Raw genomic sequence first — 72,089 nt, 5'->3', positions numbered from 1 at the left:
CGGCCATTTGGAATTCGAGTGGCGTGTACGGTGTGCTCGGAGCGTTAACGAGTTCGATCGTCATCGTAAATAAGCAACCAGCGGTCCGAAAAATCTCGCCACGGTCAAGAAGACTTAAGAAGCCGTTCGCGGAAGATGGACGGCGCCACCCGCTACTTCTCGGCCGGAAATTACAGGTGACTTAGCGCGGTCTCTCTGCCCTCGCTTCTCTCGACAGACAGAGAGAAGAGGGCGCGGGCGCATCGTAAAATCCAAGCGAAGAGAAAGAAAGAGAGAGAGAGAGAGGCGTCGCTCGTCGAAAAACTCAGATGCGATCTTTCGCGAGTTCGTCGACAGTTTCTGCCTCGCTGTTACGTTTCTACCGCCCCCGCTGTATTTCGAAACGGAAGGGGGGCGCGATTCCGTCTGTCGGCTCTCTTCCTGCACGCTTCGTTGTGCACCGTCGCGCGTATCTAGACGCTGGAAACGAGAATTATGAAAATTTCGTGGAGCAGTTGCGCCAACTCTTCTCGTTTCTCGCCATTGAAATCGCAGGTGTCAGGTCGCGCGATCGATACAACCCCCGTTAAAGGATCGAAACGATGTTCGTTTGCGATTCTAGGCAAAATCGTTTCCTATTTAGCGTGAAAGTTCCAATTGTTTCTCTCGTCTAGTTAGCGCGCAAGCTTCTTCTCCTTTCCTTTCACTCGTTAGAAGCGAAATAGTTCAGAGATCCTCGCAGCGTTTCAAACATCCCGATGACTCTCTTCGTTCCATTGTCTTCGTCCAGTTGTCTTCGAAACGTTAATTTATTCGTTCGTTCTCCTCGTTGGCGTAAGCGCAAACGCGCTCGATCGGTTACCTCTATTTTCGTTCTTTTCTCTGGGTAGCGCGTCGAGCGAAAAGCGGGTGTGAGTGGCTTGACGGCTCGAGAGAGTGCGATCGAGGATTCCCGATGTTCTTCTCTGACGGATCGTCGATATACGTAGAACGCGACGAGGTCCAACTCGATTTCGCGTCGCGCGTTTCAGAGGATATCAGCCCTTTTCTCTCGCGATCCAGCAAGAAACGACGAGCCGAGCGAAGGAGGAGGAGTCAACCTCGACTGCGGTATCTGCGCCGACGACGCGATCCGAACGTAGCCATTGGAAGGTCGCTTTAAGCGTTAATTTGGCGATCTCGCGATCGATCGAGATCGGTGTCGGGATCGGCGTAATACGCGCGTACGATCCCATATTACGAGCGAAAGACGATTAAAAGACTTCGCGCTCGTAACCGTAACACTGTCCGGGCATGGTTGTCCTTGGGTTTACGACGCCTGTCGCTCGAGATCCCATTGTCTCGAATCGATTATCCAACACTTTGCACCTGCTCCGATTAGTGCAACGTCGAGGAACAAAACAATGCAAGAACGATGAAACATAGGATATACATTAAATGATAAGGGATCGGGGCTTTGGCGCTACTTTGGCGGGGCTACTTTGGCGGCTTAAAAGAGACGAATACGTGGAATACGTCGATCGATCTCTCGTATCGAGGATACGGACTGGCGAACGTAAGACGGATCAAGTTTCGAGCAACGTTTCGAAAGGGCGAATAAATTGGAATTAACGCGGCTCGCTATAGGGCGAGTATACGGAAACCACGGGCTGCGATAATGTAACCCGCGGGATAAAGGCTTCCGCGTACGACTCGACGTACAATTGCCCTTTACAGTGTTCGCAGTGGAAAACGATCTGCGCACAGATCGGGGTGCGGCTTAATGCCAATTCACGGACAAAGGGTGACCGCGGACGAAAAAGAGAGCCACGGGATTCTTGGAGCGAGCGAGTAAAGTGAGAACGGCCGGCTGCGCCGTTTCTTTCGACGTTGCTCTCTCGATTCGGAGATAACAGCGCTGTGTGCCGCCGGACGATTAATAACCGACTCGAGATCTAGATACGAATAAGTATAAAAAGGTTGGATCTTGGTTTCGTCGTTCTTACGACCATATAACGCTTCGTAGGACGTGACGATGTGAAACGAAGAATCCCTTCAGAATGGAAAATGCCGCGACACGGACCGACGCGAAGGCCGACTTTGATACAAAGCCGAAGGTACTTGACTCCAACGACGTCGAGTATCGCTCAAGGGAGATCGGTCATGAAGTAAGGGAAAGAGGAGCACTCGTACGATCCTCGTCCCCCGTGCGATTAAATATCGCAGGGGTGCGGTCGATGGAGATCGTAAGAAGATTCGCGATAAAGCGATCGAAGCAGGCTTACGCCTGTAATCTTTGGAGGTACGTTAATATCGCGACTAAACGTCGTAACCTACGAAATCCGGAGAAGAGGGTCGCAGTTATTAATCGGGCAGCGATAATCGCCGGCTCCACGATATCCAACGAATTCATCCGCCTCCTCGTCCGTCGATACTCCGTCGTTCTTCGATCGTCGTTCTTAATTGCGCGTCTCAGGGGGACGAGAGCAACGCGTATCGCCACCACGCGTCGATCGACGAGGTATCGATTCGCTTCCGCGACCAGCGTCAAAGGCCGGGCCGACGAAACAACGTTATGCCACGCGTCGAGATTCGCGTTGCTCGGCGTCTTTCTCCGTGGGTCACGAAGCCAAAAGGGAGGAAAAACACGAGGGATCCGTTAAAAGGCGTCGTTGTTCGATCAGCGTGTGTCCAACGATAAGCGAAGCGACGAGGACGCGACCTAACACCAACACGGGCAATTCCTTTTCCTCGGGTTTCTCGTTTTCTGGATGGACGATCCGGTCCGTAGTTTTTGATTCTCTACAGAGGAGTATACAAGTACTTGATTTGCAAAATGATTAGTTTAAAAGATATCTTAAATTTAACTTTTTTTTATTTTATTTTATTTTATTTCTTTTATTCCTTTTTTTATTTTATTTTACTTTTTATTCTATTTTTTTTATTATGTACCTTGCAATTCGTACAGCTGAACATTAAATTTAGTATTGTAGGACTTGTGTGAATGAGGAGGAAGGATAAGAGAGAGTTAACAAGTTTTTAAGCTTTCATTAGTTTTTATTCACCTACAGTCTTGACTAAGAATATACAATTCAGTACTAATATATATAGAAAAATACAAATATCCACATAAAACTGTACATACAATCATACATACGAAACCATACATACAAAACCAGACATACAAAACCAAACTTGACTAAGAATATACAATTCAGTAGTAATATATATAAAAAAAATACAAATATCCACATAAAACTGTACATACAACCATACATACAAAACCATACATACAAGAATTATTATACTTAGAAAAAAAGTGTCTGGCAATAGTAGCGATTATTCGGGATCGAGGTATCCCAACTCCAGCCAGTATGCTGCCATATCTCTTGCGGATTCTCCCGGCTCTCGGTCCAGCAGCAACCTTGCAGTTATTGCTTCTCCTGGAGAAGGATCGATGTTGACTAGGCTCCCTGTCCGTCTCAACATGGTGAATTGGGCCACTCGATGTCTCTTCCCTTGGATCGGTTGTTCTCGTACACCTGGCAGAACGATTTTTCTAGCCCACGGTGCCATTTTTGCCAAATTACGGGGCAGCAGCCGTATTGAATCGAGACATTGCTCGCTCTCTAACCCCCAATCGATTAGAAAGACGATGTAGCCAGTCATGGTCCTTTGTAAAAGGATGGCTCTTTCCCAAGCGCTAGATTCCTTAAAATCTACTAGCACGGCGACTAGCATGCCTGTTCTTAAACTTTTCGCCTTCGGCAAGTACTCCACGGGATGTTCCATCATCTTCAAATTGAGTGTTTGGGTTATCTTCGGCCATCCAGCCAAACGAACCCACATGGTGGTAAGTGACTCGACTCGAACCACCCGGACGGGAACTCCTTCTCGGAACCGATCGTTTGTCTTTTGTAAAATCTCCATGGTATACTAGATTTAGAAAAAATTTCGAATGTTAATGTTCGACTATACTGATCTGCCTAGTTTACGTGTCTAGGTCGGATGGTGCTGGCTCCGCCGGGAATCGGACCCCCCTTTATGTACCAGCAGCACCGACCTTGGAGAGGACCCCCTTTATATATCAGCTGCACCGACCTTAGAGAGGACCCCTTTAAATATCAGCAGCACCGACCTTGGAGAGAACCCCCTTTAAATATCAGCAGCACCGACCTTGGAGAGAACCCCCTTTATATATCAGCTGCACCGACCTTAGAGAGGACCCCTTTAAATATCAGCAGCACCGACCTTGGAGAGGTACTCGGTCACCGTTTAAGCTAAACGCACGTTTTCGTTTGTCTTGTTTCACACTTTTCTTGTCCTCGCAATATTTTATAACAGTGTTATCAATATATACAGGCAAAATATATAGTCTATTTTTGATACACAAGTGTCAGATATCAATTATTGCTTTCCGTTAAAATAAATATATCATTATTAGATGCTCTTTTTAATATTCCGATCCGCATCCTTACAATATTTTACAATTTTTAACCTAAAAATGTCGCTAGAAAATAGAAAACGAAAAACAATTTGAAAAGCACTAGCTCGCTTGAATGTGAAAATTGTGACGTGGGTGTATGTGCTTTGCCCTGCTTTAAAATATATCACACTCAATTGTATTATTAATAATTAAAGTAAATTATTAAAGTTCACGTATATGTATCGTACCTTTAAGAAAAATTAACATTTAATTATCCAATGTGCTTGCGTAGAGAACAGCATTATCCGCCACATATTGCGGTGCAGTATCGTTTACGCGTAGTTCGCGTCAAACCCTGCCCTACGAAGGAACGTCCCCGCACAAAATTCAATCGTACCTAAGACGTTAAACCGATCCTTTGCAAGTTTTCTTCAAAGAGATACGCTATACGAGTTGTTTGATTGATATCCGAAAAGTTTCTTTCTGTTTATGAGGAAATAATAGACGCACAATGTTATTTGCTTTATATCGTTTTGTCGCATTACGTACGATCCATTTTGTTCTATTGAGATAAACACCGAGACATTTCACAGACTTGGTTTCACGTTTGTACGGAGGTGCTTTATTGTAAAAACGACGTTTGCGAAAAAAGACATTTTTCGGACAACCTAATATATTTCATACGATGCTGTTGCCAAGAAATATTTATTAACGAAATGCTAAAAACTGTTATTTGCAAACAAATACTAGGGGAAATTGTTTTATCCGCTTTTACGCGCAGAAGAATTTTACTGCTCAATAATATTGCGATTGGAACGAACGAGCCGTTTCGCTAACATCGGAACAAAGTAGAAACGAATCGGTACTTATCAAGGAGAAAACCTTGTCCAGCGTGGGGAAAAGTTTAAGGACCGATGTCCCTCGATCCACGCTGGAGACGGCCGATGAAACAAGGCGAATTAGCGGGAGATCGGGAGCAGAAGGCAGAACGGGCGGAATAGAAAAGGAATGGATACGGCAAGCTTCGGCCGTGCGATTTCGTATCACGTAGCGTTATCCCCTCGTAAAGTTGGCCACTCGTGCCACTAGCAGAAACTGTATGGCGGGCTCCGAGAGGATTTTAATCGCGCGACGGTCGAACGTATCGGTGAAATTACTGGAGAGCCCCGTCGACGTGCCTTTCGTTCCTGTCTGCCCCACGGCTCGGCTGCCACGGATCTAACAGATTGACCGGATCCAACGTGCCGGGTTACGAAACTTCGAAACTGGCTAGAATCGACTGCTAAGTTAATTGCCGGTCGCTCCCTCGCACCTACTCGTCTATCAGGCGACTCCAACTAGTAACCAACGAGGAAACCGCTGATGTCAGGCGTAAATTCAGCTGAAAATCCGTAGCGTGGAACGATGAAAGAGGCCGCACGGAAGAAAATAGCCTGGCGATCAAAAGGCTGGAACGTGCTTTCAGACCCGAACGCTTAGCTGCGCCGCCCCGCACCGAGATCCACTTTGACTTTCGCCCTTTGTTGCGAATATGACAGCCCGTTCGCGCTTTACCCTCGACGATCGACGCCGACCACGCTTCTGCCGCCTGTTATTTCCCAACCGTCCACCGTTTTGCTCCCCTTCTTTTTCATTTTCTTCTTTCCGCTCTTCTCCTTTTATCCTCTTTTCCCTTCTTCTCTCGCCGAAGCGCCGCGTTTGCTGTCGAGTTCGGCTACGATTGGCAAACACAAATCTTACGTGGACGCGCGATACGCGCGTTCCACGCATTTCAAATTTCACGACGTAACGTACTCGACGACTCAACGTAACGTGGAAAACGCGACAAGATGTTCGAATTTGGAATTATGCGAGCGCGCTGGGTCGATCGGCATGCCATCCGCCAAACGCGCGGCAAATAAATCTGTCGGTGTAATTTTAACGAGCCTCGATACCGCTCGAGGATTATACGGGTAATTTAAATTCCGCTCGCTCGATCGACGCGACTGATGGAACGACGATGAGCCGGCTGAGCCGAGATGAAATGATAAATTAGCGAATGAAACAGCCAAGTATAATGGAATGCCCGGTTAAATATAGAGCGTTTTAAACCGATTAACAGATAACTGCAAATTAGATCGTCCATTAACGCGGTTCGTCCACGTTCGAGCGGCATCGTTCGAGAATCAGTCGGAGAATTAGTCCGAGAATTAGTCAGAATACCCTCCGATCGATCGTTTTCCCCCCCGAAATCTGGCATTCAATCTGTTTCGATTCGCCATTCGCGCGATCCGAATTTAAGTTTCACGAATGTGAATACGAACGAGCCGTGCGTACCACTGACTATCGCACGATCGCTGTGGCAAAACGCTGGCGTACAATTAGCGCTATTTGCCGTTACGTGAAATATATTGTAAACGTTATTGCTCGCGCGTGGAAACTCGCTACTTCGCGCAGCCAGTCGAACTGTTCGATATTTATAGTTAGTCGACAAATACCGCGTACCTATCGTCGAGATTCTACGCAAGCATTGCGCGCGATAGAAACCCCTTCTATATCGTGCAATTGTCGTATCGAATAGCCGCTGCTCGAATTTCGCGCTGCGAATCGCATTCAAAAAATTTTATTTTTCTGGAAATCGAACGTGCAGATTTTTTTTTTAATTCAAACGACCTAACCCGAGCAGTTAGATTGGCCGAATTTCGTTCTCTTTGGAAACTTTGAGACCTCCGAACAACCCGTCTCTAGATGTCTACGATAACTTTGAAATTCCTAAATTCCAATTAATAAGTAAAAACCGGAACGACCAAAATTCCCTGGACCGCGTAATCCGCATGAAAATACAAATTCAGCGTCGAATTCGAAGAGATAGATGAAAGAGGGATTCGATGGTAGAGCAAATCGGACGAACGGTTTGTAACACGAGACATTAATAAAGTTGGTGGAGCCGCGGAAAGCGGATGGAAATGGAAATTTTCCGATTTTAATATCGGCGAATGCATCGGGACGCGAGAAGAAAGATCAAAAGGTTGACTGTTGATTAATTTGAGCGGCACGCGAGCCACGAGCCCCGAGCCCCGAGCGTCGCGATGCTCGCGTGCGCCGAAGCTACTGCGATCGAGCGAGCGTCGTAACCTCGGTAAATAACCCGTCGTATAATATTACGTACACTGATCAACGATTCGGAAAGGGAGTTTCGCTAACCGGGGCATCGCCCCGCCGTCGTGCGAAAATAAACTAATTAGCCTTTGGGGACGTCGAGGCATGCCCCTCGACGCCCCAGCGGATTTCAAGTCGTCGATTTTACAGCTAGCTGCTGTTACGTTCGAACCGTTTGTAAACCAGTGACGCGCAATTTGGGATAGCGATTGCGATCGAAATCCGACCCCTCTCGAGAATCCTACGGAAAGAGAATTTCTTTCGCAGTGGTTGGTCTGGCCGATCCAAGTTTCGGCGCGCGTTGTCGCGATGCCTAATCGCTGCGTTGCCGATCGTCGTTGCCATTGGAACGCGCGGCGACCGAACAGCCGTGAGTTTGCTCTGTACACTCGAGGCCTGAACTTAAAGGCTTAACGACCTGTTTGCCGTTGCAGCTCGGCAGAAACGAATCTTCGGCGTTCGCCCGAGCTAAACCAGCGAATATTCGAGCGGCCTGCCTCGGAACGGTCGCTGAATTTCTGCTGAAAAATTAATCAACGCGGAACGTAGATCGCCAGTGATAAACACGTGAAAAACCATGCGCTGATGATGGGGGGGGGGGGGGGAGAACGGCAACGGCAACGTTGTTGCCAAACGAATGTAATGAACGGGCAAATACGCGTTTGTTTGCAAGTACCCTACGGCGAGCAAATAACGTTACGCGAAACACGCGGCCCGGTTTCATCCTGTGTCGTCCTTTTATACACACGCGTGAAAAATTTCGCGGAAATTCGCACTGGCGACGCAGAATCGGTGCGCGGAAGAAATCTGGCCGACTCCTGTTAATAAATTTATTTCTTACAAAATTTACCCGTGGACCGCGCTATCCTGCCGCCCGTGTTTCCATCTCTTCGCCAGGAATTTGGCAACAGAGTTTGCGAAAAGTTACGGGCGCCGACTGGAGAGAACGGCGAGACCGGTTTTTCTAAAATAAAACGATCCTGCGAAATAGACGCGACGAGTGCCACGGTCAGTCTTGGAAACTCGAGTCTCCGCGAAATCTCCTTCCGCTTCTGGCTATACGTACAAGTATATCAACGCGCGCCTTGCAACGCGTCTCGTGCCGTTTTTCTCCTATTCTGCTTGCACGTTTCTCAAAGAGAATACCTAATACCAAGGTGGCCTTCGCTTTACGCGTCTGTGCGATTCCAGCGATGGAAAAAACGTCACGCTGTTCAGCAAACCAGCGTGCAAGCAACGACAATACGTATACGACGTTGCATAAATCAACGAATGTTCGCGTATAGAAACTTGTAAAAAAAATCCACTGTCGAAAAATAGAAAAATTCGTACTCGTGCAAAGATCAGCGGGAAACGAAACGATTTTCGACTCGTAACCAAGCGTTATAGTCATAGGAATGTAACGAAACGGCGCGCAAACAACCGACGCGAAACCATCGTGACGCAAAAGCATTTCGCGACAGGGAGCGCGGGTCCGACCGTAGCGAAAAACCAGCAGCCAGCCCGCTGTCGTTTCACCCAATGGGGGTGTTGTATCGATATGTCGAGGCAGCGTCGCTGAAACCTGCTGATGGCAGAGAGCCAACGATAAGGGCCGCCATCTATCGACCGTAAGAGCCTCCTTTTGTATTAACGACGCTGTTCCGACTGTAATTGAGAGCCTCTGTACTCCGGCCCAATGTCGCCAGGTTATTAAATCCCGGGATATAAATTAGTTAATATTATCCACGCGCCGCTAGCTCGCACTCTTTTCTTCGCCAGAGAAATGGATTTTCCGTTAAACTTAAATTGCTTAGCGATCGCCGGATGTGAAAGTTTTATCGAGTTCGTCGATAAAGAGCTTTCGCGTACAACCGACCCGATCAACGTACCATCGACACGCGACAACTGCCAACGATTTACGACGGTTACGATGGTATTACCTTTTCTTCACGATACTTTTCTTTTTCTTTCTCTTCTTCCGCCGTATTTGAGTTGATCACTATGGTTGGTCGCTTTACGTCATCGTGTACGAGGGACACGCCGAATAAAGTTTGTGGAAAATCATTACTCCACGGATCCTTTTCATCGAGTGTTCCAAGATAGCCGTTAGTGGAATTTTCGACCTCGTTTAAGACCCATCAACGAGCTGAAATCTGCTCGCCAACTTTACTCGGAATTCAATGCTTTTCAATTACAAAGATTTTCCGGTTAACCGTTCCTTAATTAAACATGTAACTATACCGAAACGTTTAAATTACTTTTTGGACCTGGTATACAGGTCAAAGCTACTCCAGTTTACTCTGCTTTTTTCAGATCGTCCCTTTCAATTTCGCTGCGCGGAACGTCGGGAAAGGAACTCGAATACGAACGACACGAATAATTTGATAGAAAATCATCGTCGAAGCGAATTCGAAGCAAATTCGAAGCAAATTCGAAGCAAATTCGGGCCGAACGAATTCTCGCCTCGATTCGAAGCCAATATGCTTGTCCTTAAATTGGCTGTCCTCCTCGGCAGGATACCTACGAAATCGCAAATACGAGACCGACGATTCGTAGGAAAATCTGTGTGACCGCCGATAATAAAATCTCCTATAATCGACGTTGGCCTGCTTACGTCAATCTGCTCGTGGCAGGTGTCCGACGATACAGGCTCAACGCGACATCAACCTCTTCGTTATAATCCGTACAAGCTTGGTCTCGTGTAACGGTAACGTTAGTCGTGTAATAGATACTTTCGATGTCGGCGTCGAAATCATTTCCCAATATATTTCCTGCGAAATTGCTTCGTAATTTCGTAGTAACACACCGACTGGCTATGTGCCACGTCACCGACTCGCCTACACCTTGCTATCTCTCCCTTAACGACAATTTTATTGAACCGAGCGATCGACCCAGCTCGCCCGGTAAATACCTTCGCTCCTCTGGACACACCGACGATAATTGACCCAGTTCGATATCTTTGTAAACCGACGCCAGGCGTTTCTTGCCTCGTAAAGACGAATCTTTCGAACGGTGTCATTCGCGTTCAATTCGTTTTTCTAGCGAGGGGTCTCGAATCTTTAAACGACGAGAAACCTAATCACTTTCAGACAACTTTCGTTTAAAGACGAAAGAACGTAAAGAACTGGGTTCGGCCTTCTCCCATCTGCGTATCTTTCGGGGAGTCGATTGCGATGGTCATCTCCTTTGTCGGATACGATTCGAATTGGTCGAATAAGCTGGCAAGTGCTAGATCCGTCTCATCTCCTTCTTCCGTCGAATATTAGCGCCACTACGAACGCATAAGCCGAAAAATCTTGCCACCGTATTACGCCGAAATATTAGACGATGTTCATTCGCAAGCGATAAAGCTTCGCTACTGTTCGCGATCGGCGCTGCTCTACTACGAAATATCAAATTTATCGCGTAGCCGCGTACACGGGAGAAGGAAAGAGATCGCAAGGGCGGTATTTACCCAATGCGAGAGACAGGCTACGAAAGACGAGCACGAGCGACTACAAAGTTCAATCGGGCTCGATGAAGCTTAACTTGCTCCGCGGAGAGCGGCCACTTGGAATTCGAGTGGCGTGTACGGTGTGCTCGGAGCGTTAACGAGTTCGATCGTCATCGTAAATAAGCAACCAGCGGTCCGAAAAATCTCGCCACGGTCAAGAAGGCTTAAGAAGCCGTTCGCGGAAGATGGACGGCGCCACCCGCTACTTCTCGGCCGGAAATTACAGGTGACTTAGCGCGGTCTCTCTGCCCTCGCTTCTCTCGACAGACAGAGAGAAGAGGGCGCGGGCGCATCGTAAAATCCAAGCGAAGAGAAAGAAAGAGAGAGAGAGAGGCGTCGCTCGTCGAAAAACTCAGATGCGATCTTTCGCGAGTTCGTCGACAGTTTCTGCCTCGCTGTTACGTTTCTACCGCCCCCGCTGTATTTCGAAACGGAAGGGGGGCGCGATTCCGTCTGTCGGCTCTCTTCCTGCACGCTTCGTTGTGCACCGTCGCGCGTATCTAGACGCTGGAAACGAGAATTATGAAAATTTCGTGGAGCAGTTGCGCCAACTCTTCTCGTTTCTCGCCATTGAAATCGCAGGTGTCAGGTCGCGCGATCGATACAACCCCCGTTAAAGGATCGAAACGATGTTCGTTTGCGATTCTAGGCAAAATCGTTTCCTATTTAGCGTGAAAGTTCCAATTGTTTCTCTCGTCTAGTTAGCGCGCAAGCTTCTTCTCCTTTCCTTTCACTCGTTAGAAGCGAAATAGTTCAGAGATCCTCGCAGCGTTTCAAACATCCCGATGACTCTCTTCGTTCCATTGTCTTCGTCCAGTTGTCTTCGAAACGTTAATTTATTCGTTCGTTCTCCTCGTTGGCGTAAGCGCAAACGCGCTCGATCGGTTACCTCTATTTTCGTTCTTTTCTCTGGGTAGCGCGTCGAGCGAAAAGCGGGTGTGAGTGGCTTGACGGCTCGAGAGAGTGCGATCGAGGATTCCCGATGTTCTTCTCTGACGGATCGTCGATATACGTAGAACGCGACGAGGTCCAACTCGATTTCGCGTCGCGCGTTTCAGAGGATATCAGCCCTTTTCTCTCGCGATCCAGCAAGAAACGACGAGCCGAGCGAAGGAGGAGGAGTCAACCTCGACTGCGGTATCTGCGCCGACGACGCGATCCGAACGTAGCCATTGGAAGGTCGCTTTAAGCGTTAATTTGGCGATCTCGCGATCGATCGAGATCGGTGTCGGGATCGGCGTAATACGCGCGTACGATCCCATATTACGAGCGAAAGACGATTAAAAGACTTCGCGCTCGTAACCGTAACACTGTCCGGGCATGGTTGTCCTTGGGTTTACGACGCCTGTCGCTCGAGATCCCATTGTCTCGAATCGATTATCCAACACTTTGCACCTGCTCCGATTAGTGCAACGTCGAGGAACAAAACAATGCAAGAACGATAAAACATAGGATATACATTAAATGATAAGGGATCGGGGCTTTGGCGCTACTTTGGCGGGGCTACTTTGGCGGCTTAAAAGAGACGAATACGTGGAATACGTCGATCGATCTCTCGTATCGAGGATACGGACTGGCGAACGTAAGACGGATCAAGTTTCGAGCAACGTTTCGAAAGGGCGAATAAATTGGAATTAACGCGGCTCGCTATAGGGCGAGTATACGGAAACCACGGGCTGCGATAATGTAACCCGCGGGATAAAGGCTTCCGCGTACGACTCGACGTACAATTGCCCTTTACAGTGTTCGCAGTGGAAAACGATCTGCGCACAGATCGGGGTGCGGCTTAATGCCAATTCACGGACAAAGGGTGACCGCGGACGAAAAAGAGAGCCACGGGATTCTTGGAGCGAGCGAGTAAAGTGAGAACGGCCGGCTGCGCCGTTTCTTTCGACGTTGCTCTCTCGATTCGGAGATAACAGCGCTGAGTGCCGCCGGACGATTAATAACCGACTCGAGATCTAGATACGAATAAGTATAAAAAGGTTGGATCTTGGTTTCGTCGTTCTTACGACCATATAACGCTTCGTAGGACGTGACGATGTGAAACGAAGAATCCCTTCAGAGTGGAAAATGCCGCGACACGGACCGACGCGAAGGCCGACTTTGATACAAAGCCGAAGGTACTTGACTCCAACGACGTCGAGTATCGCTCAAGGGAGATCGGTCATGAAGTAAGGGAAAGAGGAGCACTCGTACGATCCTCGTCCCCCGTGCGATTAAATATCGCAGGGGTGCGGTCGATGGAGATCGTAAGAAGATTCGCGATAAAGCGATCGAAGCAGGCTTACGCCTGTAATCTTTGGAGGTACGTTAATATCGCGACTAAACGTCGTAACCTACGAAATCCGGAGAAGAGGGTCGCAGTTATTAATCGGGCAGCGATAATCGCCGGCTCCACGATATCCAACGAATTCATCCGCCCCCTCGTCCGTCGATACTCCGTCGTTCTTCGATCGTCGTTCTTAATTGCGCGTCTCAGGGGGACGAGAGCAACGCGTATCGCCACCACGCGTCGATCGACGAGGTATCGATTCGCTTCCGCGACCAGCGTCAAAGGCCGGGCCGACGAAACAACGTTATGCCACGCGTCGAGATTCGCGTTGCTCGGCGTCTTTCTCCGTGGGTCACGAAACCAAAAGGGAGGAAAAACACGAGGGATCCGTGAAAAGGCGTCGTTGTTCGATCAGCGTGTGTCCAACGATAAGCGAAGCGACGAGGACGCGACCTAACACCAACACGGGCAATTCCTTTTCCTCGGGTTTCTCGTTTTCTGGATGGACGATCCGGTCCGTAGTTTTTGATTCTCTACAGAGGAGTATACAAGTACTTGATTTGCAAAATGATTAGTTTAAAAGATATCTTAAATTTAACTTTTTTTTATTTTATTTTATTTTATTTCTTTTATTCCTTTTTTTATTTTATTTTACTTTTTATTCTATTTTTTTTATTATGTACCTTGCAATTCGTACAGCTGAACATTAAATTTAGTATTGTAGGACTTGTGTGAATGAGGAGGAAGGATAAGAGAGAGTTAACAAGTTTTTAAGCTTTCATTAGTTTTTATTCACCTACAGTCTTGACTAAGAATATACAATTCAGTACTAATATATATAGAAAAATACAAATATCCACATAAAACTGTACATACAATCATACATACGAAACCATACATACAAAACCAGACATACAAAACCAAACTTGACTAAGAATATACAATTCAGTAGTAATATATATAAAAAAAATACAAATATCCACATAAAACTGTACATACAACCATACATACAAAACCATACATACAAGAATTATTATACTTAGAAAAAAAGTGTCTGGCAATAGTAGCGATTATTCGGGATCGAGGTATCCCAACTCCAGCCAGTATGCTGCCATATCTCTTGCGGATTCTCCCGGCTCTCGGTCCAGCAGCAACCTTGCAGTTATTGCTTCTCCTGGAGAAGGATCGATGTTGACTAGGCTCCCTGTCCGTCTCAACATGGTGAATTGGGCCACTCGATGTCTCTTCCCTTGGATCGGTTGTTCTCGTACACCTGGCAGAACGATTTTTCTAGCCCACGGTGCCATTTTTGCCAAATTACGGGGCAGCAGCCGTATTGAATCGAGACATTGCTCGCTCTCTAACCCCCAATCGATTAGAAAGACGATGTAGCCAGTCATGGTCCTTTGTAAAAGGATGGCTCTTTCCCAAGCGCTAGATTCCTTAAAATCTACTAGCACGGCGACTAGCATGCCTGTTCTTAAACTTTTCGCCTTCGGCAAGTACTCCACGGGATGTTCCATCATCTTCAAATTGAGTGTTTGGGTTATCTTCGGCCATCCAGCCAAACGAACCCACATGGTGGTAAGTGACTCGACTCGAACCACCCGGACGGGAACTCCTTCTCGGAACCGATCGTTTGTCTTTTGTAAAATCTCCATGGTATACTAGATTTAGAAAAAATTTCGAATGTTAATGTTCGACTATACTGATCTGCCTAGTTTACGTGTCTAGGTCGGATGGTGCTGGCTCCGCCGGGAATCGGACCCCCCTTTATGTACCAGCAGCACCGACCTTGGAGAGGACCCCCTTTATATATCAGCTGCACCGACCTTAGAGAGGACCCCTTTAAATATCAGCAGCACCGACCTTGGAGAGAACCCCCTTTAAATATCAGCAGCACCGACCTTGGAGAGAACCCCCTTTATATATCAGCTGCACCGACCTTAGAGAGGACCCCTTTAAATATCAGCAGCACCGACCTTGGAGAGGTACTCGGTCACCGTTTAAGCTAAACGCACGTTTTCGTTTGTCTTGTTTCACACTTTTCTTATCCTCGCAATATTTTATAACAGTGTTATCAATATATACAGGCAAAATATATAGTCTATTTTTGATACACAAGTGTCAGATATCAATTATTGCTTTCCGTTAAAATAAATATATCATTATTAGATGCTCTTTTTAATATTCCGATCCGCATCCTTACAATATTTTACAATTTTTAACCTAAAAATGTCGCTAGAAAATAGAAAACGAAAAACAATTTGAAAAGCACTAGCTCGCTTGAATGTGAAAATTGTGACGTGGGTGTATGTGCTTTGCCCTGCTTTAAAATATATCACACTCAATTGTATTATTAATAATTAAAGTAAATTATTAAAGTTCACGTATATGTATCGTACCTTTAAGAAAAATTAACATTTAATTATCCAATGTGCTTGCGTAGAGAACAGCATTATCCGCCACATATTGCGGTGCAGTATCGTTTACGCGTAGTTCGCGTCAAACCCTGCCCTACGAAGGAACGTCCCCGCACAAAATTCAATCGTACCTAAGACGTTAAACCGATCCTTTGCAAGTTTTCTTCAAAGAGATACGCTATACGAGTTGTTTGATTGATATCCGAAAAGTTTCTTTCTGTTTATGAGGAAATAATAGACGCACAATGTTATTTGCTTTATATCGTTTTGTCGCATTACGTACGATCCATTTTGTTCTATTGAGATAAACACCGAGACATTTCACAGACTTGGTTTCACGTTTGTACGGAGGTGCTTTATTGTAAAAACGACGTTTGCGAAAAAAGACATTTTTCGGACAACCTAATATATTTCATACGATGCTGTTGCCAAGAAATATTTATTAACGAAATGCTAAAAACTGTTAGTTGCAAACAAATACTAGGGGAAATTGTTTTATCCGCTTTTACACGCAGAAGAATTTTACTGCTCAATAATATTGCGATTGGAACGAACGAGCCGTTTCGCTAACATCGGAACAAAGTAGAAACGAATCGGTACTTATCAAGGAGAAAACCTTGTCCAGCGTGGGGAAAAGTTTAAGGACCGATGTCCCTCGATCCACGCTGGAGACGGCCGATGAAACAAGGCGAATTAGCGGGAGATCGGGAGCAGAAGGCAGAACGGGCGGAATAGAAAAGGAATGGATACGGCAAGCTTCGGCCGTGCGATTTCGTATCACGTAGCGTTATCCCCTCGTAAAGTTGGCCACTCGTGCCACTAGCAGAAACTGTATGGCGGGCTCCGAGAGGATTTTAATCGCGCGACGGTCGAACGTATCGGTGAAATTACTGGAGAGCCCCGTCGACGTGCCTTTCGTTCCTGTCTGCCCCACGGCTCGGCTGCCACGGATCTAACAGATTGACCGGATCCAACGTGCCGGGTTACGAAACTTCGAAACTGGCTAGAATCGACTGCTAAGTTAATTGCCGGTCGCTCCCTCGCACCTACTCGTCTATCAGGCGACTCCAACTAGTAACCAACGAGGAAACCGCTGATGTCAGGCGTAAATTCAGCTGAAAATCCGTAGCGTGGAACGATGAAAGAGGCCGCACGGAAGAAAATAGCCTGGCGATCAAAAGGCTGGAACGTGCTTTCAGACCCGAACGCTTAGCTGCGCCGCCCCGCACCGAGATCCACTTTGACTTTCGCCCTTTGTTGCGAATATGACAGCCCGTTCGCGCTTTACCCTCGACGATCGACGCCGACCACGCTTCTGCCGCCTGTTATTTCCCAACCGTCCACCGTTTTGCTCCCCTTCTTTTTCATTTTCTTCTTTCCGCTCTTCTCCTTTTATCCTCTTTTCCCTTCTTCTCTCGCCGAAGCGCCGCGTTTGCTGTCGAGTTCGGCTACGATTGGCAAACACAAATCTTACGTGGACGCGCGATACGCGCGTTCCACGCATTTCAAATTTCACGACGTAACGTACTCGACGACTCAACGTAACGTGGAAAACGCGACAAGATGTTCGAATTTGGAATTATGCGAGCGCGCTGGGTCGATCGGCATGCCATCCGCCAAACGCGCGGCAAATAAATCTGTCGGTGTAATTTTAACGAGCCGCGATACCGCTCGAGGATTATACGGGTAATTTAAATTCCGCTCGCTCGATCGACGCGACTGATGGAACGACGATGAGCCGGCTGAGCCGAGATGAAATGATAAATTAGCGAATGAAACAGCCAAGTATAATGGAATGCCCGGTTAAATATAGAGCGTTTTAAACCGATTAACAGATAACTGCAAATTAGATCGTCCATTAACGCGGTTCGTCCACGTTCGAGCGGCATCGTTCGAGAATCAGTCGGAGAATTAGTCCGAGAATTAGTCAGAATACCCTCCGATCGATCGTTTTCCCCCCCGAAATCTGGCATTCAATCTGTTTCGATTCGCCATTCGCGCGATCCGAATTTAAGTTTCACGAATGTGAATACGAACGAGCCGTGCGTACCACTGACTATCGCACGATCGCTGTGGCAAAACGCTGGCGTACAATTAGCGCTATTTGCCGTTACGTGAAATATATTGTAAACGTTATTGCTCGCGCGTGGAAACTCGCTACTTCGCGCAGCCAGTCGAACTGTTCGATATTTATAGTTAGTCGACAAATACCGCGTACCTATCGTCGAGATTCTACGCAAGCATTGCGCGCGATAGAAACCCCTTCTATATCGTGCAATTGTCGTATCGAATAGCCGCTGCTCGAATTTCGCGCTGCGAATCGCATTCAAAAAATTTTATTTTTCTGGAAATCGAACGTGCAGATTTTTTTTTTAATTCAAACGACCTAACCCGAGCAGTTAGATTGGCCGAATTTCGTTCTCTTTGGAAACTTTGAGACCTCCGAACAACCCGTCTCTAGATGTCTACGATAACTTTGAAATTCCTAAATTCCAATTAATAAGTAAAAACCGGAACGACCAAAATTCCCTGGACCGCGTAATCCGCATGAAAATACAAATTCAGCGTCGAATTCGAAGAGATAGATGAAAGAGGGATTCGATGGTAGAGCAAATCGGACGAACGGTTTGTAACACGAGACATTAATAAAGTTGGTGGAGCCGCGGAAAGCGGATGGAAATGGAAATTTTCCGATTTTAATATCGGCGAATGCATCGGGACGCGAGAAGAAAGATCAAAAGGTTGACTGTTGATTAATTTGAGCGGCACGCGAGCCACGAGCCCCGAGCCCCGAGCGTCGCGATGCTCGCGTGCGCCGAAGCTACTGCGATCGAGCGAGCGTCGTAACCTCGGTAAATAACCCGTCGTATAATATTACGTACACTGATCAACGATTCGGAAAGGGAGTTTCGCTAACCGGGGCATCGCCCCGCCGTCGTGCGAAAATAAACTAATTAGCCTTTGGGGACGTCGAGGCATGCCCCTCGACGCCCCAGCGGATTTCAAGTCGTCGATTTTACAGCTAGCTGCTGTTACGTTCGAACCGTTTGTAAACCAGTGACGCGCAATTTGGGATAGCGATTGCGATCGAAATCCGACCCCTCTCGAGAATCCTACGGAAAGAGAATTTCTTTCGCAGTGGTTGGTCTGGCCGATCCAAGTTTCGGCGCGCGTTGTCGCGATGCCTAATCGCTGCGTTGCCGATCGTCGTTGCCATTGGAACGCGCGGCGACCGAACAGCCGTGAGTTTGCTCTGTACACTCGAGGCCTGAACTTAAAGGCTTAACGACCTGTTTGCCGTTGCAGCTCGGCAGAAACGAATCTTCGGCGTTCGCCCGAGCTAAACCAGCGAATATTCGAGCGGCCTGCCTCGGAACGGTCGCTGAATTTCTGCTGAAAAATTAATCAACGCGGAACGTAGATCGCCAGTGATAAACACGTGAAAAACCATGCGCTGATGATGGGGGGGGGGGGGGGGAGAACGGCAACGGCAACGTTGTTGCCAAACGAATGTAATGAACGGGCAAATACGCGTTTGTTTGCAAGTACCCTACGGCGAGCAAATAACGTTACGCGAAACACGCGGCCCGGTTTCATCCTGTGTCGTCCTTTTATACACACGCGTGAAAAATTTCGCGGAAATTCGCACTGGCGACGCAGAATCGGTGCGCGGAAGAAATCTGGCCGACTCCTGTTAATAAATTTATTTCTTACAAAATTTACCCGTGGACCGCGCTATCCTGCCGCCCGTGTTTCCATCTCTTCGCCAGGAATTTGGCAACAGAGTTTGCGAAAAGTTACGGGCGCCGACTGGAGAGAACGGCGAGACCGGTTTTTCTAAAATAAAACGATCCTGCGAAATAGACGCGACGAGTGCCACGGTCAGTCTTGGAAACTCGAGTCTCCGCGAAATCTCCTTCCGCTTCTGGCTATACGTACAAGTATATCAACGCGCGCCTTGCAACGCGTCTCGTGCCGTTTTTCTCCTATTCTGCTTGCACGTTTCTCAAAGAGAATACCTAATACCAAGGTGGCCTTCGCTTTACGCGTCTGTGCGATTCCAGCGATGGAAAAAACGTCACGCTGTTCAGCAAACCAGCGTGCAAGCAACGACAATACGTATACGACGTTGCATAAATCAACGAATGTTCGCGTATAGAAACTTGTAAAAAAAATCCACTGTCGAAAAATAGAAAAATTCGTACTCGTGCAAAGATCAGCGGGAAACGAAACGATTTTCGACTCGTAACCAAGCGTTATAGTCATAGGAATGTAACGAAACGGCGCGCAAACAACCGACGCGAAACCATCGTGACGCAAAAGCATTTCGCGACAGGGAGCGCGGGTCCGACCGTAGCGAAAAACCAGCAGCCAGCCCGCTGTCGTTTCACCCAATGGGGGTGTTGTATCGATATGTCGAGGCAGCGTCGCTGAAACCTGCTGATGGCAGAGAGCCAACGATAAGGGCCGCCATCTATCGACCGTAAGAGCCTCCTTTTGTATTAACGACGCTGTTCCGACTGTAATTGAGAGCCTCTGTACTCCGGCCCAATGTCGCCAGGTTATTAAATCCCGGGATATAAATTAGTTAATATTATCCACGCGCCGCTAGCTCGCACTCTTTTCTTCGCCAGAGAAATGGATTTTCCGTTAAACTTAAATTGCTTAGCGATCGCCGGATGTGAAAGTTTTATCGAGTTCGTCGATAAAGAGCTTTCGCGTACAACCGACCCGATCAACGTACCATCGACACGCGACAACTGCCAACGATTTACGACGGTTACGATGGTATTACCTTTTCTTCACGATACTTTTCTTTTTCTTTCTCTTCTTCCGCCGTATTTGAGTTGATCACTATGGTTGGTCGCTTTACGTCATCGTGTACGAGGGACACGCCGAATAAAGTTTGTGGAAAATCATTACTCCACGGATCCTTTTCATCGAGTGTTCCAAGATAGCCGTTAGTGGAATTTTCGACCTCGTTTAAGACCCATCAACGAGCTGAAATCTGCTCGCCAACTTTACTCGGAATTCAATGCTTTTCAATTACAAAGATTTTCCGGTTAACCGTTCCTTAATTAAACATGTAACTATACCGAAACGTTTAAATTACTTTTTGGACCTGGTATACAGGTCAAAGCTACTCCAGTTTACTCTGCTTTTTTCAGATCGTCCCTTTCAATTTCGCTGCGCGGAACGTCGGGAAAGGAACTCGAATACGAACGACACGAATAATTTGATAGAAAATCATCGTCGAAGCGAATTCGAAGCAAATTCGAAGCAAATTCGAAGCAAATTCGGGCCGAACGAATTCTCGCCTCGATTCGAAGCCAATATGCTTGTCCTTAAATTGGCTGTCCTCCTCGGCAGGATACCTACGAAATCGCAAATACGAGACCGACGATTCGTAGGAAAATCTGTGTGACCGCCGATAATAAAATCTCCTATAATCGACGTTGGCCTGCTTACGTCAATCTGCTCGTGGCAGGTGTCCGACGATACAGGCTCAACGCGACATCAACCTCTTCGTTATAATCCGTACAAGCTTGGTCTCGTGTAACGGTAACGTTAGTCGTGTAATAGATACTTTCGATGTCGGCGTCGAAATCATTTCCCAATATATTTCCTGCGAAATTGCTTCGTAATTTCGTAGTAACACACCGACTGGCTATGTGCCACGTCACCGACTCGCCTACACCTTGCTATCTCTCCCTTAACGACAATTTTATTGAACCGAGCGATCGACCCAGCTCGCCCGGTAAATACCTTCGCTCCTCTGGACACACCGACGATAATTGACCCAGTTCGATATCTTTGTAAACCGACGCCAGGCGTTTCTTGCCTCGTAAAGACGAATCTTTCGAACGGTGTCATTCGCGTTCAATTCGTTTTTCTAGCGAGGGGTCTCGAATCTTTAAACGACGAGAAACCTAATCACTTTCAGACAACTTTCGTTTAAAGACGAAAGAACGTAAAGAACTGGGTTCGGCCTTCTCCCATCTGCGTATCTTTCGGGGAGTCGATTGCGATGGTCATCTCCTTTGTCGGATACGATTCGAATTGGTCGAATAAGCTGGCAAGTGCTAGATCCGTCTCATCTCCTTCTTCCGTCGAATATTAGCGCCACTACGAACGCATAAGCCGAAAAATCTTGCCACCGTATTACGCCGAAATATTAGACGATGTTCATTCGCAAGCGATAAAGCTTCGCTACTGTTCGCGATCGGCGCTGCTCTACTACGAAATATCAAATTTATCGCGTAGCCGCGTACACGGGAGAAGGAAAGAGATCGCAAGGGCGGTATTTACCCAATGCGAGAGACAGGCTACGAAAGACGAGCACGAGCGACTACAAAGTTCAATCGGGCTCGATGAAGCTTAACTTGCTCCGCGGAGAGCGGCCACTTGGAATTCGAGTGGCGTGTACGGTGTGCTCGGAGCGTTAACGAGTTCGATCGTCATCGTAAATAAGCAACCAGCGGTCCGAAAAATCTCGCCACGGTCAAGAAGGCTTAAGAAGCCGTTCGCGGAAGATGGACGGCGCCACCCGCTACTTCTCGGCCGGAAATTACAGGTGACTTAGCGCGGTCTCTCTGCCCTCGCTTCTCTCGACAGACAGAGAGAAGAGGGCGCGGGCGCATCGTAAAATCCAAGCGAAGAGAAAGAAAGAGAGAGAGAGAGGCGTCGCTCGTCGAAAAACTCAGATGCGATCTTTCGCGAGTTCGTCGACAGTTTCTGCCTCGCTGTTACGTTTCTACCGCCCCCGCTGTATTTCGAAACGGAAGGGGGGCGCGATTCCGTCTGTCGGCTCTCTTCCTGCACGCTTCGTTGTGCACCGTCGCGCGTATCTAGACGCTGGAAACGAGAATTATGAAAATTTCGTGGAGCAGTTGCGCCAACTCTTCTCGTTTCTCGCCATTGAAATCGCAGGTGTCAGGTCGCGCGATCGATACAACCCCCGTTAAAGGATCGAAACGATGTTCGTTTGCGATTCTAGGCAAAATCGTTTCCTATTTAGCGTGAAAGTTCCAATTGTTTCTCTCGTCTAGTTAGCGCGCAAGCTTCTTCTCCTTTCCTTTCACTCGTTAGAAGCGAAATAGTTCAGAGATCCTCGCAGCGTTTCAAACATCCCGATGACTCTCTTCGTTCCATTGTCTTCGTCCAGTTGTCTTCGAAACGTTAATTTATTCGTTCGTTCTCCTCGTTGGCGTAAGCGCAAACGCGCTCGATCGGTTACCTCTATTTTCGTTTTTTTCTCTGGGTAGCGCGTCGAGCGAAAAGCGGGTGTGAGTGGCTTGACGGCTCGAGAGAGTGCGATCGAGGATTCCCGATGTTCTTCTCTGACGGATCGTCGATATACGTAGAACGCGACGAGGTCCAACTCGATTTCGCGTCGCGCGTTTCAGAGGATATCAGCCCTTTTCTCTCGCGATCCAGCAAGAAACGACGAGCCGAGCGAAGGAGGAGGAGTCAACCTCGACTGCGGTATCTGCGCCGACGACGCGATCCGAACGTAGCGATTGGAAGGTCGCTTTAAGCGTTAATTTGGCGATCTCGCGATCGATCGAGATCGGTGTCGGGATCGGCGTAATACGCGCGTACGATCCCATATTACGAGCGAAAGACGATTAAAAGACTTCGCGCTCGTAACCGTAACACTGTCCGGGCATGGTTGTCCTTGGGTTTACGACGCCTGTCGCTCGAGATCCCATTGTCTCGAATCGATTATCCAACACTTTGCACCTGCTCCGATTAGTGCAACGTCGAGGAACAAAACAATGCAAGAACGATAAAACATAGGATATACATTAAATGATAAGGGATCGGGGCTTTGGCGCTACTTTGGCGGGGCTACTTTGGCGGCTTAAAAGAGACGAATACGTGGAATACGTCGATCGATCTCTCGTATCGAGGATACGGACTGGCGAACGTAAGACGGATCAAGTTTCGAGCAACGTTTCGAAAGGGCGAATAAATTGGAATTAACGCGGCTCGCTATAGGGCGAGTATACGGAAACCACGGGCTGCGATAATGTAACCCGCGGGATAAAGGCTTCCGCGTACGACTCGACGTACAATTGCCCTTTACAGTGTTGGCAGTGGAAAACGATCTGCGCACAGATCGGGGTGCGGCTTAATGCCAATTCACGGACAAAGGGTGGCCGCGGACGAAAAAGAGAGCCACGGGATTCTTGGAGCGGGCGAGTAAAGTGAGAACGGCCGGCTGCGCCGTTTCTTTCGACGTTGCTCTCTCGATTCGGAGATAACAGCGCTGTGTGCCGCCGGACGATTAATAACCGACTCGAGATCTAGATACGAATAAGTATAAAAAGGTTGGATCTTGGTTTCGTCGTTCTTACGACCATATAACGCTTCGTAGGACGTGACGATGTGAAACGAAGAATCCCTTCAGAATGGAAAATGCCGCGACACGGACCGACGCGAAGGCCGACTTTGATACAAAGCCGAAGGTACTTGACTCCAACGACGTCGAGTATCGCTCAAGGGAGATCGGTCATGAAGTAAGGGAAAGAGGAGCACTCGTACGATCCTCGTCCCCCGTGCGATTAAATATCGCAGGGGTGCGGTCGATGGAGATCGTAAGAAGATTCGCGATAAAGCGATCGAAGCAGGCTTACGCCTGTAATCTTTGGAGGTACGTTAATATCGCGACTAAACGTCGTAACCTACGAAATCCGGAGAAGAGGGTCGCAGTTATTAATCGGGCAGCGATAATCGCCGGCTCCACGATATCCAACGAATTCATCCGCCCCCTCGTCCGTCGATACTCCGTCGTTCTTCGATCGTCGTTCTTAATTGCGCGTCTCAGGGGGACGAGAGCAACGCGTATCGCCACCACGCGTCGATCGACGAGGTATCGATTCGCTTCCGCGACCAGCGTCAAAGGCCGGGCCGACGAAACAACGTTATGCCACGCGTCGAGATTCGCGTTGCTCGGCGTCTTTCTCCGTGGGTCACGAAACCAAAAGGGAGGAAAAACACGAGGGATCCGTGAAAAGGCGTCGTTGTTCGATCAGCGTGTGTCCAACGATAAGCGAAGCGACGAGGACGCGACCTAACACCAACACGGGCAATTCCTTTTCCTCGGGTTTCTCGTTTTCTGGATGGACGATCCGGTCCGTAGTTTTTGATTCTCTACAGAGGAGTATACAAGTACTTGATTTGCAAAATGATTAGTTTAAAAGATATCTTAAATTTAACTTTTTTTTATTTTATTTTATTTTATTTCTTTTATTCCTTTTTTTATTTTATTTTACTTTTTATTCTATTTTTTTTATTATGTACCTTGCAATTCGTACAGCTGAACATTAAATTTAGTATTGTAGGACTTGTGTGAATGAGGAGGAAGGATAAGAGAGAGTTAACAAGTTTTTATGCTTTCATTAGTTTTTATTCACCTACAGTCTTGACTAAGAATATACAATTCAGTACTAATATATATAGAAAAATACAAATATCCACATAAAACTGTACATACAATCATACATACGAAACCATACATACAAAACCAGACATACAAAACCAAACTTGACTAAGAATATACAATTCAGTAGTAATATATATAAAAAAAATACAAATATCCACATAAAACTGTACATACAACCATACATACAAAACCATACATACAAGAATTATTATACTTAGAAAAAAAGTGTCTGGCAATAGTAGCGATTATTCGGGATCGAGGTATCCCAACTCCAGCCAGTATGCTGCCATATCTCTTGCGGATTCTCCCGGCTCTCGGTCCAGCAGCAACCTTGCAGTTATTGCTTCTCCTGGAGAAGGATCGATGTTGACTAGGCTCCCTGTCCGTCTCAACATGGTGAATTGGGCCACTCGATGTCTCTTCCCTTGGATCGGTTGTTCTCGTACACCTGGCAGAACGATTTTTCTAGCCCACGGTGCCATTTTTGCCAAATTACGGGGCAGCAGCCGTATTGAATCGAGACATTGCTCGCTCTCTAACCCCCAATCGATTAGAAAGACGATGTAGCCAGTCATGGTCCTTTGTAAAAGGATGGCTCTTTCCCAAGCGCTAGATTCCTTAAAATCTACTAACACGGCGACTAGCATGCCTGTTCTTAAACTTTTCGCCTTCGGCAAGTACTCCACGGGATGTTCCATCATCTTCAAATTGAGTGTTTGGGTTATCTTCGGCCATCCAGCCAAACGAACCCACATGGTGGTAAGTGACTCGACTCGAACCACCCGGACGGGAACTCCTTCTCGGAACCGATCGTTTGTCTTTTGTAAAATCTCCATGGTATACTAGATTTGGAAAAAATTTCGAATGTTAATGTTCGACTATACTGATCTGCCTAGTTTACGTGTCTATGTCGGATGGTGCTGGCTCCGCCGGGAATCGGACCCCCCTTTATATACCAGCAGCACCGACCTTGGAGAGGACCCCCTTTATATATCAGCTGCACCGACCTTAGAGAGGACCCCTTTAAATATCAGCAGCACCGACCTTGGAGAGAACCCCCTTTATATATCAGCTGCACCGACCTTAGAGAGGACCCCTTTAAATATCAGCAGCACCGACCTTGGAGAGGTACTCGGTCACCGTTTAAGCTAAACGCACGTTTTCGTTTGTCTTTTTTCACGCTTTTCTTGTCCTCGCAATATTTTATAACAGTGTTATCAATACATACAGGCAAAATATATAGTCTATTTTTGATACACAAGTGTCAGATATCAATTATTGCTTTCCGTTAAAATAAATATATCATTATTAGATGCTCTTTTTAATATTCCGATCCGCATCCTTACAATATTTTACAATTTTTAACCTAAAAATGTCGCTAGAAAATAGAAAACGAAAAACAATTTGAAAAGCACTAGCTCGCTTGAATGTGAAAATTGTGACGTGGGTGTATGTGCTTTGCCCTGCTTTAAAATATATCACACTCAATTGTATTATTAATAATTAAAGTAAATTATTAAAGTTCACGTATATGTATCGTACCTTTAAGAAAAATTAACATTTAATTATCCAATGTGCTTGCGTAGAGAACAGCATTATCCGCCACATATTGCGGTGCAGTATCGTTTACGCGTAGTTCGCGTCAAACCCTGCCCTACGAAGGAACGTCCCCGCACAAAATTCAATCGTACCTAAGACGTTAAACCGATCCTTTGCAAGTTTTCTTCAAAGAGATACGCTATACGAGTTGTTTGATTGATATCCGAAAAGTTTCTTTCTGTTTATGAGGAAATAATAGACGCACAATGTTATTTGCTTTATATCGTTTTGTCGCATTACGTACGATCCATTTTGTTCTATTGAGATAAACACCGAGACATTTCACAGATTTGGTTTCACGTTTGTACGGAGGTGCTTTATTGTAAAAACGACGTTTGCGAAAAAAGACATTTTTCGGACAACCTAATATATTTCATACGATGCTGTTGCCAAGAAATATTTATTAACGAAATGCTAAAAACTGTTATTTGCAAACAAATACTAGGGGAAATTGTTTTATCCGCTTTTACACGCAGAAGAATTTTACTGCTCAATAATATTGCTATTGGAACGAACGAGCCGTTTCGCTAACATCGGAACAAAGTAGAAACGAATCGGTACTTATCAAGGAGAAAACCTTGTCCAGCGTGGGGAAAAGTTTAAGGACCGATGTCCCTCGATCCACGCTGGAGACGGCCGATGAAACAAGGCGAATTAGCGGGAGATCGGGAGCAGAAGGCAGAACGGGCGGAATAGAAAAGGAATGGATACGGCAAGCTTCGGCCGTGCGATTTCGTATCACGTAGCGTTATCCCCTCGTAAAGTTGGCCACTCGTGCCACTAGCAGAAACTGTATGGCGGGCTCCGAGAGGATTTTAATCGCGCGACGGTCGAACGTATCGGTGAAATTACTGGAGAGCCCCGTCGACGTGCCTTTCGTTCCTGTCTGCCCCACGGCTCGGCTGCCACGGATCTAACAGATTGACCGGATCCAACGTGCCGGGTTACGAAACTTCGAAACTGGCTAGAATCGACTGCTAAGTTAATTGCCGGTCGCTCCCTCGCACCTACTCGTCTATCAGACGACTCCAACTAGTAACCAACGAGGAAACCGCTGATGTCAGGCGTAAATTCAGCTGAAAATCCGTAGCGTGGAACGATGAAAGAGGCCGCACGGAAGAAAATAGCCTGGCGATCAAAAGGCTGGAACGTGCTTTCAGACCCGAACGCTTAGCTGCGCCGCCCCGCACCGAGATCCACTTTGACTGTCGCCCTTTGTTGCGAATATGACAGCCCGTTCGCGCTTTACCCTCGACGATCGACGCCGACCACGCTTCTGCCGCCTGTTATTTCCCAACCGTCCACCGTTTTGCTCCCCTTCTTTTTCATTTTCTTCTTTCCGCTCTTCTCCTTTTATCCTCTTTTCCCTTCTTCTCTCGCCGAAGCGCCGCGTTTGCTGTCGAGTTCGGCTACGATTGGCAAACACAAATCTTACGTGGACGCGCGATACGCGCGTTCCACGCATTTCAAATTTCACGACGTAACGTACTCGACGACTCAACGTAACGTGGAAAACGCGACAAGATGTTCGAATTTGGAATTATGCGAGCGCGCTGGGTCGATCGGCATGCCATCCGCCAAACGCGCGGCAAATAAATCTGTCGGTGTAATTTTAACGAGCCGCGATACCGCTCGAGGATTATACGGGTAATTTAAATTCCGCTCGCTCGATCGACGCGACTGATGGAACGACGATGAGCCGGCTGAGCCGAGATGAAATGATAAATTAGCGAATGAAACAGCCAAGTATAATGGAATGCCCGGTTAAATATAGAGCGTTTTAAACCGATTAACAGATAACTGCAAATTAGATCGTCCATTAACGCGGTTCGTCCACGTTCGAGCGGCATCGTTCGAGAATCAGTCGGAGAATTAGTCCGAGAATTAGTCAGAATACCCTCCGATCGATCGTTTTCCCCCCCGAAATCTGGCATTCAATCTGTTTCGATTCGCCATTCGCGCGATCCGAATTTAAGTTTCACGAATGTGAATACGAACGAGCCGTGCGTACCACTGACTATCGCACGATCGCTGTGGCAAAACGCTGGCGTACAATTAGCGCTATTTGCCGTTACGTGAAATATATTGTAAACGTTATTGCTCGCGCGTGGAAACTCGCTACTTCGCGCAGCCAGTCGAACTGTTCGATATTTATAGTTAGTCGACAAATACCGCGTACCTATCGTCGAGATTCTACGCAAGCATTGCGCGCGATAGAAACCCCTTCTATATCGTGCAATTGTCGTATCGAATAGCCGCTGCTCGAATTTCGCGCTGCGAATCGCATTCAAAAAATTTTATTTATCTGGAAATCGAACGTGCAGATTTTTTTTTTTAATTCAAACGACGTAACCCGAGCAGTTAGATTGGCCGAATTTCGTTCTCTTTGGAAACTTTGAGACCTCCGAACAACCCGTCTCTAGATGTCTACGATAACTTTGAAATTCCTTGTAAATTCGACCAATCGCGGGGAGACGTACTCGCGAGGAGAGTCGTCAACGGGGGTCGTAAATCCCCGTTACGATTATAACAATCGACACCACGAATTGATCGATCCCCTGATTTCCTTTGAGATAATGAGGGGTGATTGAGTTGGTATAACACTGGGATTCACAGTATTATAAAGTATATATTTCCAAGCACTTAGTTACAAAAGATTTGCGTGAAGAATGCGACTCTCGCGCTATGTGCAGACTGCCGCGTTAGGCGTTAGTTGGTAGACCGTCGCGTTAGGCGTTAGTTGGGAGACCGTCGCGTTAGGCGTTAGTTGGGAGACTGTCGCGTTAGGCGTTAGCTGGTAGACCGTTTGTCGCTCTTTTGTTTAATACGGAAGAAAGTTCGGTGTGGGTGTGCCCCTGTGCCTAAAGAACGCGGATTCGTTGGTCCCACTTTCGTTAGGAAAAGTGAGGGTAACGAACCGCGGTGTCGATTGGTCATGCTGCACTACTGCTCGAAGGGATGAGTAGGGAGTCTTCTACCATCGTGGTGCGTAAATGACTGTGTGTATGAGAAAACCTAGCCTGTTTTATTACAGGGCTATTCGGGTTTTCCTAATGGGTGCATACCCGCTTTCTCCGCGTTTTAAAGGCGACTAATAAACCCAAGGACACCTCTAAAACCGACTGTGTTTCGAGCATATTTTGGCTTGCAATTCTTCAAGACAATCGGATTGAAGACATATGGCGAAACAATGCAGGGAAGTGAAAGTTATGGTGAGTCCTTAGGTTTATTGAGGGTCGAAGTGCCGTTACGCAGGTCGGTTGTTGTCCGGTCGCGCGGGCTGGCGAGCAGATGCTTTAGGCGTCGTAACATCCTCCCCCCGTTGAGAGGGCACCGATCAAATTCTGGCTGTGGAGTCTGGTGTGTCGTTGGTGACCTCCTTCGCTCCGTGTGGGCGTTCGGCCTCGTCTGGATCTGGGTGGATGGGTAAGGGGACCAGTCTTTTGACGCCGCGGTCCAGGATGCTTGTTGCCGTCTGCACGGTAGCGGTCCGGATGATTCCGTCGGCTCCTGGATGGACCTTGATTACGCGGCCCAAAGGCCACTGCATAGAGGGCACGTTGTCCTCCCTGAGGATTACTACGGTGCCTTCATGAATGTTGTGTTTGCCCTTGTCCCATTTGCTGCGGCGGGTTAACTCGTTTAGGTATTCTCGATACCATCGGCTCCAGAAGTGCTGCTTAATCTGGTGAATGCGCTGCCAACTGGATAGCCGTCCTGATGGAACTGTCCTGAAATCACGCTCCCGTAAACTGGTTAGGGTATCACCGATTAGAAAATGACCGGGAGTGAGGACAGGGGGATCTTTCGGATCGGATGAGATGGGAGTCAGTGGGCGTGAATTGAGAATGGCCTCAATTTCGATCACAAGGGTGTTGAGGTGTTCAAAGGTCAGGAGCTCCGTGCCGACCACGCGGATGAGATGGCGTTTGAACGATTTAACTGCGGCTTCCCATAACCCGCCAAAATGTGGTGAGTTCGGAGGATTAAAACGCCATTGTATTTGTCGGTCGGCGAGAAAATTCTGTACCCTATCCTGGTGGTCGTCGGACTGCAATAGGGTCCGGAGTTCTTGCAGCTCCCGATTAGCCCCGACGAAATTGGTGCCGTTGTCGGTGAGGATCGTTGCGCAGTATCCTCGCCGCGAGATGAAACGGCGTAGCGCGGCCAAGAAGGCGTCGGTGGTTAGGTCGCTGACTAACTCTATGTGGACCGCCTTTGTCGCCAGACAAACGAATATGGCGGCGTACGTCTTGATTTTACGTCGGTTGCGGTCCCTCCTCTCCTTGATGTAGAATGGGCCGCAGTAGTCGATTCCGACGTTCCTGAACGGCCGCGATTCGGTAATACGCGCCTCTGGCAAATCACCCATCAAGTATTCCACTGGTGGAGGGTTGGCTCTGCAGCAGCGGACGCACCTTCTGAGAGTGCGCCATACCTGGCTACGGCCGTCGATCGGTCAATAGCGCAGTCTCATCGCGTATAGGGTAGCTTGGGTCCCTGTGTGATGATTGTTCCGGTGCTCTTGTTCTATAATTAGCTCTGTCACCGGGGATTTCGGTAGGATGATCGGGTGTTTTTGGCTGAAGGGTATGGCGGAGTTGGTTAGTCGCCCTCCTACCCGGAGTAGCCCATCTTCGTCGAGGAAGGGGTTTAATGGCTGTAGTTTCCCTCCAACGTCCTCGCTTCGATTTTTTTGGAGGATCCGAATTTCAGGCGCGAAATGCTGGGATTGTAAGATTTTTATTAGCCTGTTGTGCGCTGCGGTCAGTTCGTCTGTGGTGAGATGGGCAGTTCGGTGTTGCTTATGTCTCCATCGAAGACACCGGGCGACGATTCTTATTAGTCTTGGCCAAGACGAGTAGCGATGGAGGAGAGTGTTGTCGTTAACACTCGTCCTCAGACAGATCGTCTTCTTTTGCTCCGGGAGGTCGACTACCGGTATCGGGCTCCAAACCGGCCAATAGCTTTCGCTTTGCAGGAGCCACCTTGGCCCGTTTTTCCAAATGGACGGACATAGGAATTCCTTGGGCGTCTGGCCTCGGGAGATGAGATCCGCTGGATTATCGTCGGTAGGCACATGACGCCAGTCGGAGATATTGGTCTTGGTCTGTATCTCAGCGACTCGATTCGCCACAAATGTTTTCAAGGTGTGCGGCGAAGACCTGATCCAATGGAGTACGATGGTGGAGTCAGTCCAGTAGACTATCCGCGATATCTTGGTCGTCAGGGCCTGTTGTATTGACGAAATCAAGGACGTCAAAATAAGTGTCCCACTTAATTCGAGACGTGGTATGGAGAGCGATTTGAGCGGCGCTACCTTCGACCGCGCCGTGAGGAGTCGAGTCCAAATATTGTTCTTTCGGTCAGTCGTCCGCACGTAGACGCACGCCCCATATGCCCTTTCGCTAGCGTCACAGAATCCGTGGAGCTCAATTTTCGTTGCGGATTCTAGGATGGTCTTCCGAGGGAACCTTACCGCATTTAACAACGGCAATTGGGTGTGGTATTTGATCCATGCTGTGTGTACGTCTGACGGAAGGGATTCGTCCCAATCTACCTTCAATGTCCAGACTTGTTGCAAAATCATTTTTGCTCGAACGATTACCGGCGCGAGCAATCCTAGTGGATCATATATTTGTGCGATGACTGAGCTGATTGATCGCTTTGTGATTCGGGAAGTGTCACTGTTCGTCTTGACCGAATATAGTATGGTATCGTCGGCTGAATCCCAAAAGACGCCGTGTGTTTTTAACGTGGATGACTCACCGAGATGTAATTTCTGCTTGGTGTCTTCCTCAGGTAGCCCTCTCAGCAGATCCCGATCGTTTGAGGCCCATTTGCGGATATTTAGACCGGCTAGCTTAAGTAATCTCGTGAGATCATTCCTGATTGATAGGGCTTCGTCCTTCGTATCGGCTCCGGTCAACGCATCGTCGACATAGAAGTCTCGCCGTAGGATCTGCGCTGCTCTCGGAAATCGAGGTCCCTCGTCCTCTGCCAACTGTTTGAGACATCGGATGGCCAGATACGGGGCTGCGGATAGACCGAACGTTACGGTGTTGAGTCGGTAAGTTTCGATCTCTCCGTTGTCGGCACGCCACAGAATCTTTTGGTAGGGACGATCTTCTGGACGTAGGAGGAATTGGCGGTACATCTTCTCGATGTCGCCGGTAAGGACATATTGAAATGACCGGAATCTCAATAGGATGTTCCTCAGGTCTTCTTGTAATTTCGGACCCGTATGAAGGGCGTCGTTTAGAGACACTCCCGTGGTACTTGAAGCTGAGCCGTCGAACACAACCCGTAGCTTGGTGGTGTCGCTCGATTCCTTGGTCACGCCGTGATGTGGTAAATAATATCCGTGGTCGGTGGCGTGATCCGTGTTGATCTTTGTCATGTGACCCAAGTCTAAATATTCTTGAATCACAGCACTATACGCGGTTTCATATTGTTTGTCGCGTTGGAATCAGCGATGAAGAGAGGCGAGCCTGCTCATTGCAGTGGCCTTCGATGACCCTAGTGAGGAAAGCTTTTCGTTGAACGGTAATGCAACGATGTATCTGCCTTCCTTGGTTCGTCGGACATGGTTTCGGAAATGTTCTTCACATAGTCGTTCCGATTCCGAAAGATGAGTAGTGGCCTGTCCCTCGTCGATCTCCCAAAACCGTGCGAGGTCCTCTTGCAGAGCCGTTGTGGTTGCGTGGAACGTATTTATCGCGGTTTGGGACGTGGGACTCCCCCCGATTACCCAGCCGAAGCGTGTTTTTTGTAGACGTAGTTCAGGTTCGCCTGGTTGTGCCAGATTGACCTGCCCGATGCACAGCGACGCGAATGTTGATCCGGTACTAAGTAAAACATCGATCGGGGCTGGGCAATGGAATTGTGGATCGGCTAGATGAATATTTCTGGGTAATCCCAGACTCGAGGGATCGATGGGCTCGCTTGGTACGAGGATCGATATGGCCGGGATAACAAGAAATCTCAATGTCTTCTTGTACTCGCCGTCCGTCGACGTGATGGTGGCCGTGGTGTAACGTTTTGCCGTGGTGCTCAAATTGTCGAGGGCTCCGATCTGGATCGCACATCTCCTTTGCCTTATACCGAGGGAGTTCGCGAGCCTGTCGGTCATGAAGTTCATGCTCGACCCAGTGTCGAGTAAGGCTCGGGCTCGGATTGGTTGTGCCTGTTTGTTCAAAACCTTGATCTGTGCTGTGGCCAACAGATCATGATGCAGAGGGGTGTGGGGAGATGTGTTTGTTAGTCCGATCCCCCTTGCTGTCGTAGTCTCGGACAGTCAGTTTTGCCCCGGTTGGGACTTGGATGAAGAGGTTGGGGTGGTGTTCCGGATCCGGGCTGAGCGTGACTCGTACGAGGAATGCTCTTTCGTACCTCTTGGAACCGAAGATGTATGCTTCCGTGAAGTATCGGATGTTCGCCTCGATTTGTGGGACGACCGCGACTTCGATGATCCCGATGGGGATTGTTCGGTGGAGGCTCGCTTGTGTGATGAACGACTGCCCGACGATCGACCGCTCGGTGCGCGACTGCCCGACGACCGACCGCTCGATGCGCGACTGTCCGACGACCGACTGCTCGGCGACCAACCGCTTGCCGACCGACCGCTCGACGATCGACCGCTCGACGATCGACCGCTCGAAGATCGACCGCTCGACGACCATGAATCTACCTGGGTTTTTTCGCGGTGTAGATACGTATGGTGTCGGTGACCGCAGATACGACACGAACCCGATGTACACTGTGTCGGCGAATGTCCTGTGCCTAGGCAATTTATGCACAACGATGCCTTCTTCACGATTTGAAAACGTTTGGTCGCTGATTTGGCCTTGAATATTTTGCAGTGTCTGATCTCGTGATGTCCGTTGCAGGTCGGACACACCACCGTTCTGCTGGTTGTAGCAAGGGTTCGCCCATGCGGTATGGTTGTTCGCTGACTGCGGTGTTTGTGTGTTGACCCTTTTGATTCCTTCTCTTTAGAGAGGAATTGAGTCCCGTTCGCCCGTGTTTTGAGAAAGTCTATCAGATGCTGATAGGATGGCACCTTTTGGCGGGGGAATGTGTGCGTTGCCATTTACGCAGGCTGGACGCGGGCAACTTCGACGCGATCAATTCGATCATCGCTATGTTTGAAGTGACGGGCTCCTTTAGATGTTCGAGCGCCTTTAGATTTACGCTGATGGTTTCCAACAAATCCTCTAGGGCCTCTGGAGTTTCCCTTTTGATTTCCGGATAATTACGCATCAGATTCCAATGGCGCATGCAGATTTGGAGGGGGCAATTGAACTTGTCCTTCAGTGTATCAAGCGCGATGGAATAGTTGGCCTCTGTGAGTTCTAATGACTGGATACTCTGTGCGGCCCGTCCAGTTATAGATGAGCGTAGATGCTGGAACTTTTGGACATTCGTCAAACCTTCGTTAAGGTCCACTATGGATGTGAACGTGTCGTAGAAATAGGTCCAATTCTCGAGGGCACCGTCGAATTGGGGCACGCGGACCTCTGGAACGGTGGTCGGCTCTGGTTTCCGGCACGTCTCACCTCTTGTTGTAGTCGACGGGGTTGTTGCTGATATTTGCTCAAAGAGCTCTCGGAACCGCATGTCAAGCTCCCGATGCTCTTGCGATAACGAATCTACCCGCGCATCTTCCCCCTCATCTACCACACCTAACTCTTCTTGAACCTCGAGTATCCTCCTCCAAAGCTCATCGAACGAGCTGCGGCAAGATGCTAGGAAGATTCTGTTTGCCTTCCCAGACGCTTCGTACTCATCGAGTTCGCGCCTTATGGTTGCAAGTCGACGGGCTAGGACGCCTCGTCTCCGCCGTAACGTGCTGATTGATTCAGCTTGGGCCATGTTTGATTTTGATAATGAACGCCCTTACCTTGATCAAATGGACGTTGATCTGGGATTCTGTTGCTAATCGTTACGATGCGGCGTGGGCTCGTGCAGATGCTGCGCGACGGAGGTGCTTCTCTCCGATGGCGGTTCCCTTGCTCAGTTGACTAAGTGGTTGGAACTTGGATCTCACGCGACACTGTATAGTCACTGGTCAGTGCACTTTTTGGTGGCACGAGATCCGGCTCGAAGGACCATGTAAATTCGACCAATCGCGGGGAGACGTACTCGCGAGGAGAGTCGTCAACGGGGGTCGTAAATCCCCGTTACGATTATAACAATCGACACCACGAATTGATCGATCCCCTGATTTCCTTTGAGATAATGAGGGGTGATTGAGTTGGTATAACACTGGGATTCACAGTATTATAAAGTATATATTTCCAAGCACTTAGTTACAAAAGATTTGCGTGAAGAATGCGACTCTCGCGCTATGTGCAGACTGCCGCGTTAGGCGTTAGTTGGTAGACCGTCGCGTTAGGCGTTAGTTGGGAGACCGTCGCGTTAGGCGTTAGTTGGGAGACTGTCGCGTTAGGCGTTAGCTGGTAGACCGTTTGTCGCTCTTTTGTTTAATACGGAAGAAAGTTCGGTGTGGGTGTGCCCCTGTGCCTAAAGAACGCGGATTCGTTGGTCCCACTTTCGTTAGGAAAAGTGAGGGTAACGAACCGCGGTGTCGATTGGTCATGCTGCACTACTGCTCGAAGGGATGAGTAGGGAGTCTTCTACCATCGTGGTGCGTAAATGACTGTGTGTATGAGAAAACCTAGCCTGTTTTATTACAGGGCTATTCGGGTTTTCCTAATGGGTGCATACCCGCTTTCTCCGCGTTTTAAAGGCGACTAATAAACCCAAGGACACCTCTAAAACCGACTGTGTTTCGAGCATATTTTGGCTTGCAATTCTTCAAGACAATCGGATTGAAGACATATGGCGAAACAATGCAGGGAAGTGAAAGTTATGGTGAGTCCTTAGGTTTATTGAGGGTCGAAGTGCCGTTACGCAGGTCGGTTGTTGTCCGGTCGCGCGGGCTGGCGAGCAGATGCTTTAGGCGTCGTAACATCCTCCCCCCGTTGAGAGGGCACCGATCAAATTCTGGCTGTGGAGTCTGGTGTGTCGTTGGTGACCTCCTTCGCTCCGTGTGGGCGTTCGGCCTCGTCTGGATCTGGGTGGATGGGTAAGGGGACCAGTCTTTTGACGCCGCGGTCCAGGATGCTTGTTGCCGTCTGCACGGTAGCGGTCCGGATGATTCCGTCGGCTCCTGGATGGACCTTGATTACGCGGCCCAAAGGCCACTGCATAGAGGGCACGTTGTCCTCCCTGAGGATTACTACGGTGCCTTCATGAATGTTGTGTTTGCCCTTGTCCCATTTGCTGCGGCGGGTTAACTCGTTTAGGTATTCTCGATACCATCGGCTCCAGAAGTGCTGCTTAATCTGGTGAATGCGCTGCCAACTGGATAGCCGTCCTGATGGAACTGTCCTGAAATCACGCTCCCGTAAACTGGTTAGGGTATCACCGATTAGAAAATGACCGGGAGTGAGGACAGGAGGATCTTTCGGATCGGATGAGATGGGAGTCAGTGGGCGTGAATTGAGAATGGCCTCAATTTCGATCACAAGGGTGTTGAGGTGTTCAAAGGTCAGGAGCTCCGTGCCGACCACGCGGATGAGATGGCGTTTGAACGATTTAACTGCGGCTTCCCATAACCCGCCAAAATGTGGTGAGTTCGGAGGATTAAAACGCCATTGTATTTGTCGGTCGGCGAGAAAATTCTGTACCCTATCCTGGTGGTCGTCGGACTGCAATAGGGTCCGGAGTTCTTGCAGCTCCCGATTAGCCCCGACGAAATTGGTGCCGTTGTCGGTGAGGATCGTTGCGCAGTATCCTCGCCGCGAGATGAAACGGCGTAGCGCGGCCAAGAAGGCGTCGGTGGTTAGGTCGCTGACTAACTCTATGTGGACCGCCTTTGTCGCCAGACAAACGAATATGGCGGCGTACGTCTTGATTTTACGTCGGTTGCGGTCCCTCCTCTCCTTGATGTAGAATGGGCCGCAGTAGTCGATTCCGACGTTCCTGAACGGCCGCGATTCGGTAATACGCGCCTCTGGCAAATCACCCATCAAGTATTCCACTGGTGGAGGGTTTTCTCTGCAGCAGCGGACGCACCTTCTGAGAGTGCGCCATACCTGGCTACGGCCGTCGATCGGTCAATAGCGCAGTCTCATCGCGTATAGGGTAGCTTGGGTCCCTGTGTGATGATTGTTCCGGTGCTCTTGTTCTATAATTAGCTCTGTCACCGGGGATTTCGGTAGGATGATCGGGTGTTTTTGGCTGAAGGGTATGGCGGAGTTGGTTAGTCGCCCTCCTACCCGGAGTAGCCCATCTTCGTCGAGGAAGGGGTTTAATGGCTGTAGTTTCCCTCCAACGTCCTCGCTTCGATTTTTTTGGAGGATCCGAATTTCAGGCGCGAAATGCTGGGATTGTAAGATTTTTATTAGCCTGTTGTGCGCTGCGGTCAGTTCGTCTGTGGTGAGATGGGCAGTTCGGTGTTGCTTATGTCTCCATCGAAGACACCGGGCGACGATTCTTATTAGTCTTGGCCAAGACGAGTAGCGATGGAGGAGAGTGTTGTCGTTAACACTCGTCCTCAGACAGATCGTCTTCTTTTGCTCCGGGAGGTCGACTACCGGTATCGGGCTCCAAACCGGCCAATAGCTTTCGCTTTGCAGGAGCCACCTTGGCCCGTTTTTCCAAATGGACGGACATAGGAATTCCTTGGGCGTCTGGCCTCGGGAGATGAGATCCGCTGGATTATCGTCGGTAGGCACATGACGCCAGTCGGAGATATTGGTCTTGGTCTGTATCTCAGCGACTCGATTCGCCACAAATGTTTTCAAGGTGTGCGGCGAAGACCTGATCCAATGGAGTACGATGGTGGAGTCAGTCCAGTAGACTATCCGCGATATCTTGGTCGTCAGGGCCTGTTGTATTGACGAAATCAAGGACGTCAAAATAAGTGTCCCACTTAATTCGAGACGTGGTATGGAGAGCGATTTGAGCGGCGCTACCTTCGACCGCGCCGTGAGGAGTCGAGTCCAAATATTGTTCTTTCGGTCAGTCGTCCGCACGTAGACGCACGCCCCATATGCCCTTTCGCTAGCGTCACAGAATCCGTGGAGCTCAATTTTCGTTGCGGATTCTAGGATGGTCTTCCGAGGGAACCTTACCGCATTTAACAACGGCAATTGGGTGTGGTATTTGATCCATGCTGTGTGTACGTCTGACGGAAGGGATTCGTCCCAATCTACCTTCAATGTCCAGACTTGTTGCAAAATCATTTTTGCTCGAACGATTACCGGCGCGAGCAATCCTAGTGGATCATATATTTGTGCGATGACTGAGCTGATTGATCGCTTTGTGATTCGGGAAGTGTCACTGTTCGTCTTGACCGAATATAGTATGGTATCGTCGGCTGAATCCCAAAAGACGCCGTGTGTTTTTAACGTGGATGACTCACCGAGATGTAATTTCTGCTTGGTGTCTTCCTCAGGTAGCCCTCTCAGCAGATCCCGATCGTTTGAGGCCCATTTGCGGATATTTAGACCGGCTAGCTTAAGTAATCTCGTGAGATCATTCCTGATTGATAGGGCTTCGTCCTTCGTATCGGCTCCGGTCAACGCATCGTCGACATAGAAGTCTCGCCGTAGGATCTGCGCTGCTCTCGGAAATCGAGGTCCCTCGTCCTCTGCCAACTGTTTGAGACATCGGATGGCCAGATACGGGGCTGCGGATAGACCGAACGTTACGGTGTTGAGTCGGTAAGTTTCGATCTCTCCGTTGTCGGCACGCCACAGAATCTTTTGGTAGGGACGATCTTCTGGACGTAGGAGGAATTGGCGGTACATCTTCTCGATGTCGCCGGTAAGGACATATTGAAATGACCGGAATCTCAATAGGATGTTCCTCAGGTCTTCTTGTAATTTCGGACCCGTATGAAGGGCGTCGTTTAGAGACACTCCCGTGGTACTTGAAGCTGAGCCGTCGAACACAACCCGTAGCTTGGTGGTGTCGCTCGATTCCTTGGTCACGCCGTGATGTGGTAAATAATATCCGTGGTCGGTGGCGTGATCCGTGTTGATCTTTGTCATGTGACCCAAGTCTAAATATTCTTGAATCACAGCACTATACGCGGTTTCATATTGTTTGTCGCGTTGGAATCAGCGATGAAGAGAGGCGAGCCTGCTCATTGCAGTGGCCTTCGATGACCCTAGTGAGGAAAGCTTTTCGTTGAACGGTAATGCAACGATGTATCTGCCTTCCTTGGTTCGTCGGACATGGTTTCGGAAATGTTCTTCACATAGTCGTTCCGATTCCGAAAGATGAGTAGTGGCCTGTCCCTCGTCGATCTCCCAAAACCGTGCGAGGTCCTCTTGCAGAGCCGTTGTGGTTGCGTGGAACGTATTTATCGCGGTTTGGGACGTGGGACTCCCCCCGATTACCCAGCCGAAGCGTGTTTTTTGTAGACGTAGTTCAGGTTCGCCGGGTTGTGCCAGATTGACCTGCCCGATGCACAGCGACGCGAATGTTGATCCGGTACTAAGTAAAACATCGATCGGGGCTGGGCAATGGAATTGTGGATCGGCTAGATGAATATTTCTGGGTAATCCCAGACTCGAGGGATCGATGGGCTCGCTTGGTACGAGGATCGATATGGCCGGGATAACAAGAAATCTCAATGTCTTCTTGTACTCGCCGTCCGTCGACGTGATGGTGGCCGTGGTGTAACGTTTTGCCGTGGTGCTCAAATTGTCGAGGGCTCCGATCTGGATCGCACATCTCCTTTGCCTTATACCGAGGGAGTTCGCGAGCCTGTCGGTCATGAAGTTCATGCTCGACCCAGTGTCGAGTAAGGCTCGGGCTCGGATTGGTTGTGCCTGTTTGTTCAAAACCTTGATCTGTGCTGTGGCCAACAGATCATGATGCAGAGGGGTGTGGGGAGATGTGTTTGTTAGTCCGATCCCCCTTGCTGTCGTAGTCTCGGACAGTCAGTTTTGCCCCGGTTGGGACTTGGATGAAGAGGTTGGGGTGGTGTTCCGGATCCGGGCTGAGCGTGACTCGTACGAGGAATGCTCTTTCGTACCTCTTGGAACCGAAGATGTATGCTTCCGTGAAGTATCGGATGTTCGCCTCGATTTGTGGGACGACCGCGACTTCGATGATCCCGATGGGGATTGTTCGGTGGAGGCTCGCTTGTGTGATGAACGACTGCCCGACGATCGACCGCTCGGTGCGCGACTGCCCGACGACCGACCGCTCGATGCGCGACTGTCCGACGACCGACTGCTCGGCGACCAACCGCTTGCCGACCGACCGCTCGACGATCGACCGCTCGACGATCGACCGCTCGAAGATCGACCGCTCGACGACCATGAATCTACCTGGGTTTTTTCGCGGTGTAGATACGTATGGTGTCGGTGACCGCAGATACGACACGAACCCGATGTACACTGTGTCGGCGAATGTCCTGTGCCTAGGCAATTTATGCACAACGATGCCTTCTTCACGATTTGAAAACGTTTGGTCGCTGATTTGGCCTTGAATATTTTGCAGTGTCTGATCTCGTGATGTCCGTTGCAGGTCGGACACACCACCGTTCTGCTGGTTGTAGCAAGGGTTCGCCCATGCGGTATGGTTGTTCGCTGACTGCGGTGTTTGTGTGTTGACCCTTTTGATTCCTTCTCTTTAGAGAGGAATTGAGTCCCGTTCGCCCGTGTTTTGAGAAAGTCTATCAGATGCTGATAGGATGGCACCTTTTGGCGGGGCAGTGTGCGTTGCCATTTACGCAGGCTGGACGCGGGCAACTTCGACGCGATCAATTCGATCATCGCTATGTTTGAAGTGACGGGCTCCTTTAGATGTTCGAGCGCCTTTAGATTTACGCTGATGGTTTCCAACAAATCCTCTAGGGCCTCTGGAGTTTCCCTTTTGATTTCCGGATAATTACGCATCAGATTCCAATGGCGCATGCAGATTTGGAGGGGGCAATTGAACTTGTCCTTCAGTGTATCAAGCGCGATGGAATAGTTGGCCTCTGTGAGTTCTAATGACTGGATACTCTGTGCGGCCCGTCCAGTTATAGATGAGCGTAGATGCTGGAACTTTTGGACATTCGTCAAACCTTCGTTAAGGTCCACTATGGATGTGAACGTGTCGTAGAAATAGGTCCAATTCTCGAGGGCACCGTCGAATTGGGGCACGCGGACCTCTGGAACGGTGGTCGGCTCTGGTTTCCGGCACGTCTCACCTCTTGTTGTAGTCGACGGGGTTGTTGCTGATATTTGCTCAAAGAGCTCTCGGAACCGCATGTCAAGCTCCCGATGCTCTTGCGATAACGAATCTACCCGCGCATCTTCCCCCTCATCTACCACACCTAACTCTTCTTGAACCTCGAGTATCCTCCTCCAAAGCTCATCGAACGAGCTGCGGCAAGATGCTAGGAAGATTCTGTTTGCCTTCCCAGACGCTTCGTACTCATCGAGTTCGCGCCTTATGGTTGCAAGTCGACGGGCTAGGACGCCTCGTCTCCGCCGTAACGTGCTGATTGATTCAGCTTGGGCCATGTTTGATTTTGATAATGAACGCCCTTACCTTGATCAAATGGACGTTGATCTGGGATTCTGTTGCTAATCGTTACGATGCGGCGTGGGCTCGTGTAGATGCTGCGCGACGGAGGTGCTTCTCTCCGATGGCGGTTCCCTTGCTCAGTTGACTAAGTGGTTGGAACTTGGATCTCACGCGACACTGTATAGTCACTGGTCAGTGCACTTTTTGGTGGCACGAGATCCGGCTCGAAGGACCATGTAAATTCGACCAATCGCGGGGAGACGTACTCGCGAGGAGAGTCGTCAACGGGGGTCGTAAATCCCCGTTACGATTATAACAATCGACACCACGAATTGATCGATCCCCTGATTTCCTTTGAGATAATGAGGGGTGATTGAGTTGGTATAACACTGGGATTCACAGTATTATAAAGTATATATTTCCAAGCACTTAGTTACAAAAGATTTGCGTGAAGAATGCGACTCTCGCGCTATGTGCAGACTGCCGCGTTAGGCGTTAGTTGGTAGACCGTCGCGTTAGGCGTTAGTTGGGAGACCGTCGCGTTAGGCGTTAGTTGGGAGACTGTCGCGTTAGGCGTTAGCTGGTAGACCGTTTGTCGCTCTTTTGTTTAATACGGAAGAAAGTTCGGTGTGGGTGTGCCCCTGTGCATAAAGAACGCGGATTCGTTGGTCCCACTTTCGTTAGGAAAAGTGAGGCTAACGAACCGCGGTGTCGATTGGTCATGCTGCACTACTGCTCGAAGGGATGAGTAGGGAGTCTTCTACCATCGTGGTGCGTAAATGACTGTGTGTATGAGAAAACCTAGCCTGTTTTATTACAGGGCTATTCGGGTTTTCCTAATGGGTGCATACCCGCTTTCTCCGTGTTTTAAAGGCGACTAATAAACCCAAGGACACCTCTAAAACCGACTGTGTTTCGAGCATATTTTGGCTTGCAATTCTTCAAGACAATCGGATTGAAGACATATGGCGAAACAATGCAGGGAAATGAAAGTTATGGTGGGTCCTTAGGTTTATTGAGGGTCGAAGTGCCGTTACGCAGGTCGGTTGTTGTCCGGTCGCGCGGGCTGGCGAGCAGATGCTTTAGGCGTCGTAACATTCCTAAATTCCAATTAATAAGTAAAAACCGGAACGACCAAAATTCCCTGGACCGCGTAATCCGCATGAAAATACAAATTCAGCGTCGAATTCGAAGAGATAGATGAAAGAGGGATTCGATGGTAGAGCAAATCGGACGAACGGTTTGTAACACGAGACATTAATAAAGTTGGTGGAGCCGCGGAAAGCGGATGGAAATGGAAATTTTCCGATTTTAATATCGGCGAATGCATCGGGACGCGAGAAGAAAGATCAAAAGGTTGACTGTTGATTAATTTGAGCGGCACGCGAGCCACGAGCCCCGAGCCCCGAGCGTCGCGATGCTCGCGTGCGCCGAAGCTACTGCGATCGAGCGAGCGTCGTAACCTCGGTAAATAACCCGTCGTATAATATTACGTACACTGATCAACGATTCGGAAAGGGAGTTTCGCTAACCGGGGCATCGCCCCGCCGTCGTGCGAAAATAAACTAATTAGCCTTTGGGGACGTCGAGGCATGCCCCTCGACGCCCCAGCGGATTTCAAGTCGTCGATTTTACAGCTATCTGCTGTTACGTTCGAACCGTTTGTAAACCAGTGACGCGCAATTTGGGATAGCGATTGCGATCGAAATCCGACCCCTCTCGAGAATCCTACGGAAAGAGAATTTCTTTCGCAGTGGTTGGTCTGGCCGATCCAAGTTTCGGCGCGCGTTGTCGCGATGCCTAATCGCTGCGTTGCCGATCGTCGTTGCCATTGGAACGCGCGGCGAGCGAACAGCCGTGAGTTTGCTCTGTACACTCGAGGCCTGAACTTAAAGGCTTAACGACCTGTTTGCCGTTGCAGCTCGGCAGAAACGAATCTTCGGCGTTCGCCCGAGCTAAACCAGCGAATATTCGAGCGGCCTGCCTCGGAACGGTCGCTGAATTTCTGCTGAAAAATTAATCAACGCGGAACGTAGATCGCCAGTGATAAACACGTGAAAAACCATGCGCTGATGATGGGGGGGGGGGGGGGGGGGAGAACGGCAACGGCAACGTTGTTGCCAAACGAATGTAATGAACGGGCAAATACGCGTTTGTTTGCAAGTACCCTACGGCGAGCAAATAACGTTACGCGAAACACGCGGCCCGGTTTCATCCTGTGTCGTCCTTTTATACACACGCGTGAAAAATTTCGCGGAAATTCGCACTGGCGACGCAGAATCGGTGCGCGGAAGAAATCTGGCCGACTCCTGTTAATAAATTTATTTCTTACAAAATTTACCCGTGGACCGCGCTATCCTGCCGCCCGTGTTCCCATCTCTTCGCCAGGAATTTGGCAACAGAGTTTGCGAAAAGTTACGGGCGCCGACTGGAGAGAACGGCGAGACCGGTTTTTCTAAAATAAAACGATCCTGCGAAATAGACACGACGAGTGCCACGGTCAGTCTTGGAAACTCGAGTCTCCGCGAAAACTCCTTCCGCTTCTGGCTATACGTACAAGTATATCAACGCGCGCCTTGCAACGCGTCTCGTGCCGTTTTTCTCCTATTCTGCTTGCACGTTTCTCAAAGAGAATACCTAATACCAAGGTGGCCTTCGCTTTACGCGTCTGTGCGATTCCAGCGATGGAAAAAACGTCACGCTGTTCAGCAAACCAGCGTGCAAGCAACGACAATACGTATACGACGTTGCATAAATCAACGAATGTTCGCGTATAGAAACTTGTAAAAAAAATCCACTGTCGAAAAATAGAAAAATTCGTACTCGTGCAAAGATCAGCGGGAAACGAAACGATTTTCGACTCGTAACCAAGCATTATAGTCATAGGAATGTAACGAAACGGCGCGCAAACAACCGACGCGAAACCATCGTGACGCAAAAGCATTTCGCGACAGGGAGCGCGGGTCCGACCGTAGCGAAAAACCAGCAGCCAGCCCGCTGTCGTTTCACCCAATGGGGGATTGTATCGATATGTCGAGGCAGCGTCGCTGAAACCTGCTGATGGCAGAGAGCCAACGATAAGGGCCGCCATCTATCGACCGTAAGAGCCTCCTTTTGTATTAACGACGCTGTTCCGACTGTAATTGAGAGCCTCTGTACTCCGGCCCAACGTCGCCAGGTTATTAAATCCCGGGATATAAATTAGTTAATATTATCCACGCGCCGCTAGCTCGCACTCTTTTCTTCGCCAGAGAAATGGATTTTCCGCTAAACTTAAATTGCTTAGCGATCGCCGGATGTGAAAGTTTTATCGAGTTCGTCGATAAAGAGCTTTCGCGTACAACCGACCCGATCAACGTACCATCGACACGCGACAACTGCCAACGATTTACGACGGTTACGATGGTATTACCTTTTCTTCACGATACTTTTCTTTTTCTTTCTCTTCTTCCGCCGTATTTGAGTTGATCACTATGGTTGGTCGCTTTACGTCATCGTGTACGAGGGACACGCCGAATAAAGTTTGTGGAAAATCATTACTCCACGGATCCTTTTCATCGAGTGTTCCAAGATAGCCGTTAGTGGAATTTTCGACCTCGTTTAAGACCCATCAACGAGCTGAAATCTGCTCGCCAACTTTACTCGGAATTCAATGCTTTTCAATTACAAAGATTTTCCGGTTAACCGTTCCTTAATTAAACATGTAACTATACCGAAACGTTTAAATTTCCTTTTGAACCTGGTATACAGGTCAAAGCTACTCCAGTTTACTCTGCTTTTTTCAGAACGTCCCTTTCAATTTCGCTGCGCGGAACGTCGGGAAAGGAACTCGAATACGAACGACTATTTCTTTTCTTGCCCCTCGATATCCGCACTACGCACGCGTTCGTTACGCGTTCGCGACCGTTGCCACGTATGTCTTCTTCCAAATATTCGACGGAAGGATGTAGGAAGCATGTCGGCCTTACACTTTTATGATATGGCGCTTTGTATCGCGAAGCCATCGAAAACAGTTCCGTCGTCGAGTCCCGCCACGAATATATGGGCGGTGTAAAGCAGACCAGTAAACAGCTACATACCGTTTTATACGAAAGTCCCAAAAATGGTGGCGAAAATTACTTTTTTGCGGATTGGAAATATCAACAATAAATTCTTACTTATTATATAACGCAAACCAGAAGAAAAAGAATAAAAACAAAATAACGCATTTGCAATTCGTACGTCGCTTGATGGGTCAATTAATTGGGCATTTTCGTGACGCCGACCTCAAGAATACTTCATCAACTTCTGGAACAGCAGAAAGACTAAACGGCCTTTTACATGTCATTCGGCGAGATGACACAGAAGGAAGTAAAGATCGTGTGGTATGTTGTAATCGGAAAATCAAAGGTAGAAGAAGAGAATCGATGTACTATTATGCCACTCGTTTGGTTAAACCGGCCCTGCATACACGCAATTGCTTCGAAAAATACCACACCGTGCAAGTATATGAAAGGAGTCATAAACGTAGCAAAAGTAAGTATCTTTTCCTGGATTTTGACAAAAGAATTCTGTTATATTCAAACAAAGTCCTAGTTTTTATTACGCAAATGTTTTTTCGCATAGAATTAACACCAATGAATAAACGGATAACAGAAGAATTAAACGAAGTGGAACTAGTACAGTGCATAAAAGTACTATTGAAATCAAGCGAAAACATGAAAAGATCGAATTCCGTACCCGGATTACCTATAGAAATCATGTCTATAGAAATCATCTAAAGCACAAAAGATAAAAACAAGAAAAAGGATAGTAACACGGGGAACCAATCATCCTACAAAGAATTAGTACATTAAAATAAAAGATCAAACGCAACGGTGAAAAATTACTAGCGTTGCTGGAGAAGAAAAAGAAGAGCAGAATAACAGAGGAACAAAGAGAGTGAATACGAAATTAGAAAAGCTTTCCACAACTTCATAAGAAACTACTGGAAATGTAGAATGGAAAACATATCCAAATAAAAACCCAAAGAACTTTCACCATCGATTAACTGCGTCTTCCGCCCAAAAAACCACAACATAAGTGATATACTCTGACACAACCAGAACGGATACAAATAGGAATTCATGAAAGCCGACATGTACCGTCACACAATTCGACGAAGACAATAATATAATCATTATCGATAACCATGAGATACTAAACATACTAACATAGAGAAATAACATTTATTGTCTGGATGGTTATAAAGTATAAGGAGAAAGCTTAGGATATTGGCAAAGACGACTGAATTCCAACTGAAATATTCAGCATATACCGAATGGGAAAAACGGTCAGAGTCTACTTGGGGGTACGTGACTGCTGGGCCGCATGGGCACGCTCCGCGTTACATAGACGAAACCTTGAGTATCTCCAAATAAAGGGCCTAAAAAGGCTAATTTGGGAAGTCATAAACTAATCGTCTATACTAAGAGCACGCATTGAAACAGTCCACACACAAAATAGCCACATAAGAATATATCAGCATAACTAAGTTGACTGTTACGTCGCGTAACACTCTACCTAGCCGAGGCCACACACCGAAGGCAATATGGCAACCAGATGTCTTCGGATACTCGCAGCGTATCCTCCATAGTTTCAAGGACCTTCCATAAATTTCACAGATTTCCTAGAAAAGGTCCTTCAAACGAAACAAACATCTGGTTCGGAGGAATTTCTAGAGACTATTGTCTACCACGGCGAAAAAGGGAAAGGTAGTATTTGTCACGTACGCTGCAACTTTCCTCCCACTAACCACTTTCTCTCGAGGGCGGTTAAGACCCTGCGTCTAACCAATTAAAAACGAAGCCTATTCCCTCACTCTCCTAACACAAATCGTCACGAACAAATCCGATGGTCCCGTGCGCTAGACACACCCGATCCTTAGCTTTCCTCCGAGACAGCATCGTCTACCAAGAGTACTGATTTTACATCCTTCGAACGGTCAACATCCTTCCACCCGGTATACACACCCGTAGATCAGTCACTCATCTCGTACATACGCATCAGCGTAACTATCCTCGTTATAAGTTGTGGAATAAACGGTGAAATATAACTTACTACTGTGTCATATTCATTCAACCACCTCTGTTATCCTAACCGAAACAGGGGAACGACTACTTCGCGGCGTCGATTCACCGAATCGTAGCGAGAATTTACGCCTCTCGCTGACGCGTTTTCCTCGCGACCGCGTCTCTCCGCGAACGGTCGTAACATTGACAATCCAGATTTAATTCTATCTGACATTTCCACAAATTAAAATAAGTTAGATCTAACCTTCAAAAATGAACAATAAAAAAAATTATCGAATTTGGTAACATTGATTTAAAAGAACCTACCTAACTATATTTACGCACCTTTCACACATCTACTCCTGCAGCATAATATTTAACAATTGCCTAAATGCCAATTATTTCTCCATTCTGGAAAACAAGAAAGGCAGTAGCATTAAAAAAAGAAGGAAAAGCAACAGTGATTCTGTCAGCTATACCGATGAATTAGACTCTTACTCAACATTTATAAAGTATCCGAATCTATGATAAATAACACTATATACATTGAAAATAACCTAATTCCGGGCACCCAATTTGGCTTCAAATTTAAACATTCAACGATACATGCAATTACAAAATTCATCATATATCTCTTGGGCAAGAGACGAGAGTGATTGCGTCGAAGCGGTGTTCATAGATTTAGAGAGGGCATTCAACACATTCTGGCTGAATTTCTTTCCTTAAGCTCGAAAAAGAGAGCTTCCACACCACGTAATAAAAATAATTTGGAAATCACAAATTAATATAAGCGAATTCAAAACAATTCTATTCGGGCCGTACATTTCCAAAATATCAGATGCAAAAAGCAATTCCGCCTACACGATATCTACGATACAATAGCAACATATCCATTCCTCACAAAAAAGTCGTTTGCTATTTAGATATACATTCGGATTTCAAATCGAACAAACACACGAATCTACTGCAAACAACTAAATAATAAAGTAAAAATATTCTGCTGCAAACTTCTAATAAAGCTGATCCTGATGTACGGTTGCCCGATTTGATTTAAACAGAAAAGCCAAATTGGTTCAAATGTAAGTGTCTGAGATCATACTCAATACATATTTAACCATTATATACAATTTATAGGTTTTAGATATTTTTTGTACAGTAATATCGAATAACAAAACTAGTTACTTCAGCAAACGCTCATACCACATTGAGTACACTCGTTCTCGCATTCTTCTCCTGAAGAAAGGAAAAACAATATTGTAGAAAAGTACCACTTTTGTAGCGACTTAAATTCAATCATTAACTGAAATGTTAAAAATGTAAATCCGACACAAAATATTGTATGGCTACGTCATACCGTCGCGTAACGGTACTTTTGCCAAAACCACATTCCAACTGAAATTCTTTCTTTATTAAGAATATATACGTGTAATATGTATTTTCTCGGGCAATAAATGTTATATATATGTCGGGTTCACATTATGACTAGGGTTAGGGGCGTGAAACGAATCTTCATTTGGATTAGACATTTTTGTTATGCAATATTTACTACTGCAAATAGGATTATTACAGCATTTGACAAGTAACCGTGGTAATTAGATACTCGAGAAGCCAATGACAATGATCCTAGGTTCAATAACGAATCCGCGGTCAGCGGGATAACAAAATGCCCTTTTTTTTCAAAGTCCAAGTTCTACTCAACTTGCTTGTCTACGGTACAAGTATTACTAAACTAACTATTTGTTAAAAAGTAGAATATTCACCGAGCGTAAAGACGCTATGTAACTCGCTGATGTGACCTCACGAGAGAATAACTTTCCGTCGTGATGATGCTGCAGAGGAAATCTATGATGGGGTGTGTCGCAGAACATGAGATCATCGGATTCGCAGAGAGATGCCTTCGTCCGGAAAGTGAGGGAAAGTGACGTTGAGAGAAAGTTGCTAGCAGGAAACGTCGTTTGTGAGAAACATAGATTTCCCCTATCTTTTCGTAGTTGGGACAAAGACTGTTTGTCTGTTTGAAGGACCTTAGTTAACTAAATCTTGAGATTTATAACGGGTCCTCAGGCTAGCTGAACATGTACTGTGGAGATGAAGAGGGTCTGCATGTCGTGATCCACGAACAGCAACTGTTGGAATGTTTACTGTCGAGTGCCACTACAACTATTTTTTTTTTGTTGAGGTTATTTGATGTATAAACAGAGAAAGTCGTGGATAAATTGTAAGGTAGATAATATATTTTCATACAGAAGTGTAATTATAAGTAAGAATACAATTTGAACTGGTCCAAATCCGCACGCTAGCAGTGTTACCCTATAACTGAAAACCCCGAAGCCAACGTCGCCTGTCTACTGTTTAAGGTCTGCCTTCGTCGCTGTCTTTTGTCTATACGCTCTCGATGGTTTCAGTACTTGAGAAAACTAAAAAGACCAGATGTAGAGTTTTCTTAGAAGTAATGACCACTTCAACACTTTTTGACGAGAGCTACACTATTACTCCATACCTTTGTTAGACAAAACGTTGATTCCTTGACCGCGGCTACGTTCGGCGACTGGTTGTCGCCTCGAGCCGAAGCTCATTGTCACATATCTCGAGCAAATACAATCGGATTGAATGACGATAATTGCTTAATTACGGCTATGGTAGTATCTAGGTTACAGTGTTAAGGGATTTTCCCAAAGTTCCAAAGGGAAGGTTCCGGTGTCCTTTCATCTCCGACATATAGAAATATAAATAACACTCGTTCTCGTCCATTTACGGAAGTCAAGCAGCGCTATGGATAGTACTTAGATAGTTTACACCAAATAATAGCCATAATTTAGAACATGTTACGTAACAAACAATTTTACGTAACAGGCAGAACAGTTTAAACAAAGTATCTAAAATCAAAGACCACCCATAACAAGAAGCCGTGAACTCCCCTATTTTATTTAATTTATCGCGATGTAAATTGTAGCGCAAATAGCGATAAAAATAATGAAGCAATAACATTCGCAGATGACCTACTAATATGCGCGAGAGACAATAAAGCTTTAAAATCCAAAAGCCATCTACAACAAATATTGGACATAATGTATGGCTATTTATGGACAGTAGAAATTAATATAAACAAGTAAAAGAATTTTATTCTAGCTGTACATCTCCGAAATATCAGGGACAAACTACGATGTACGCAGCTATGTCAAGAAATTTCGTTTATACGACAGCAACAATAACAACCAACCATTGTTTCCTGCAATGGAAACACGAATTGAAGCCTAAATTGAAAAACACGATTTCAAACTACTTGCCCAGGCTGTTGTTTTAGAATCATCTCGTTATCAGTCCAACAATTGCAGAACAATCACTGAGTAGACGTAAATGAAATTGATAAATAACGAATTCTTTGCAATAATAATACTTAATGAACAAAATGGAGACATTTTGCAAATGGGTCCAGTCAATGGACTACTCTTAAAAGATGCAAAAGGTTTCATCTCGATAGCTCGATCCAATCCAGAATAACTGATGAATTTGTATACATAAAAATTGGCTTTTTGTAAAAAAAAAAAATAGTTTACAAAAAAGAAATGGAAAAATATTTTATATCTGAACCAACGGAAAATTATGTCTTACAAGGAGCAAAAAGTGTCATTCCGATTGATCAAGCCGTTTCCGAAAAATCGGTAAACATAACAAAAAGATAAATATACATGTCGAATTGAGACATTTTCCACCTTTTCCAATGTCGATGTCATGAAATGTAAACCTTTTTTCGCATTTCTAGCAACAACTTCTAAGTCAGTACTGTGTACTAAAATAGCACCTAATATATTTGATAATATAATTGATTAGTTTCAATTCCATTCTTTTTAAACAAAAAATGCTATTGGTTATTTCCAATTACTGAGTAAATCGCTTGTCATGAAAAACTGCGCACTACTTGTTTTCCTGCAAAATTCGAAATCCTCAAAACCTTCAATAATTTGTTCATTTCAGTGGAAACTAAAATATCTCTTTATTGACATTTTTTCGTATAGAAGAACACAGTTCCCGTCAAAATCATTTTTTCGCTACTTTAATTCTTAATGAATCAAACAAATTTCGACATGTACCTAACCAAGTATTAATTACACCGAATCAATGAATGATTATGCCAGGACTTGAAATATTAAACTTGCGAGTATCACGAATTTCTACTCAGAGAAGGTGAAACGTAATATGGCGTTAGAAAAACACTATTCGTCTGCCAGGAAGAGATAACTGCATCGGTATAAACATTAAACTGAAACCACAGATTCTACACGCGTTTGCCTTTTTCAGGCATACATCACTAATGTTACCTGAAGATAAATTCTCGCCTACGCTTTCTAATGCTTTACGCTTCACTCACTCTCTCGTTGTCATTACTTGAATACAAACACAGAATAGTATTCTTCCCTAATCTTCCAGAAGAACAAAAATGATTTTTAATAGCGATACGTTACAATTTATAATCGTACGTCTATTACAACCTGTTGTTTTTATTTTAAAACAAACAGAAATACATACCTTATCCAAACATCAACGATATTTTATCAACAAGTGACGGTTATTATATCAACTGAAATTTTGTGGTATATTTACTTAACACGCAAAATAACAAGTCATCTGGTGGCACCAATTGATATCTACTTTTATTTTATGCATTTCATAGTAAAAGATCATTCGCATTTATATATTAACCCAAATATAATATAATCTTAAACCTAAATTTACTAATTGTGGATATTTATTGACAGATGGTAATTTAAAAATTCATATCCATACTCCTTCCTATTTTGCACATTTTTTTGTTTTGAGAGGAGAGGAGAATGCAGTTACGCATAACTAGGTACGTTAGCGCGCGCCTGGATTATGCGGGACTTGGCAAGATGATAGCACCTCTACCCACCAAAAAACCCCTCCTCTGTCTCTCTCCTCTGTCGGTACAAGAACCAACCCTGGAACCACCTCTCGGCATTACTTCAGGGTTGGTCTTCTTACTGAGTGTACCTCTCATCTTATTATGATCTTCTTCTAGTTAATCCTCTCCTTCTTCTCTCCATGTTCCTCTCCTTATCTTGTCTATCTGATTGAGCTATCATTTTCTTTCGGCAAAGCCCTTGGAATCTAGCCCAGTTCTCCTCGCTATTGACGACCACGTCGATTACGTTATTGGTTGCCAGTATTTCGCCTACGTAATTATCCAACAATGTACTTCCATTGTCCCATCTGGGGCAATTGAACAACGCATGCTCTGCATCTTCACCTTCGACATCACAATCCCAGCATCTTGGGTGTGTCTCTTTCCTAATCGTTCTCTATTAAAAATGCAGGCGTCGTCAATCAGCTTTCTGGTCCAATTATCTTCTCTGCAATAGAGCTACTCTTCCCTTCATCTTTTATTCGATCACTATCGACATCTTCGGAATGTTATTGTTTTTCCGTATTGCTAGGGCTTTGACACATATCGGTGTGGCATGAAGCACCACCGACTCCCGCACTCCGTAATAGTTTCCTAACTGAGTCGGTGGGCCCATTGACGTTCGGCAACGATGTCCTTGTCACAGACGAAATTCGAGCAACTGTATATAACAAACCGAAATTCCGAACGCTTTATCGCGTGTGACCGTCCGGTCAGCACCCGTTCTCAGCCGCCTGAGTGGCATTCGATCACTTCAGCCGTTCTCCGAATTTTACACTAAGTATAAACAAAACCTTCTCCCACTCCAACGATTGGAAGAATATAAATGCTCCCTTCAAAATCATTCAGTCAGTCTAATAAAAAAATTCTTAACTAATCCAAGTATCGAAAGTGTATCATCGCGAACCGAAAAAATTGTATAAATTGAGTAAAAAATAAAAAGAACTTAATCTCCTTTTCGGAAATTAACAAGTTCCTTATTTTTACCTTAATTTTACACGACATTTTTGGCGATCCGTGCCAGGATCTATTCACTTCAGTGCAAACGAAATTACGATTTCGGCGTACGCGCATCATTGAAGATCGAAGGATCAACGGACCCAGTGCGAATCTTTGCTACTACGAAGGCCTGCAGCAACTTTCAACGTTCCACTACGATGAAACTAGACGAGAGGACTACGGTCAGCGCAGAGCAACCCTACGAATAAGATTCGGAATCTAGAACCAACCAGAGAGGAAACATCCCTGAGACTCCTCAACGGTCATAGCTACTACGGTAAGCTGAAAATCTGGATTCATTTTCACAATACCGTGTGAGAAAACCCAGTTTCTCAAGCGCTTCGAGTCCAAATAGCAACAGTAGTTCAGACTCAATAAGCTCAATTAGAATCATGCCCACATCACGAAAAGACAAAGTCGAAACTATTGAAACCGTTTCTACAAACGGAGGTACGGACAATTCGATTCGTGCCATACTCGACGTGATACAAAAACAAATTGAAATTCTTGCGCAACGTGTAGAAGAGACACAACGGACGGCCGACAGTGAAAATAAGAAGCGTGCAGCGGAAATAGAACTATTAGGCAAAAATATCTCTAAAATAAAAATAGGACGCGACGCTACTACAGAACTAGGCTCCCTTATTACTATGGACGAATCTGTTGCCGCGAGAGATAGAACTTCCCCACCATGCGTTCCAATTCGAACAGAAGAAGGCAACCATCCCTCTTACGAAGACCGTCCACCGCAATTCGCCTCTCCGAGCTTACGGACCAAAGACGCGATAGTATGTATTCCGCAATTAAACGGTGAAGACAATATCGGAGTCGAAGAATTCATACGCGAAGTACGCGAATTACGAGCCATGTGTAGCGAACCCACGCTATTATTAAAAACGATCAAAATCGGGAAAATCGCGGGTAAAGCCGCAATGGCCATCTGCAATATACCGATATACGAATACGGACACCTGTACGATGCCCTAAGACGAAACGTAGCCACCCAAGACTCTGTTAGAGAACATCAAGACCAGCTACGCGAAACGAGACAGCGTCACGACGAAAGTGTGCAAAGTTATATCATCAGGTTCCGCAGAGCACTCAATAAGTTACAATACAGTATAACGAACGAATACCGTGACGAAATTACTAGACGAGCTATGAACGACAGGATTTTAAAAGACTCCGTGATCGATTTTATCCGAGGCCTGAAAGGCGAAATAGGACAATTACTACTCGCCAATCCACCATACAATATCCTTGAAGCCGAAAAGAAAGCCACCGACATCGAGCGATTCTTCGGGGAAGATCGAAATCGACGACCAAAACCAATAGAACGATTACGACTCCCTGAGCAGCAACGACTAACAACCAATAATCCTAATCCGATCACTAAAAAACCAACTCCAACACCCAATCCAATGCCAAGAAGCTTCCGACAAACCGAACAAATACCACTTGCCCAAAGGACACAATTAAAATGCTTCAAATGCAACCAGATCGGACATGTCTCCAGTCAATGTAAAAATTTTCGAACACCCAGCCAATTTCCGAGACCACCAGCAGTCCACAATCTCGAGACACACAAGGAAGAAATAGAGAAACCAACAGACCAGACCTACGAATTAACGCCACAACGGGAAGACTACCCACAGTACTTTTACGATCCGACGGACAGCGACATAAATTCCTCATTGACAGCGGAGCAGGAATTAATATACTCAAGCGAAGATGCGTATTACGACCAAGAATAACAAAAGAACGGAAATTCTCGATGGGACACTCTAAATTTGAAACCAACGAACACGCTTTGATAAAACTATTTGGCAAAACTCTAGAATTTTTTGTGGTAGAAGACAACTTTCCAATTATAGAAGACGGCATATTCGGTTTGCCAGCCCTATCTAAATTCAAATTTGAACTCTCGAATCATTATTGCAACAGGAAAACGACGTACCTCCAAAACAAGCAGTGTCAAAAACAGTCTACCTGGAAGGAAAACCGACAACGATATGCTTTATCAATTGTGGTGAGTGCCCAGCCAAAATGACTAATTTTATCGAAAATTCAAATACGTACGATCAAGTCTCCACGTTTAAAGATATAGTTAGACTTTCGCATATAGAGAAAACCCTCCGTGAACCAATCGAAAAGATATTGCTGTTCTACCTCGACGTATTCAATCTAGAGACCGACTTATTACCATGCACTAACCTTGCTAAACACACAATAACGTTAAAAGAAAATAAAATCATTAACACAAAATCTTACCGACCGCCTGAATGCCATAAAGAAGAAATCAAACGACAAATGGACGAAATGCTACAAAAGAACATTATAGAACCATCTGATTCTCCTTACAATTTACCAGTCTGGGTAGTACCAAAAAAGGCAGACGCCTCAGGGAAACAGAAATGGCGAATTGCAATAGACTTCAGAAAAATAAACGAACTAACTGACCAGGACGCATATCCATTACCTGACATAGACGACATACTATCCCAACTAGGCAACGCAAAATTCTTCTCAGCCCTCGATTTATCCTCCGGATTCCACCAAATCCCAATGGACATAGACTCTAAAAAGTACGCAGCATTCTCCACACCACAAGGACACTATCATTACAATAGGATGCCATTCGGTTTAAAGAATACACCTGCAACATTTCAACGCATGATGGATACCGCGCTAAGAGGACTCATAAATAAACATTGCTTCGTATATTTAAACGACATTATAATATTCGGACAGTCGATTGAAGAGCACAATAGCAACCTCGCGATAGTATTGCAACGCCTACGCGAACTCGGACTCAAAATACAGCCGGACAAATGCGAATTTCTCAAACCAGAATTAGAATATCTTGGACATATAGTAACCGCCGAAGGTGTAAAGCCAAATCCCAAAAAATTAGAAGCCGTTAGCAATTTCAAACAGCCACGTAATCCCACAGACATCAAATCGTTCTTAGGACTAGCAGGTTATTACCGTAAGTTCATAAGAAACTTTTCTAAGATCGCGAAACCATTGACCGAACTTACAAGAAAGGAGACATCATTTCATTGGACAGATAAAACCCAGGAAGCATTCCAGACATTAAAAGACAAACTCTGTTCATCACCCGTACTAAAATTCCCAGACTTTGCGAAACCATTCACATTAACGACTGACGCCAGTAACGAAGGTATAGGTGCAATCTTATCACAGGACGGACATACATGTTGTTATATCTCGCGAACTCTAAACCCACCGGAACGAAATTATTCCACTACAGAAAAAGAACTTTTAGTAATAGTATGGGCCGTGAAACGCCTCCGACAATATCTGTTAGGACAGAAATTCCTCATCCGAACCGATCACCAAGCACTAAAATGGTTACAGAATTGCAAAGACCCCTCATCACGCTTGACGAGATGGCGACTAAAACTAGAAGAATACGAATACGACATAGAATACACGAAAGGAAAAGATAATACTGCAGCCGACGCACTATCTAGAATACATGTTCTGACCAGACGACGCGAAAATTTGAACATAGAACTCGATAAAAAATATCACGATTGGGAAAAATCTATCGACGCGTTACCCAAAATTCTCAAAATGACTCCGAACCGTAAATCTTTCTATCAATTATCCAAAACAGAGCTAGGAAATTACGACAGAATCGAATGGTTAACTAAATTAAACGAAATTATTCATATAAACGAAAAGATAGGTATAGGCGACGACAGTTTCACAGAGACCGAAAAGAACGCGATCAAACAAATTTTATTATTCCTGAACGACACTGTAAAAGAATTAAATTTTGCATGGGAACCAATTCAAACATATAGCGACGAAGAAATAGACGAATTATTGAAAGAAAATCACGATTTAGTAGGACACCCCGATATACAAAAGACATACGACCGCATTCGTGAACGGCACAGAGTACCAGATTTGATGAAACGCATACAACAACATATAGAATCATGCGACACCTGCCAAACATCTAAAACTACACGTATCAGACCGCGCGAAGAACCTTGTATCACCGACACACCCCTCGAACCAAACGATAAAATTGCTATGGACTTATTAGGCCCACTGAAAAAGACGAAAAAAGGCAATCAGTACATTCTATCCATACATGACGAATTGACAAAATACTTAATACTCGTACCACTAAAAACTCAGCAAACGGAAACAATTTGGAACGCACTCTTGAATCATTACATTTACATCTTTTCCGCTCCAAAAAAGATATTAACTGACCGCGGACAGAATTTTATATCTAGTTTAATGCAACAGTACGAAGACGCGTTCAAAATCAAACATATCAAAACGACATCCTTCCACCCACAAAATAACGGATCGTTAGAACGGACACACGCAGTAATAACAGACATGTTAAAATCGATGCAGCGAAATTCGGATGAAGAATGGGACGATCAACTTAACTTTGTATGCCTTGCATATAACACAATGATACACGACTCTACTGGTTACACGCCATTCGAACTCACATTCGGACACCAAGCCAATCTTCCCTCCACAATATCCAAGAATCCCCAACGCACATACGCAGACGAAGTCACGTTCCGCAAAAAGGAATGGGACTCTAGACTCCGACACGCTCGCGAAACATTGATCAAAAGTAAACAGCGATATCAGCGCGATCAAAAACGTAAAATTATAAAACCTCAATCAGTTTTCAAAGAAGGAGACTCCGTTTTAATACATAACGATCATAAAAGGCATAAACTTGATGTGGAATGGTTAGGACCGTACACGATTGATAAGGTATGTACTCCATACTATCTGATTCAAGACAAAAAGATACACGGTAATCGTTTAAAACCTTACTTTCCAGGTCGACGCTCCTCTTTGCCGGAATAGTATCCGCGCAAATAAATATTACACCATTAGAAGGAAACTCTGTATTCGTAGAAAACATAGGAAAAGGATATTTATACAGCGACACTGCCAATGTAATAGTAGGATTAGACACTAGCGACATATACGAACAGATAAGCGCAATAGAATCATATAAATTAACAATAGACTCACGTGCAATCAGCAAACAATACGTCGAAGAGTTAGGCGGATTACAAAATCGCATCAATAACCTAAAACAACTCGCAAAACACTTGAAAGCGTTAACACATACCCGGAGCACACGAGGTCTGCTTAACATCATAGGTTCCGTATCGAAAAGTCTGTTCGGGACTCTCGACGATGATGATCTTACGCTCATAAACAAAAATATGGACAAACTATTCGATGATAATAATAAAATCAAGACCATAATAGCTAATTAAACAGCACTTATTAGAAAAATTGTAAACTCAGAAAACCTAAACCACTTAGAGAGATCATATAGTGATATATTAAAATTACAACAGCAGGCAAATATCGATAGATCTATGCTTAAGATAATCATGAAAGTCGGCACCGCGATGCAAACTTTACACTTCCAATTAGATGAAATAGTTAACGTCATGATATTAGGCAAACAAGGAATAATTAGTCCACAAATACTTGACCCCAATGAATTCATAGAAAATTACGCCAAGGCAATAGGTAGCCAGATGTACAACACCGCGATTTCTGCCAAAACCGAACATTTTCAATTCATACTCGACATCGGTGATCTTAAAATCTTCACAATAGATGACAAAATATTTTTCAAAATCATAGTACCTTTAGTCTCTAACACAGAATGGAACATATTACAAGTATATCCTATGCCGAGTAAAAGAAATGGAGTATTTTTGGCTCCAGTAGTCGAACATCAGATGTATTTAACTTCAGGTCTTTCATTTATAAACGCTGATATCGAGTATTTCAACAAACTTTGTAAGAATCGAGCCGGAACCACTATATGCAAACAAACACTACCAATCCATGAGAGAAATTCAAGAACCGATTGTCGCAGCGAAATAATAAATTTCAAACCACACATTGAACATTGTCAAATAACTGTACTTAAGATTGAAGACATTAGCTTTATACCGCTCAAAACTAGCAACTGTTACATTGCGATACCAGCAAATCCGATAGAAATAGACACAATTTGCCAAACGAAACATACCTTACAAAAACTTGACAAGCCTTCCATCATAAGAGCTAACACTTCTTGCGATTTATTGTACAAAGACGAACACATGCGTATAGGCGAAACAAAAAACGAAGTCATATACGAAATCAAAACAAAAACCCTAGCGCTCAAAACAAACGATAGTTTCACTCATCTATTAGATAAACTCCAGCGAGCACCGAAAATAATAGATAATTTACAAGGCTATAAAACAACGATCGATAAAATAGGCGACGAGATAGAAACTCTTAATTTCGAACACAGAATTAAAAATATACAGTATTGGGGACTAACCACGCTCCAGATATTAGGGTACATAGCATTAGGCATACTAGGTATATATGGATTAAACAAAATAGGGGTATTCAAATGCATCAGGAAATGTATACCGAACAAATAATGTATCAATTTATTTTGCTGCCGAAATGAAACTGTAATCAACAGCCACAATGCGACAGCCCCACCAGTACCACTCACCCTGGGCTCAACACCCAACATCTATATTCCAACCAACACATACCACTCAGATGAAGAGGAGGAATCAGCTGTAATTTTCAAGCCACGTCAAGTCCGATTCCACAAAAGTCTTCTGAAGAAAACTTGAGGGATCAAGTTCAATCTAAGAAGGGGGGAATGTCACAGACGAAATTCGAGCAACTGTATATAACAAACCGAAATTCCGAACGCTTTATCGCGTGTGACCGTCCGGTCAGCACCCGTTCTCAGCCGCCTGAGTGGCATTCGATCACTTCAGCCGTTCTCCGAATTTTACACTAAGTATAAACAAAACCTTCTCCCACTCCAACGATTGGAAGAATATAAATGCTCCCTTCAAAATCATTCAGTCAGTCTAATAAAAAAATTCTTAACTAATCCAAGTATCGAAAGTGTATCATCGCGAACCGAAAAAATTGTATAAATTGAGTAAAAAATAAAAAGAACAATCTCCTTTTCGGAAATTAACAAGTTCCTTATTTTTACCTTAATTTTACACGACATCCTAATCGCTCCTATTAGGGTATCAACCATGACACACACCTTTCCTAGATGTAATGAGAATTTTCTATTATTGTCCTATTGCACCCCAAGATACCTAACCTTCTATTTAGTCATCAACAGGTACTTGCCCATATTGACGTCCTTGACCTTGTGATACGATTTCCGGTAAGTAGAATCACCTCCGTCTTGTCTTGAGCTAATTTCAATCCAGTTTCGGTACACCACCGATTCTTCTGCTACTTCAATATCGGGCCTACCACCAATCGTGGGACTCCTCTGAATTTTCCTACTAGGCTTAAAGGGATCACCTTCCTCGTCTCCCCTAGTCTTCGGTGCAACCGATATGGTGACGTTGTCACTTATTCTGATGTCCGACACTATCCTTGGGTTTTCAATACTAACCGCCAACCTCTTGCTATTCGCCTTTGCGCCAGTCGCTGTTACTGTACAAGGGGGTGCCTGGGGTTCCACCTCCTAGCCAAAACCGTTCGAATGTATCCAATCATAACCGAAAGAACTCGCCAAGTCGTCAACAAAAAGCCAGTATAATAGAAATAAAAAATATATAACGAATAAATAAATAAATAAGTATCTAAGAGCAAAACATAGTTATATCCTCATAATTAAATATTATCTTAGAAATTTCTACACAGCTACAATAAACTAAATCTATCAAGCTAAATTTATATAACGCTAAAATAAACTAAATATATCAAGCTAACGCCTGCGCTTCAATAAGAGGCCTGATGATACATACGCAGATCACCGCATGTATAAATAGATAATATAGTAATAAATAAATAAACAACCAGCTAACTAAATAAATAAATAAATGAATAATAACTAAATAACTAAATAATAAATAAACCAACATAACTAATAATAAATATTAATAATAAATAAGTAAATAAATAAATAATATCAAAACAAATAATACATAAATAATCAACCAATAGTTAAATAAATAAATAAATAAATAAACGAGTAAAGTAAATAAATAATATAAATAAGAAACGCATATACCTGCATTCCCCAACCCACACGACGCCGCGTAACTCAAATAAAGCCTCCACGTACGCAGCACCCGTCATACTTATTTATTCTTATTTATTCACCAAGGAAGTTTGACTCGAGTGGCGAAATAAATAAAATAAATAAAATAAACGATATATAACTAGAACTCTGGTCGACCCGACTTTATTTCTTCGTAATAGGAACTTAAGTCGAGCCGGCCGTACATACCCTAGTGTGCTGCCCGTAAGGTGGCGACGCCACACATCGACGCGACAAACCACCTCGCCTGCGCATCGTTCGGCACCACGCGTACGTCCTGCCACTACCATTACAATAATGGCGTCAAATCTATCCACGTGCGCGTCTCGATATTAAAGAAAATCGCGTATTTCTTGTATCTCACGTTGTCGCGCAATGCGAGTGCTACATCACATCCAGTAATACTCAATAACAATTCTTACCCGCTAGTATAAACTCTACGGCGAATACAATCCTCTCCACGCCACGCAGGTGCTCGCCGAGCCCCTGTTTGCCAGCAGGAGCCCGAGACCCGCTGCCCAATCGGTAAGCGTCCGTCCCCGAGAGTTGGTCCTGGGATTTCCCCATTGCATCGAGTGGGCATTGAAGTCCCAGAGGACGAGTACCTTGCGGGGGAGGCATCTCCCGACGCACTCGCCGACCCGTTCCAGGAAGTCCCTGTACGCAGCCAGGTCGATGTTGGGGGAGTCGTATACCGCTACCACCATTACTCCACTCCCGTATTGTCTGGAAGAGCAGATCTTGCGCCCTTCTCGACCTACAGAGATTGCATTGGAGGAGGCGCTTGAACTACTCGGTCACCTCTATGGCCTCCTCCCGACCATCTGCCGCTGCTGCTTTGGCGGTTCTCCCTGGTGTCCTTTCCGCAGCTGCTGGCTCGCGGATTGATCTCCTCCTCTTGACTTTCGGGGGGGGGGGGACATTCCGCACCGCCCATCCTGTGATTGGCGGGCGTCCCGAGCGACTCGCACAGGGAGCACTTGGGAGCAGAGGCGGGACAGCCTCTGGCGCGGTGTCCGCTTCCGCCGCACCTGTAACACAGGTGCCCTCGATCCTTGCTGGACACGCATGTTGCGCGTACGTGCCCCACCTCCAGCACCTGAAGCACTGCAGGGGCCGCTTCGGGATGGCTCGAATCCTCGCGGTTGACCAGCCCAGGGCTATTTTCCCTGCCTGGGATACTTTCCGGGCTCCTGCCACCGGGCACTTGATCCAGGCAGACCCTAGGCCACCTCTGCCGCCGTTCTCGCCGACCTGAACCTCCGCGCAGCCGCATCCTGCCGCCGAGGCCAGTGCTTTCCGCAGCTCCTCCTTCTTGACCGAGATGTCTATCCCGGTATCTCGAAGCTCCGCCATCCAGGTAGGCGTGGCGACTCTCACCGCAGTTGCGTCTAGCGCCTCGGCCAGACGCGTCGCCAGCAGCGTCGCCAGCAGCGTCGCCTTTTCCCTGTTCCTGTCTCCAGGGAATCTGATGATGATGGCGCCCGTCATCGCCTTCTTCATCCCCACCTGCTCCACGCCGAGCTCCGAGAGCGGGACCTCCGGCTGCCTCGAGGACGTCGGCGTACGACATCCATGCTCCCTCGTTCAGCGTCAGAGTCACCGCGGATGTTCGCGGTGCGCGAGGGAGCGTGACCGCCTTGGGTGCCTGCGACGGTCCTCTGCTTGTTGCGGCGGCGCTCGCTTTCGCCGCGCCTGTCGTCCTGGGCTGGGATTGCTGCTGGCGTATCCTCGTCGGCGGTGCCACGTTCGCCCCTTTCCTCGCTGTCTCTCCTCCAACGGCGACGGCTGTCTTCCTCTGATTTTTGTTCTTCCGTCTCTTCTTCCTCGCCTCTACCACTCTCCACTCCCCACCCTCCTGCTCCCTCGGGAGTGTAACGTCAATTCACATCAGAGACCAGGCCACACACCACGGATAGGATGGCACCCAGATGTCTGCATATCCTCCCTCAATAGTCTTAGAGTAATGTTGTCTCATCGAAATTTGTTACTTTTCATCCAAACTCTAAGGTAAATATATTAAATTAATATACACAATGTATCCGGTTGATCTCAGACCACACATATATTTCGAAATTTATTTTTTATTTATGCCAAATTTAAATATATATTATTCGTTTTATATGATTAACAAACCATTCCTTATTCAAGTCAACTATATAATATTTTCTCTATTGTTGTGCATCTTAACTCTTATCATTCTAGTTGAAATTATAAATATTCAATTCAATTGCATTTTGTTCATAATCGAAGTGCCCCAGGATCAATGGATATTCGACGTGGAGACCGAATACTAGTTTTCTTGCCATTATTTCACGGTTATGCGTTCGGAATGATGAATACGGCAATAAGTTGCGGTGCAGCTGTGTACATAATGGGAAATTTCGAGTTAGAAACGTTACTCAGTTCCGTAGAAAAATACAGAATTACGCATATACCATTGGTCCCTCCAGTTTTAGTTGGTCTTGCGAAGCATCCAATGGTGCCAAATTACGATTTCAGCAGCGTGAGAGAGATCGTTTCCGGTGCGGCACCGCTTCCGCCGGATGTAAGTTTTTCGTCCAAACTACCCAACGTAATACGTTATAACGTTATTCTATAAAACGTAATACGTTATAACGTTATACCATATAACGTAATACGTTATAACGTCATACCATAAAACATAATACGTTATTACGTTATTCTATCTAACGTAATACGTCATAAAGTTATGCTATATAACGTAATACGTTATTACGTTATACTATATAACGTAATACGTTATAACTTTATACTATAAAACGTCATACGTTATAAAGTTATACTATATAACGTAATACGTTATAATGCTACACTACCTAACGTAATTCGTTATAACGTTATACTATATAACGGAATACGTTATAACGTTATACTATATAACGTAATACGTCATTACGTTATTCTATATACCGTAATACGTTATAACGTTATACTACCTAACGTAACACGTTATAACGTTATACTATATAACGGAATACGTTATCACGTTATACTATATAACGTAATACGTTATAACGTTATACCATATATCGTAATACGTTATAACGTTATTCTGTGGAACGTCATACGTTATAACGTTACACTATATAATGTAATCCGGTAGAACGTTATACCATATAACGTAATAAGTTAGAACGTTATTCTCTTAGACGTAATGAGTTATAAAGTTATACCATATGTCGTAATACGTTATAACGTTATTCTGTGGAACGTCATACGATATAACGTTACACTATATAATGTAATACGGTATAACGTTATACTATATAACGTTAAACCGTTATAACGTTATTCTATAAGACGTAATACGTTACAACGTTATACCATATAACGCAATACGTTACAACGTTATACCATATAAATTAATACGTCATAACGTTATACTATATAACGTAATACGTTATAACGTTATACCATATAATGTAATACGTTATAACGTTATTCTATAAAATACAATACGTTATAACGTTATACCATATGACGTAATACGTTATAACGTTATTCTAAGTAACGTCATACGTTATAAAGTTATACTATATAAAGTAATACATTATAACGTTATGCTATATAACGTAGTACGGTATAACGTTATACTGTATAACGTAATACGTTACAACTTTACACTATAAAACGTAATATGTTATAACGTTATTCCATATAACGTTATACTATATAATGTAATACGTTATACCTTTAAACTTTAAAACGTAATACGTTATAACGTTATACCATATAACGTAATACTTTATAACGTTATTCTGTGTAACGTCATACGTTATAACGTTATTCTATGTAACGTCATACGTTATAACGTTACACTATATAACGTGATACGATATAACGTTATACTGTATAACGTCATACGTTATAAAGTTACACTATATATCGTAACTCGTTATAACGTTATACTATATAACGTAATACGTCATAATGTTATACTACCTAACGTAATATGTTATAACGTTATAACGTTATACCATATAACGAAATACGTTATAACGTTATACCATATAATGTAATACGTTATAACGTTATTCTATAAAATGCAATACGTTATAACGTTATGGCATGTAACGTAATACGTTATAACGTTATACCATATAACGTAAAATCTTATAACGTTATTCTATACAACGTAATATGTTATAAAATTATACTATATAACGCAATACGTTATAACGTTATACCATATAACGTAATACGTTATAACGTTATAGTATATAACGTAATGGGTTATAACTTTACACTATAAAACGTAATATGTTATAACGTTATACCATATAACGTTATACTATATAACGTAATACGTTATCTATGTAACGTTATAAGTTATAACGTTACACTATATAATGTAATACGTTATTACGATATACTATATAACCTAATACGTAATGACTTTATACTATATAACGTAATACGTTATAACGTTATACTATATAACGTAATACGTTATAATGCTACACTACCTAACGTAATTCGTTATAACGTTATACTATCTAATGTCATACGTTATAACGTTATTCTATCTAATGTAATACGTTATAACGTTATACTATACAATGTAATACGTTAGAACATTATACCATATAACGTAATACGTTATAACGTTATACCATACAATGTAATACGTTATAACGTTATTCTTTGAGATGCAATACGTTATAACGTTATACCATATATCGTAATACGTTAAAACGTTATTCTGTGGAACGTCATACGTTCTAACGTTACACTATATAATGTAATACGGTATAACGTTATACTATATAACGTAATACGTTAGAACGTTATTCTCTAAGTCGTAATACTTCATAACGTTAAACCATATGTCGTAATACGTCATACCGTTTTTCTGTGGAACGTCATACGTTATAACATTAGACTATATAATATAATACGGTATAACGTTATTCTATATAAAGTAATGCGTTATAACGTTATTCTGTGAAACGTCATACGTTATAACGTTATACTACCTAACGTAATACGTTATAACGTTATACTATATAACGTAATACGTTATAACGTTACACTATATAACGTAATACGTTATAACGTTATATTATATAACGTAATACGTTATAACTTTACACTGTAAAACGTAATACGTTATAACGTTATACCATATAACGTTAAACTATATAACGTAATACGTTATAACGTTATACCATATAACGTAATACGTTATAACGTTAAACTATATAACGTAATGCGTTATAACTTTACACTATAAAACGTAATATGTTATAACGTTATACCATATAAAGTTATATTATATAACGTAATACGTTATATCGTTATGCCATATAATGTAATACGTTATAACGTTATTCTATGAAACGTCATACGTTATAACGATATACTACCTAACGTAATACGTTATAACGTTATACTATATAACGTAATACGTTATAACGATATATTATATTACGTAATACGTTATAACGCTGTTCTATGTAACGTCATACGTTATAAAACTATGCTATATAAAGTAGTACATTATAACGTTACACTATATAACGTAATACGGTATAACGTTATGCTATATAACGTAATACGTTACAACTTTACACTATAAAACGTAATATGTTATAACGTTATACCATATAACGTTATACTATATAATGTAATACGTTATACCTTTACACTATGAAACGTAATACGTTATAACGTTATACCATATAACGTAATACTTTATAACGTTATTCTGTGTAATGTCATTCGTTATAACGTTATTCTATGTAACGTCATACGTTATAACGTCACGCTATATAATGTAATACGCTAATACGTTATATTATATAACGTAATACGTTATAACTTTACACTATAAAACGTAATATGTTATAACGTTATACCATATAAAGTTATATTATATAACGTAATACGTTATATCGTTATGCCATATAATGTAATACGTTATAACGTTATTCTATGAAACGTCATACGTTATAACGATATACTACCTAACGTAATACGTTATAACGTTATACTATATAACGTAATACGTTATAACGTTATACTATATTACGTAATACGTTATAACGCTGTTCTATGTAACGTCATACGTTATAAAACTATGCTATATAAAGTAGTACATTATAACGTTATACTATATAACGTAATACGGTATAACGTTATGCTATATAACGTAATACGTTACAACTTTACGCTATAAAACGTAATATGTTATAACGTTATACCATATAACGTTATAGTATATAATGTAATACGTTATACCTTTACACTATGTAACGTCATACGTTATAAAGTTATACCATATAACGTAATACGTTATAACGTTATTCAACATAACGTAATACGTTATAACGTTATTCTATGTAACGCCATACGTTATAACGTTACACTATATAATGTAATACGTTATTACGATATACAATATAACGTTATACTACCTAACGTAATACGTTATGACGTTATACTATATAACGTAATATGTTATAACGTTATACTATATAACGTAATACTTTATTACGTTATACCATATAACGTAATACGTTATAACGTTATACTATGTAACGCCATACGTTATAACGTTACACTATATAATGTAATACGTTATTAAGTTATACTATATAACGTTATACTACATAACGTAATACGTTATAATGTTATACTACCTAACGTAATACGTTATAACGTTATTCTATAAAATGTAATACGTTATAACGTTATATCATATAACGTAATACGTTATAACTTTATACTATAAAACGTAATACGTTATAAAGTTTTACTATATAACGTAATACGTTATAACTTTATACTATAAAACGTAATACGTTATAAAGTTTTACTATATAACGTAATACGTTATAATTTTATACTATAAAACGTAATACGTCATAAAGTTAAAGCATATAACGTTATAGTATATTACGTAATACGTTATAACGTTATACTATACAATGTAAAACGTTAGAACGTTATTCTATGTAACGTCATCCGTTATAACGTTACACTATATAACGTAATACGGTATAACGTTATACCATATAACGTAATATGTTATAACGTTATACTATAAAACGCAATACGTTATAACGTTATACCATATAACGTAATACGTTATAACGTTATTCTATGTAACGTCATCCGTTATAACGTTACACTATATAACGTAATACGGTATAACGTTATACCATATAACGTAATACGTTATAACGTTATACTATATAACGTAATACGTTATAACGTTATACCATGTAACGTAATACCTTATAACGTTATTCTATGTAACGTCATCCGTTATAACGTTACACTATATAACGTAATACGGTATAACGTTATACCATATAACGTAATACGTTATGACTTTATACTATAAAACGTAATACGTTATAAAGTTTTACTATATAACGTAATACGTTATAACTTTATACTATAAAACGTAATACGTCATAAAGTTAAAGCATATAACGTTATAGTATATTACGTAATACGTTATAACGTTATACTATACAATGTAAAACGTTAGAACGTTATTCTATGTAACGTCATCCGTTATAACGTTACACTATATAACGTAATACGGTATAACGTTTTACTATATAACGTAATACGTTATAACGTTACACTATATAACGTAATACGGTATAACGTTTTACTATATAACGTAATACGTTATAACGTTATACCATGTAACGTAATACGTTATAACGTTATTCTATGTAACGTCATACGTTATAACGTTACAGTATATAACGTAATACGGTATAACGTTATACCATATAACGTAATACGTTATAACGTTATACCATATAACGTAATACGTTATTACGTTATTCTATATATCGTAATACGTCGTAACGTTATTCTGCTGAACGTCATGCGTTATAACGTTACTCTATATAATGTAAATCGTTATAACGTTATACTATATAACGTAATACGTTATTACGTTATTCTATCTAACGTAATACGTTATAAAATTATACTTGTCGGAGATAAGATGACACCGGTGCCTTCCCTCTGAAACCTCGGGAAAATCCATAGAAACATTGTAATTAAAATCTACAGTTGTAACTAAACGATTTGCCGTCATTCGAACCAATTGTATTTGTTTAAGTCTTGTGACAATGAGCTTGGGCTCAATTCGACAATTAGTCGGCGAACGTGGCCGCGGTCAACGGGACGAACTCTCCATTTAACAAAGGCATTGAGTAATCCTATAGCTCTCCTTAAAAGAAAGATTCGTAGCGGCACTTGGCAGTAAACATTCCAACGGTTTCTGTCCCGTAGCTTGCCACACGCAGATCCTATTCTCCGGGCAGGATGTTTACCAGATGTCGACGCGTCTCCACAGTACGTGATCGGCTAGCCCGAGGACCGTCATAAACACTAATATCTAGTTACCTAAAATTCTTCAACAGATACACAGTCTTTGTCCCAGTTACGGGAAGACAGGAGAGACCTATTTTTCCACGAACGACGTCTCCCACTAGCAACCCTCCCTCAAGGGCAGCTAGCATCCTTTTCTAACTACCGATATGGAGATTGGCCAATTAGCAGCAATGTCAATTTCTCTTACATTCCGAACGTAGGATGTCCCCGACGAATCCGATGATCTCGTGTCCTTAGACACACCCCGTCTTTGTTTTCCTATGGGGTATCACCGGGGCGGGAAGTCATTCTCTCTTGCGGTCTCATCGACAAAAAGGATTAACTCCTTACGGTCAGCGAATATTAACGCAGAATCCGACTTAGATTTTTGCGAGTGCGTACGACTACCGTCCCGTTGTCCGCGGATTCGTTATTGAACCTAGGATCATTGTCATTAGTCTCTCGAGTATCTAATTACCACGGTTACATGTCCGGTTCTATGGTAATCACATTTGCACCAGTCAATGTCTTCTCTATTGCATAACGACAATGTGTAATCCAAATGAAGATTCGTGTCACGCTCCTAACTGTAATTCTAATGTAAACCCGAAATTTAATCGGGTTAAAATTAGAATTTAAGGAGCGTAACGATTGTTTGTTCGACCAATCGCGGGGAGACGTAGTCGCTAGGAGAGACGTCAACGGGAGTCGTAAATTCCCGTTACGATTATAACAATCGACACCACGACTTGATCGATCCCCTGATTTCCGTTGAGATAATAGGGGTGATTGAGTTTGTATAACACTATGATTCACAGAATAATTAATTATATATTTCCAACACTTAGATTACACTGATGAGCATAGATAGAGAGATAATCACTTATCGCACGAAGATAAGATAGATATGTACGTTAGAGCAGGGCTCTTATAATTGGATTTAATGTATTAGTGGACGTAGCACTATAAGATATTTAGCAGAGGAAATGTATGCTCGACAATACCGAGACCGACTCTCGCGTTATGCTTAGACTGCCCCGATAGGCATTAGCGTTACTACTTAGTAGTTGACTTTTCCAACGATGTAGAAGAAGCGAAGTTGAGTGACGATGCTGTGTCGGAGGAAAGCTAGTGATGGGTGTGTCTAGCGCACGGGATCATCGGATTTGTTCATGACATTTTAGGTCAGGAGGTGAGGCCAGTATACATTGCCTCGGATTGGACAAACGAAGGTTGGAGGACTAGGAAGGGCCTTAACCGCCCTCGATAGAAAGTTGCTGGTAGGAAGCATCGTACGTGAGAAAAGCTAACTTTCCCGTGTCAAGCCGTAGTAAACAATAGTCTTTGGAAACTGATTTAG

The 72,089-nt window shown here is 44.7% G+C and overlaps 8 protein-coding genes across 8 annotated transcripts; 1 reads left to right on the top strand and 7 right to left on the bottom strand.

Annotated features, from left to right (window-relative positions):
• Window positions 1-30,079: 30,079 nt before the first annotated feature.
• On the bottom strand, window positions 30,080-31,114 carry LOC126876320 (uncharacterized). Its single transcript, XM_050639159.1, has one exon. It carries the CDS (start codon window positions 31,112-31,114, stop codon window positions 30,080-30,082), a length of 1,035 nt encoding a protein of 344 aa, XP_050495116.1.
• Window positions 31,115-31,201: 87 nt separating this feature from the next.
• On the bottom strand, window positions 31,202-33,142 carry LOC126876319 (uncharacterized). The gene has a single exon (XM_050639158.1). The coding sequence runs from the start codon at window positions 33,140-33,142 to the stop codon at window positions 31,202-31,204; it is 1,941 nt and encodes a 646-aa protein (XP_050495115.1).
• Window positions 33,143-33,211: 69 nt separating this feature from the next.
• Window positions 33,212-33,883, bottom strand: LOC126876318 (uncharacterized). The gene has a single exon (XM_050639157.1). It carries the CDS (start codon window positions 33,881-33,883, stop codon window positions 33,212-33,214), a length of 672 nt encoding a protein of 223 aa, XP_050495114.1.
• Window positions 33,884-36,743: 2,860 nt separating this feature from the next.
• On the bottom strand, window positions 36,744-37,778 carry LOC126876317 (uncharacterized). The gene has a single exon (XM_050639156.1). It carries the CDS (start codon window positions 37,776-37,778, stop codon window positions 36,744-36,746), a length of 1,035 nt encoding a protein of 344 aa, XP_050495113.1.
• An 87-nt stretch (window positions 37,779-37,865) lies between these two features.
• LOC126876316 (uncharacterized) lies at window positions 37,866-39,806 on the bottom strand. The gene has a single exon (XM_050639154.1). It carries the CDS (start codon window positions 39,804-39,806, stop codon window positions 37,866-37,868), a length of 1,941 nt encoding a protein of 646 aa, XP_050495111.1.
• A 69-nt stretch (window positions 39,807-39,875) lies between these two features.
• Window positions 39,876-42,278, bottom strand: LOC126876315 (uncharacterized). Its single transcript, XM_050639153.1, has 2 exons — window positions 41,156-42,278; window positions 39,876-40,618 (listed from the first exon to the last, which is right to left on the bottom strand). Exons 1-2 carry the CDS (start codon window positions 42,276-42,278, stop codon window positions 39,876-39,878), a joined length of 1,866 nt encoding a protein of 621 aa, XP_050495110.1.
• An 18,505-nt stretch (window positions 42,279-60,783) lies between these two features.
• Window positions 60,784-62,385, bottom strand: LOC126876314 (uncharacterized). Its single transcript, XM_050639152.1, has 4 exons — window positions 62,333-62,385; window positions 61,438-61,783; window positions 61,292-61,353; window positions 60,784-60,855 (listed from the first exon to the last, which is right to left on the bottom strand). The coding sequence occupies exons 1-4, from the start codon at window positions 62,336-62,338 to the stop codon at window positions 60,784-60,786; spliced, it is 486 nt and encodes a 161-aa protein (XP_050495109.1). The 5' UTR covers window positions 62,339-62,385.
• Window positions 62,386-64,314: 1,929 nt separating this feature from the next.
• Window positions 64,315-64,964, top strand: LOC126876324 (uncharacterized). The gene is made up of 2 exons (XM_050639164.1): window positions 64,315-64,372; window positions 64,616-64,964. Exons 1-2 carry the CDS (start codon window positions 64,329-64,331, stop codon window positions 64,962-64,964), a joined length of 393 nt encoding a protein of 130 aa, XP_050495121.1. The 5' UTR covers window positions 64,315-64,328.
• The last annotated feature ends 7,125 nt before the right edge of the window (window positions 64,965-72,089 follow it).

Source organism: Bombus huntii, unplaced genomic scaffold (genome assembly GCF_024542735.1).
Source record: "Bombus huntii isolate Logan2020A unplaced genomic scaffold, iyBomHunt1.1 ctg00000069.1, whole genome shotgun sequence".
Taxonomy (NCBI): Eukaryota; Metazoa; Arthropoda; class Insecta; order Hymenoptera; family Apidae; genus Bombus; species Bombus huntii.
Note: the sequence above shows the minus strand (reverse complement) of the source record. Positions and strands in the feature narration are given on the sequence as shown.

Bases quoted from the DNA above. Each gene is read 5' to 3' on its own strand.
- LOC126876320 (XM_050639159.1), bottom strand. From the start codon at position 31,114: ATGGGTGATTTGCCAGAGGCGCGTATTACCGAATCGCGGCCGTTCAGG.
- LOC126876314 (XM_050639152.1), bottom strand. The intron at 61,354-61,437 runs GCAAGTACCTGT...CATTACATCTAG, and splicing joins GGTCAAGGACGTCAATATGG to GAAAGGTGTGTGTCATGGTT. The intron at 60,856-61,291 runs GTAAAAATAAGG...TGAAAATTACAG, and splicing joins GGATGTCGTGTAAAATTAAG to CTGATTCCTCCTCTTCATCT.
- LOC126876315 (XM_050639153.1), bottom strand. From the start codon at position 42,278: ATGGCCCAAGCTGAATCAATCAGCACGTTACGGCGGAGACGAGGCGTC. The intron at 40,619-41,155 runs GTTCGTGTCGTA...TGTTGGCCACAG, and splicing joins GCCGACACAGTGTACATCGG to CACAGATCAAGGTTTTGAAC.
- LOC126876316 (XM_050639154.1), bottom strand. From the start codon at position 39,806: ATGACAAAGATCAACACGGATCACGCCACCGACCACGGATATTATTTA.
- LOC126876319 (XM_050639158.1), bottom strand. From the start codon at position 33,142: ATGACAAAGATCAACACGGATCACGCCACCGACCACGGATATTATTTA.
- LOC126876324 (XM_050639164.1), top strand. From the start codon at position 64,329: ATGTTGTCTCATCGAAATTTGTTACTTTTCATCCAAACTCTAAG. The intron at 64,373-64,615 runs GTAAATATATTA...TCATAATCGAAG, and splicing joins CTTTTCATCCAAACTCTAAG to TGCCCCAGGATCAATGGATA.
- LOC126876318 (XM_050639157.1), bottom strand. From the start codon at position 33,883: ATGAACTTCATGACCGACAGGCTCGCGAACTCCCTCGGTATAAGGCAA.
- LOC126876317 (XM_050639156.1), bottom strand. From the start codon at position 37,778: ATGGGTGATTTGCCAGAGGCGCGTATTACCGAATCGCGGCCGTTCAGG.